The sequence below is a fragment of the Cannabis sativa genome, chromosome 6 (assembly GCF_029168945.1).
Source record: "Cannabis sativa cultivar Pink pepper isolate KNU-18-1 chromosome 6, ASM2916894v1, whole genome shotgun sequence".
Taxonomy (NCBI): domain Eukaryota; kingdom Viridiplantae; phylum Streptophyta; class Magnoliopsida; order Rosales; family Cannabaceae; genus Cannabis; species Cannabis sativa.
The window spans coordinates 14,099,881-14,171,969 of record NC_083606.1 but is presented as its reverse complement, the minus strand read 5'-3'; the positions used below and the strand labels follow the sequence as shown (position 1 = coordinate 14,171,969).

The following is a 72,089-nucleotide window of genomic DNA, read 5'->3' as shown; positions in this document are numbered from 1 at the left end:
CATGGAGTATGCATCGGAAGGGACCGATATTGAACTTTGACTTAGATTTATTAAACTTACCGTAATATCTATTCAAGTCAATATCGCCTAGTTGATCCTAGATCAAATGATCTTAATCCTGATATGATTAGGCTCAATCTCGAGAGGCTATTCGTGTTCTTTGATTTGTTAGTTAAGCCTACTTTTAGGTCAGGGTGATACGTACATTTTGGGAACACGGTAGTGTAATTGAGTGGGAGCGCTATCATAAACATGGAATCTATAGCTTCAATCTGGCGAATAGTAAGCAAAGGATGATCTCCTTCGAGCTTGACCAAACGAACATAAATGGTGGAGTACTCATTTCACATAAGCTGAAATATCATTTATACGGGATCAAGTGTTTTAAGGAATAAATACATTGTAGGGTGTAACGGTAATTTAATCCCTTTACAGTGTAGATCATTCATATAGAGGATCAACGATCAAATTAGGATTATAACAATGGATAACTAATGATGTGTCTATATGGTGGAACATATAGAGCATTCTATATACTGAGAGTGCAATTCTAAGTTCTATGCGTGGATTCAACGAAGAATTAATAAGTTAGTGAATTTTAGTGCTAAATTCTTGATCTACTTATTGGAAGCTCGGTTATATAGACCCGTGGTCCCTGCACTAGTTGAGATAATATTGCTTGTAAGACTCATGTAATTGGTTTTGATTAATCAATTATAATTCTCAAATTAGACTATGTCTATTTGTGAATTTTTCACTAAGTAAGGGCGAAATTGTAAAGAAAGAGTTTATAGGGGCATATTTGGTCATTATGATACTTTGTATGGTTCAATTAATAAATATGATAAATGACATATGATTTAATAATTATTTATAGTTATTAAATAGTTAGAATTGACATTTAAATGGTTGAATTAGAAAATTAGCGTTTTTGAGAAAATCAGATGCAGAAAAGATAAAACTGCAAAATTGCAAAAAGTGAGGCCCAAATCCACTAGTATAGGGCCGACCACTTTTATAGGAATTTACCTCTGATATTTTCATTATTTTAATGCCAAATAATTCAAACCTAACCCTAGTGGAATGCTATAAATAGATAGTGAAGGCTTCAGGAAAATTACACTTTTGTTCTGACACTTCTGATTCAGAAAAAACTGAGCCTTCTCTCTCCCTATCTTTGGCCAACCCTTCTCTTTCTCCTTCCCTCTTCAATTTCGAAAATCTTAGTGTATGATTAGTGCCCACACACAGCAAGTGATACCTCAATCATAGTGAGGAAGATCGTGAAGAAAGACTTTCAGCAAGAAGGAGTTTCAGCATCAAAGATTCAGAGAAAGAGATCCAGGTTCAGATATTGATAATACTCTGCTACATGAAGGAATCAAGGGCTAGATATCTGAACGGAAGGAGTCATTATATTCCGCTGCACCCAATGTAAGGTTTCTTAAACTTTATATGTGTTTATTTCATCGTTTTAGAAAGTTCATATTTATGGTGTTAATAAACATACTTGTGAGTAGATCTAAGATCCTGGTAAAATAATTTCCAACACATTTGGGGGTGGATATGAGTTTTTCGTTATATTCTTAAGACGATCACTCTAGATTTTACCTTAAGCACAGAAATTTGAAATGTATGAAAAATTTCATGAATTTCTAGCAATGGTGAAAAACCATTAAGGTAAGTGGTTAAGGATCTTGCGAGCTGATAGGGGTGGAGAAATATTTAGTTGATATGCAGTTCAAAGATCATTAAGTTGATTTTTGAATTATATCCAAACTTACCTCCCCAGAAATTCGATTTGCATATTGATGATTAGTTACTAGTCGTTGCCTAAGTCTTTCTAGGGATATATCCTAGTGATAGGAAAATTTCAGAATGATGAAATGGTTGTGTACTTAGTATAAACCATTACTAGATTCATGGATTACCTAATCGTGATCTTAAGAAAAGCTAGAACTGTTAACCAAGGTTTGCATGTTTGTTAGCTATTCTAAGTGATTAGGGGTGGAACCATCCCATAGTCATTAGATAAGAAAGTGTTTGTTTCAACAAATACTACTTTTCTAAGAAAATGACTAAGTCTGAAAATAAAGTAGTAAATAAAGGAGATATTTTTTCTTAATTCCTAAAGTGTTCTATCATCTTATTCAAAATAAGATGATCCCACTGCCTCTGTTTTCTTAACAGAACCGAAGAGGTTAATACCATTTAGTGTTCTTAGACAAAAGTCACGGTACTTTGTCGTAGTGGGAGAGTTTCAAGAAACTCACCCTGCTATGACATGGAAGACACTTGTGTTAAAATCCATTGTTAGTTTAAACAAGTAATGGATTGTCAGAATAAGAAACTAAGAAATAAAGCCAAGAGAACTATGGTTAAAACCATTCATATGGAACAACCAAAAGTTTTCTATTACAAGGAGTATAAAAGGCTCTTGGATTTATGTCTAAAATTTTTTCTGTACACCTTGATGTTTTCGTTTCATATTTGACCCATTATCATAACCTTGTCCTCGCACATCAAATATGTCAAGATTAAGTTTTTTCAACTCATTTTGTAAAACATCAAAAAGTCATTGACCAGTTGTATCATTCACATTTAAAAGTCCTAAAAAAGATTCTTCAATGTTAACCGAATGTGAAGAAACATCCACATATCTCAATATTAAGGACATCTGCTCTAAATGACTAACATCAGGAGTACAATCAAGTATCACAAAAAAATACTTTGCTTGTTTAACTTTTTTAATGATTTCAGTTTTGATTGCAGAACCAAAAGCAAAAGTATTAACTCATTTTGGATGTTATGTCCAAGATAATGATTGTGAATATCATCATTTGTGATGCGTTTAGCATGTTCTTGGACAACAGGGTCAAACTCTGCCAACATTTCAATTAAGCCCGAAAAATTTCCATTACTATTTTGATACAATTTCTCATTAGAACCACAAAAGGCCAAGTTATGTTTAGCAAGAAATTTCACTATTAAAATAATTCTTAGTAAAACTTTTTTCCAATGATCTTTTTCTTTTTCAATTAGCCTTTGAGTAGTTTTATCAATCGTTTGATTCTTTTTAAGCCTTATACGCAATTCATATCAAGTGGTCATATATTTAACATGTTCCATGCTAATCTCATGCTCTTTAAGTCTTTCACCAATATGCGCCCAATCACTAAAGCTTTCATTTGTTAACATGCCTCTACCAATCCCACTTTTAAAAACTTTGCAACAAAAACAAAATACTCTATCTAACTCTTTTGAATAAACAAGCCAATCTCGATCACACTTCTCTCCATTTGATAAAACTCTAGTATACAAATTAGCAGTGAATCGTCTAGAAAATTTAGTTTTAGAACCACTCATAACAGAATAATCTCTTTTTGGACCCTTCAACACTAATAAATCAATCATTTTTGAATCAAGAGCATCCCAATTTTTTGGATCAAATATATCAAGCAAATGTTCAAGTGGGTTTGATTGCTCTGCATTGTTATCATCATTATCCTCTAAAACATCTTCGTTTTTAAGTGAATTATTCAAATGATCACCATCACTATTTGTAGTATTATGATTTTGATTTTCCATATTATCATTTTTAAATGACACATCACTATTATTTTCCACATTAATATTTTCAATAGGCACATCACCTCTATTTTCCACATCAACACTTTCATTTTGATTCTCAATACTAACATTTTCATTAGGAACCATATTTTCAGGAATTTCAACATCAACAATGTCATAATTATGATTTTCTAAAGAAACTAATGGTTCTTTTATAATAAATTTATCAAGAGCTCCTTTTTGAGATTGAGTTAACTCCTCAATTTTTTTTTCTTACGTTTTTCATACCCAGACTCATGTTTTCTAATATTGGGAGGCATAGTAAAAAAAAGAACTAATATAATATTTCAAAGAACAATCAAGAGAGTAATAATTAAATTAGAAGTGAATAACGGAACAAAAGAACCTGGTATTTGTTGCTATCATAAATTCAATATCGCCAATTGCCCAATACCATAATCACCAAGTGAAAAAAAAATAACAAACCAACCACCAAGTGAAAACTCCAATCTAAAAAACAAATATATATATATATATATATATATATGGAAGAGGTTTCAATGGTTACATTTTTATTGTAACCATCATGGTTATATTTTTTTAAGCCATTGGATTACTATTAAATGGTTGTGATTAATTTGGAAATTAAATAAAAATAAATAATAAATAACTTGTAACCTGAAAGTAACCTAATCATTTATTTCCTTATAAAACTTTAATTAAGATTAATTATATTTTAAAATTAAATTAATTATAATTATTAATTAATTTTTTGCAATTTATTACTTTATAAGGATTTTTTAGCAATTTATTTTTTTATACTTAAATTATTTAAAATTTTATAGCAAAACTTTTTATAATTTAAAATTATACACATACAATTTCATAATTTAAATTTTATTATACTTGTAATCTTAATTTTAAATTATTACACTTAATTATTTAATTTTTTATTCAAATATTTAAAAAGTAAAAAATGAAAATAAGTTGAAGGATTTTTTAGAAAAAAAAAAATAGCTGCACTTGTTATTGATTGATTAGCTTGAGGCCTCATACTTAGTTCATATAATTGTAACAAAATAATTAAATATTACTTAAAAATAATTAATTATTTAAAAATTTATTATAAGAAGAGAATTTTAATTTGTGTCAAAAGAAGTTTAATTTTTGTAAAAATAAATAAATTTTATTGTAAATATTATAATTAAATGGCTTAATTATTAAAATAATTCAAGTAAGGATTTAAATGTAAACATTAATTGCTAAAAGAGGTCTTGTTAAATATTTAATTAATTATTTTAAGAAAATAGTTAATTATAATTAAATAATTCTAAAAAAGGAATGTCTACTATTTAATTAATTATTTTAAGAAAATACTTAATTATAATTAATTAAATCTAAAAAAGGAAAGTCTACCTATTAGTAACCTGCTATTACAGGTTAAAGGAAAAATGTAACCATATGGTTACAATAAAAATGTAACCATTGAATAGTCACCCATATATATATATATATTATAGAGATTAGAGAAAGAGAATATACATAAACAATATATATACATTATGTAACATTTATATTATATAATATATATAATATATACCTGACTTTTTTTTTTATGAGAATTGATGGCAACCAAAAACTAAAATTGATTTAAAAATATGAGAAACGGAGAGAATGGTACTGATTTTTTTTTTTAAAAAAAAGAATGAGAGAAAGAGGAAGAATGAGATAAAAATGAGAATGTTAATTGTGTATTTATATAATAATTGTACATAACATTAATATTAACGTTATGCTAGGGAAAACTACCAAAAATAACCTTTCCTATTCTCAATATTAATTAACATCTTTTTATATTTTCAAATAATAATAATAATAATAATAATAATAATAATAATAATAGTCCCCTATTATTTTGGGGCCTTGTGCAACTGCCCAGGTTGCACAGGCTATTAGCCACCCATGGCTGCACCCAATGTAAGGTTTCCTAAACTTTATATGTGTTTATTTCATTGTTTTAGAAATTCATATTAGGATGTTAATGAAACATACTTGTTAGTAAATCTAGATCCTGGTAAAATATTTCCAACAAGGTTTACTTAAACCCTTATGTGTTTATTTTTATTATTTTAGAGAATTTATATTTAGGATGTTAATCAACATACTTGTTAGTAAATCTAGATCCTGGTAAAATATTCCCAATATTTATATGTATTTTAGTGCACATTGGATGCTCACAATCATTATGACAGGGAAGATTATACATTTGGATCCTATAGCTTGCCACAAACCTCCCAAAAAGATTTCTGATATGTTGAGGATATAATAATTTAATTACTCTCTATGTAAAAATTTTTTTTTAGCTAAATTATGTTAATTAATTGAAATAGTAATATAATTTTTAAAACAAAACATACGAGATAATCCAGGACACGAATGCGTTCCACCGTATCCTGGAATATCAAGTGCAATTTGCCTAAAACAATCTAAAAATTAAGAATGTTGTTTTGATGTCTTGAAATACATCAATCAGATCATCATATCTGCAAATGCTAGCAGATTCATAACTGGAAAAAGAGCTGTAATTTTTTAATTTTTAATTTTCTTATTTATTATATTAATAAACAATCAAATATATATATACTAATAAAAATATTTACTTGTCCTTTTTTACAATTTGGGAATAGGCTTGATACGATGCACAAAATGATTTGTTACCATTATAAGGAGAATGGATAACAAAATTGCTTGAGGTGATTCATAGTGATGACTAGAGCACTTGTATAACACTATTTTTTTTTTTCATTTTACTTTTTCTTTGTTTAGATAACTCTTAAACACTTGGAGTAATTTTACAATATTTGTGTAATATATTTACTTAGAATAATGTAAATATATACATTTATTTAGATTGATTATTTAATTTTTAGTTATATGAAATTAAATTTTAACATAGTAATTAAAAAATGAGTAAATTACAGCATAAATACCTAAGTTTAACTTTCAGTTGTAAATAAATACTTAAGTTTAAGTTTTGGCGGTAATAATACCTAAGTTATAATTCTGGAACTTCTATAGGTACCTGACTGTTTATGTTAAGTAAATTGCCACGTGGCAAACCCTGATTGGTCCAAGTCATTAAATTTTTATTTTTGTACAAAAAATTAGTTTAAATATACCAATAAGAAAATGACACGTGGATAATGACGTAATATTTAACGATTAAGTATCTACAAAGTTCCAAAAATATAACTCAGGTATTATTACCACAAAAAATTAAACTTAAGTATTTATTTACAACCAGGAGTTAAACTTAGATATTTATGCTGCAAATTACTCTTAAAAAATATATGAAAAAAACTAATTTTATATATTAATTTAATAAAAAAAATATATATGAAAAAGAAACTTATTTTATATCAAAATCAAGATTTTTATTCAAAATGAAATTAAAAAAAAACCCTATGCAGGCAGTTATTAGTAAATAACCGACGCCATAGGGACTATACAAGGTTGGTTATTTACTAATAATCGACGTCATAGGGGGTCTCTATGCCTTCGGTTATTTCACATCCCTTTAGCGACCTTTGGAATAGCAACGGTTGCAAATTTTGCCAAAAGCGACGCAAAAGTATAAAGAAAATGCCTCTAAAGCCCAATTTTGTAGTAGTGCGAGTAAGGGTCATCGTGTTTCACCTGTGGGGCACGTGGACGCCTATCTGTCAAGCCAAAAAGTGATTATGTTACCTCTTGGTACCATAATTGGCCATACCCATCGTGGGATGTTGGCTGACCTGGCCTTCTTTGGGTATTACACCATATCATTAGGCCTTTTACAATTGGTAGTGTTGGAATATATTTTACCAGGATCTAGATTTACTAACAAGTATATTTTTAACATCCTAAACATGAACTTCTAAGACAATATAAAATAAAAACATAAAAGGTATGAGAAATCTTACATTGGTTGCAGCGGAATTAAATGACTCCTTCAGCTCAAATCTCTAACCCTTATATCTTTTCTGTAGCAGAGTATCACCAAGATCTGAGCCCGAAACTCTTTCTATTGTTTGGATTCTTCACAGTCTTACACACTATGATTGAGGACTAACTTGCTATGTGTGGGCATGCACTCAATCACTAAGGATCGAATTTGATAGTGAAGAAAGCTATAGTAATTCAAAATTAGAAGAAGAAAGGAAGAAGAAGAAGTCTCATAAACCTAGTTGTCAAAGAGAATAAAAACTAGGGTTTTAGCTTTTGAAGCATTAGTTGGATAATGAGACCATAGCTTTCCTTCTATACTAATTTCACATAGGGTTAGGATTGATTTATTTGGACTAAAAAAATGATAAAAATAGAGCAAAAATACCCTTAAATGGCATGTCATGAAGTGGGCCCTACACTAGTTAGATTTGTTATTATCCCAATAATGAATGATCCTCTATAGATCATTTACATTGAATAGGGATTAATTTACCGTTACACCTTTCAATGTATTTTATCCTTAAAACACTTAGCTACCGCTAAATGACATTTCAGTGAACTAATATAATTACTAAAATGAGTACTCAACCATTTATCTTTGTTAAGCCAAGCTCGAAGGAAATCATCATTTGACTTTTATATCCGGATAAAAGCTATAGATTCTGTATCTATGATTAGCGCTCCCAATCAATTGAACTACCATGTTCTTAACCTATATGTCATGGGAAGAACCATTTAGTCGACTTTAACTAAAGATTCAAGAACACAAATAATGCAACTGAATTAGAACCTAACCATCTCAGGATTGAGATCATTTTATCTAGGATCAACTAGGTGATATTAAATTGAATAGATATTACAGTAAGTTTATCATATCTAGTTCAAGTTCAATATCGGTCCCTTCCAATGCATACTCCATGCATACCCAAGCTTACTTTAACCAATACCCTGGAAAGGACATAACACTTATCCAAGGTGCAAGTAAAGTACTATATTGTAGTTTATCATATCAGTCAAACCCTGTGTACTGATAAATCATAGGAATACATTTAATCACAAAATCTTGATTACATTCCAGTATGCTGACAACACAATAAACAAGAATATAAATGTGATAAGGATTTAGATGAATTTATAAATCAAATAAACATATAAATGATCACATGAACCAAATAACATACTCAATAAGTAATGAAAATAAATCTATTTCTTTATTGATAATTGAATAGAAAAGATACATTGAAATAGAATTTTATTTAGGGCACAAAGCCCAACAGGTAGAACATGCTTGCAAGGTCCTTTTTTACTGTCCCTGGAGGTAGCTCCAGTTGGTAAATATTTGACAAGTAGGCAACTCCTTTTCGACAAGGTTCTGGGTTATTTATTGATAGAAAACCTCTTAATGTCGTCGTTCCTTAAGGCCATTATTGTTGACCTTTCTTATCGTTAGAGGTTTTGAGTTCTTCCTCATTCTCTTCGCCAAAGTATGTTTTGGTATGGGCTCCACCTTTCTTATTTGCTCGGGTGTAGTTTTGACGAATTTGTTCTGCCTACTTAGTTGCTCCCTTAGGCTTTACTTGTTACCATATGGTTGTTGAAAATATTTTACCAGGATCTTAGATTTACTAACAAGTATGTTATTTAACATCCTAAATATGAACTTCTAAAACGATATGAAATAAACACATACAAAGTACAAGAAACCGTACATTGATTGCACCGGAATATAATATCTCCTTCCACTTAGATCTCTAACCCTTGTATTCTTTCTATAGCAGAGTATCACCAAGATCTGAGCCCGAATGTCCTTCTCTTGAATTTGGATTCTTCACAATCTTCCACACTATGATTGAGATACCACTTGATGTGTGTGGGCACTCACTCACTCACTATAGGGTTCAGTTTTCAGAAGAGAGGAAGAGAGAGAAGGTGGCGGCTAGGTATAGGAAGAAGGCTTTGAGTTTTCTCTGAAGGAATGAGATGCATCATCTTTTTCCTGAAGCCATCACTACCTATTTATAGCAAACCACCTAAGGTTAGGTTAGATTTATTTGGCATTAAAATAATGAAAAAATAAATGATAAATTGACTACATAGTGGCCGACCATTTAAAGGATAATGGGCCCCACTTTACAATTTTGCCATTTTATCATTTCTACATCTCATTTTCTAAAAAATGTCAATTTTCCAATTTAACCATCTAAATGCCAATTCTAATTATTTAATAACTAAAAATTAATTATTAAATAATATTTTCATTCAATATATTTATTAATTAGACTAACCAAATTCTCTTAATTAACAAATGGACCCTAGAAACTCTTTCTTCACAATTTAGCCCTTGCTTAGTGAAAATTCATAAACTAGACATAGTCTAATTTTAGAATTATAATTGATTAATCAAAATTAATTAACTGAGTCTTACAAGTAGTATTGTCTCAACTACTATGGGGACCATGGGCCTATATATCCGAGCTTCCAATAAGCAAACCCAGAACTTACCAAGTAAATTCACTGACTTATTAATATCTTGTTGCATCCACGCACAGAAATTAGAATTGCACTCTCAGTTATATAGAACGTTCTATATGTTCGAAAATATAGATACGCTATCAATCATCCATTGTTATAATCCCAATAATCAATGATCCTCTATAAATGATTTACATTGTATAGGGATTAAATTACCGTTACACCCTTCAATGTATTTTATCCTTAAAACACTTAGCCACTTATAAATGTTATTTTAGTGAACTAAATATAATCACTGAAATGAGTACTCAACTATTTATCTCTGTTTAGCCAAGCTCGAAGGAAATCATCATTTCACTTCTATTTGCTAGATAGAAGTTATAGATTCCATATCTATGTTTAGCGCTCCCACTCATTTGCACTACCATGTTCCCAAAATGTACGTATCACCCTGATCAAAAAGTAGGCTTAACTAACAAATCAAAGAACATGTATAATACTCCTGAGATCGAACCTAACCATATCAGGATTAAGATCATTTGATCTAGCATCAACTAGGTGATATTGAATTGAATAGATATTACGGTAATTTTAATATATCTGAATCAAAGTTCAATATCGGTCCCTTCCGATGCATACTCCATGCATCCAACCCAAGCTTTACTTTAACCAATGCCCTAGAAAGAACATAGCACTTATCCAAGGTGCAAGTAAACTATGTTGTAGATTATCATATTAGTTAAACCCTCTGTGTACTGATAAATTTAGGAATATATATTTAATCACATAATCTTGATTACTTTCCACTGTGTGACGACACAATAAACAAGAACATAAATGTGATAAGGGTTTGGATGAATTTATAAATCAAATAAACATATAAATGATAACGTGAACCAAATAATACAGAAAGTGATGAAAAATACTTCTGTTTCTTTATTGATATTTAAAAGATAAAGATTACATTGAAATGGAGTTTTATTTAAGGCATAAAACCCAACAATTGGATGTCTACGTCTGAGTTTTCTCATGAGAACTGTTCGATAGTTGTCGAGACAAAGTTTGGCATCTTCTAGATGCCGGGAATGACTTAGAATTTCAAAAGGTTGATTGATCTTCCTAGGAAAAATGGAGCTTGAACTTTTTTTTTCCCACAGACCGTTCGAAATTTTTGACAGTAAGAACTCGTTCACAATATTATGGTTGGTAACCTTGAGTAATGATTGATAAAATTGGTGTAGTTATCTTAATGTAACAATATAAGAGAATGTGGGTAAGAGAGAAGATGTAAAATGCTTTGTAATTTAAAAATGGTCTCTTAAAATTACAAGGTTCCAAAACACCTCTCTAATGGATTAGAGGGGTGGTTATTGTTGGCCTCTATTGGCATTGTTTATAAATGAGTTGTAGGTAGTCCCTATGGGGACCATGTACTATTCTGATGGCAGGTGGTAATGGGCTGGAGACATTTACTTGTTCTTTTTTATAGTTTGGGGGAAAGGCTTGATACGATGCAGAAAATGATTTGTTACCGTTACAGCAAGAGTGGATAGAAAAATTACTTGAGGTGATTTACGGTGATGACTAGAACACTTGTATAATACTGTTAATTTTTTAAATTTTTATATGTATAAATAACTCTTAAACACTTAGAGTAATTTTATAATATTTGTGTAATATATTTACTTAGAGTAATGTAAATATATACATTTATTTAGGTGGCATTTGATAATACTTTTTTAATCAGTTTTCTGTTTTTAAATTTAAAAATGTTTAAAAAAATTTCAAAATCATGTTCTATAAAACTGTTTCACTTTATAATTTTTTAATTGAGAATCATAATTTTAAAAACAAAAAAAATTACTTTTAATATTTTTTTTAAACAGTTTTAATCAATATTTTAGACTCTGACTAGACTCGGACCGAACCCAAACCTGGTCCCAGCCCTGGCACCGAACTCGGCCCCTGACTTGGACTCGGACTCGACCTTTGACCTAGACCCAGCTTAAATAAAATAAAAAAAATAAATATAAAAATAAATTTCACAAAAGACACTTTTGTTTTTTGTTTTTAAAATTGAAAAACAAAAGTAGTTATAGAACGCATTTTTTGTTTTTCAAAAATAAAATTTTATTTTTATTTTTGTAATTAAAAAATTAAAAAAAATAAAAGTATTATCAAATGCCACCTTAGATTGTCAATTAAATTTTTAGTTATATAAAATTAATATTTAATTTAAATATACTAATTAAGAAAATTACATAAAAAAATACAAAATGACATTTTATTTACAAAAATACTTCAATAAGGTGTGAACAATATTTATACCTTTTATGTGCTTTTAATTACCAAAATACTTCTTACACTATCACTTACACACACAATCACTATCATTTACTGTGTATACCACTTATTAACTTTTTTTTTCTTTTTTTTTTTCTTTCATTTTTCGTTTTAAAATTTACCATTTAGTTTTTTTTTTCTTTGTCATCCTCAGTTTTTCATTATAAAACCATCTTCTAGCCATTATACATTCAAAACCCACGAAAATCACCTTCCACACATAACCTTTGTCATCTTCTTCTTCCAACCGCCTCCTTTATCAGTTTTTTTTTTTTATATATCATCTTCTTCTTCTCCATTTCCATTGCCAAAAAAAGATTCAAAAATGGGTCATAAATCAGTTGCTAATAAGGCTAAAGGGAAACATCTAGTTATTGACGATGATGACTCCAATTTCGCTTCTCCCGTGGCTAAAGGTGGTTGTCGTCTAGTGAAGAAGATGTCGAAGGTGTCTTTGCCTGAAAAAAATTTCAACTTCGTTGGCCAGAATGAAAAGAAGAAGTCAACTTCAAGGCAGTTGTGGCGAAACTGTAATGCAACAGTTATATCTATTGCGAGCCAACTAACATAAAACCACAAAACAACTAATAATTCTACATATTTAATACAAATAAATATTACAATAATGGTGTTTTATCTGTTCAGGTCGTGTATTTGACAATTTCGAGCCCTGTTTTATTAATACTATGATATTGTAGTTGCAAAACTATTATTCAACCAACGTGTAACTTAATTGCAACTAAAATATTAAATGTGAATGTGTATTTGTAAGAAACTATTTGTTAGTATTTTTTTGGGCTTTTTTCAGTTTTAATAAAAAAAAAAAGTAACAATATTATAAAAATACTTCACGTTGGCCAAATAAATAAATATACAGCCAAATAAAAAAAAATTACACAAATACATCTTACACACACTTTCAACCTAGGATCCATGCTTCATGAGCAACCTTTGGGCAACCACGCAGCAACCAATGCAATCGAAACGAAAATCCAACCAGAAAGAGAACCACCATTAATTATGGCGACTTCACCTGAGAAGATGACCAGAATCAATTAAAACAGGGGCTGTTTCGAATTCATGAAAAAAAAAGTGCAGAAAAACTACTACGAAACTAAAATTTAACTAGAATACCAGTTTAATTCGCATAAAACTAATGTCCTGACTTCAATTTTTAGATCCATGAAATGCAGATCTCAAAAAGCAGAGCAGGAGTTCCCAAACAATCCAACTCAAGTATAATAAAAAAAAATTACATCAATACTATAGTAAAATATTTATTCTGGTGTATTTTCGTTATTTTCTAAATTTTTAGTGATGAATTTGTTCATATTAAATAACGAAGAGACATAGATAGAATTACGTATGTGGAAATACCGTTCTAATTTTTAATGTTTCATAACAGTTGCATGAATATTTTGCTACAGTTATTTTTCTACATATTACTATTAAGGTACAAGTAATAATCGTCAGTGACAAAAAAAATACTGATAAATAGTTTCTTGCATATACATATTCACATTTTATATTTTTTAGTTGCAATTAAGTTGCACGTTAGTGTGCTCACTACAAAAACTGTTGCATTACAGTTTCAACAGCAACTCACGATCCATGCTTTTTGGAATTAAAACTTTCGTCTGATGCAATCTTCGGTCAACTACCCAATAACTTTTGTCTAATGCAACCTTCGCGCAACCACCCAACAACTTTTATCTGATTGTATAACTAATAGTGTAAGAGGTATTTTGGAAAATAAAAGTACATAAAAAGTATAAATATTGTCCACACCTTCTAGATGTATCTTTATAAATAATGTGTCAATTTATATTTTTCATGTAATAATTCTATTTCACTTATTTTAATTTTAAAAAAAGGCTAATTAGGATTTTTGCCCCTGAACTTTGACATGTACTAAATCATGCCCTCTGAATTTTTAAGGTCATTGAAAATGCCCCTGAACTATTGAGATTGTTGGATTTAAGGACTTTTGTCTAATTTTATTTAATTTTACTATTTCAATGATTGTTTATGTACTAAACCCTGTTCTCCAGACTTTGATATCTACCAAATCATGCCCTTCAAACTTTGATATAAACTAAATTATGCCCCCTGAACTTTCATTTATGTTAGACTTTTTTACTAAAATTATAAAAAATTCTTAAATCTAACAATCTTAATAGTTCAGGGGTATTTTTAATGACTTAAAAAATTTAGGAGGTAAAAATCTTAATTAACCTAAAAAAAAAATTATAAAAATAGTTAACTAATTATAAAAGGGAAATTTCATATTTTGGCCCTAATAAAACACTCAATATCAAAATTTATACCTATTAATTTTTTGAACAAATTGATTCCTCTAATTTGAAAAAGTTCCTAAAATACCCCTAAAATTAAATTTTCACTATCTCTCTGACTTTCCCTCTCTCTCTGGCTCTCTGACTTTCCCTCTCTCTCGCTCAAAGACTTTCCCTCTCTCTCGCTCTCTTCACGAACCCACACGAACCAGACCAACGTACCCACGGCGTCGACCACGAAACCAACAAACCCACGCCGCCGTCGACCACCCACGAACCCAACCCCACGAACCAAACCCAATCGACGAACCGAGGAGAAACTGCCGTCACCACCACGAGGAGAAACTGCCGTCGCCACCACGAGGAGAAACCGCCGTCACCACCCACGAGCAAAAACCGTCGCCTACACCACGAAATTCAGTCAAAGGTAAGATTTTTTTTTAAAAAAAATACATTTTTCATAGATTTGGATGCCAATTATTGCATGTTGTTGAGATTAGTGGATTTTGTGTAGCATTTGTGATCTTTAGGTGTAGTGTTTGAATGAAATCTGTGTAAATTACAGGGTTATCGATGACATGTCAATAGGTTATCGATAGGATGTCGATAGATTGAGTGTCTGTTTGAATGTTACTGTAATTTGTATGTCGATAGGATATCGCCTGTATGTCGATAGGATGTCGACTGGTATTTTAAGAGTATTTCTGCCCTATATTGTCGACGACTTATCGACAGTATGTCGATGGTATGTCGATTAAATGAGCATGTTGATTGTTAGGTTGTATTGTCGACTGAATGTCGACTGTATGTCGACAGTATGTCGATATATTGTGTAATTGTTATTTGTTTGAATTGTCGACTGAATGTCGACAGGATGTCGACATTTTGTCGACATGAAAGTATTTTCTCTGCTTTTGATAATGTCGACATAATGTCGAGGGTATGTCGACATAATGTCGACATGTTTGTTTTGAAATTTTTGTGTGCTTACTGTTAGATAATGTCGACTGAATATCGACATGATGTCGATGTTATGTCGACCATTTTAAATTTTTTTAGCAGCTTTATTTATTTGTTTTTTTGTTTTTTCAGATGGCTCCCAGACTCATTATTCCAAAGACCCGAGCATTTCATCGGCCGCGTCACATATAGGGGCACTGGAATTTTTGCCAAAATTAAAGCTCGGTTTGAGGAGTTCAACCTTAATAACACGGCGAAGGAAAGCCGTTTCGGAGCTTACGGAATGCCGTACCACCGACATTCTCCTCGGTGTTATTTCACCACTCGATGCTCCACAAAATGAAAGTGGATGCTCAGGAGGAGTTGAGGATGAGGTTTTATGTTGGTCGGAAGGAGGTCCGATTCGGGGTGCTGGAGTTTGCACTCATTACGGGTTTGGACTTCTCCTCGGGGCCAACAGAAGAGGAGAAGGCTGCGCAGGTCGCGCGCTCGGGGTCAGACCGATTGATCAACAAATATTTCAACCGGTCTGATAGTGTGAAGACAGAAGCACTCCAACTTCGCTCACAACCGCCGTAACCCGGAAGACTTGTACAAGCTCGGCTTGTGCTTGTTTGTGGAGTCAGTGCTTCTGGGCCGCGAGGCCAACGCGCTGATCACGCCTCACATCATTAGATATGTGGAAGACCTCGAGTTCTTCTTCCGGATTCCTTGGGGGAAGCACTCATTCGCCAGACTCATGCACTCGCTTCAGAAAGACATGTTGAAACAGAAGGCCAACTACGAGAAGAAGCTGAGTTCGGATGTTCAGCACGAGTGCAAATACACAGCATATGGCTTCGCACCCGCAATTCAATATTGGGCGTACGAGGCCATTTTGGAGGTTGGCAAGAGGTATGGCACGAACCACGGGATTCGGTTCCCCAGGATGCTTAGCTGGACGAGCAAAGGCGATATTGGGAAGAAAGACGTCAGCGCATTATTTTCTAGACGGGTATGATTTTCACTTATGTTCTGAATAATTATTTAACATAAATGCTTGTAATAAATGCTAAATGGTTTTATTTTGATATTTGTTAAACCATAAACAGAATCTGGAAGTGGTGAAGGGGCTACTTCCACGGACAGAGGAGGAGGCATTTGTGAGGACAATATCTTACGATGGTGTGGAGAACCTGGTTGATGATGCTGTGGATGACACAGAGGCTGAGGCAGGTAGTCAGGTACCAGAGACTCAGGTCCCAGACACTCAGGAAAGAGACACTCAGGTACCAATTTCTGGAACTTTTTTTTATGTCTTTATTTTTTTTGATTTTTTTTATATAGTGGAGGGTATATCGTATGCTTACCGTATTTTTTTGATATATATTTTTTCAAAGCCATCCGCTTCGTAACCTCGGCCCAAGTGCACCATCTGCATCAGGCGTTCGGGGTGCCGAGTACACTGATTTAGTGGCTCGGTTGGATAGGATCGAGGGTGACACTCAGGGTCTGTATGCTGCTCATGTCGAGCTGAAGAAGGCATACGAGACCAGCCATGTAGAGCTGAAGGGTGGTCAGAACGTAATTATGGAGCAGCTCAGAGACATATTGGCCATGTTGAATCGTCCGCCAACGACAGCTTCAGCACCGGAGGCCCCAGCAGATCCATCTACCCCACCACCACCGCTTCACCCCGCAGAAGAGGATGAGGTCTTCCCCGACGATTACGATCCTTATGAGGGAGCTCCAGCGACTCCGATCGAGGCACAACCTCTTATCCATGTACATGACACCGAGTCGCAGGGTGAGATTCTGTCCATAGAGGCACAACCTGCAGTGGTTAAGAGTCGGAAGAGGAAGAGAAAGCCTCCTGTATGGTTCGGTGACTATACGGAGATGAAGAGGAGACATAGGCCATCTTCGACTTTTGATCCCCTGGAGCCACCGGATGAGAAATTGTTAACCACTTTCCGAAAGTGGTGTGTTGGACTCATTCCGAACCACCGACTTCGGGATTTGAGAAGTGGTGATTACGGTCCAGGATTCTTTTGGATAATGCTCACACCAAAGGAATGGCTTACAGATGACGTAAGTAAAGTATTTTATAATATTACTTCACTTTACAACTTTATGTGCAATTAATATATTTTTTTGTGTAAGCGACATTTCCGTTTATATGCAGCATATAGATGCAGCAATTCATATGCTGAGGAGGCGACGCACCGACTATCCACTGACATTTCCTCAGAAGGGTATCATTCTCTCCACATTCGTGACCGCCATGATCAGCAGTGCATGGACGAGCCACAAGGGTCCGAGGAAAAACTTTAAATGGGAGGAATATATCCCGGACTACCGCACGGGGTTTCATAAGGTATTGTTTTAGTAAGATTTTAAATGTTAATTGTTTGGGAAGATTATTATGGTTTGTTAATTGTTTCGTTGTTCTCTGTAATTACATCCCAAGTCTTTGAGAGATGGAGGGGTAACGAGTTTATTTACTTCGTTCTGCACCTTCCCACGGCAAGACACTGGGTCACAGTTGAAGTGGACATAGAGCTGTGGAAAATTAATGTCTACGACTGTGATTCCAGCGTCTGTCATTGGACCGCCATGAAACCCATCTTGAAGGTTTGGTCAGAACTGCTGCCCTCGCTAATCCTTGCAACCGGGAATTTCCACATAACAACCAGCATCATGGCGTTAGCTAACGGTGACATCACGGTGCTTCCAAAAATGCACGCGACTCGAGCCACTCACGACTTAGTTCCGAAGTCGGCAAACTGTGTACATAGCGATAAAAAAGTACTATAGTATTAAAATATGTTTTACGTTAGATTGACTTTACATTTTATTTTACATTTAGTGGTGATTGTGGCGTGTATTGCATTGAGTATGTGGAGCATCTCATGATGCAGCGTGGATTGACCGATGTGACGCCGTACGGATAGCCATGTTTCGTCAACGGTGGTGTGTCGATTTATTTTACCAAAATGTCGCCGATTATATGTGTAATTATTGGGACATTGTATATTTTGTGTAATTAACATTACAGTTATGTATATATAGATTTTCTTTTCGTTCAAATTTTGATAATTATACGTGGTTTCAAATATAAAATATCAACATTATTCAACAAAAATAACTATTAAACCTAAAAATAATTAAAATATTTGAAAAATATTCAACCTCAACAAAAATAACTATGACAAAATATGCATCATTACAATATATCAAATTTCCCAACGAATACGTACAAGACGCCTCAGATGCGGGCTTTGCATGTTGCTCGTTGTGGCTCGAAGCACCACGGCGGGCAGCTTTCGTGGTACGAACCTTTTTTATCACCGGACGGCAAACGGTTCTCCCGTCTTCTTCCCGCCGTTGCTTTTTCTTGGACGACCTACGGTGCTTCTTTTCCACAGTACCCCAACTTTCATATTCTTGATGTGTTACGGGAGAACCCAATCATCCTCGTCACCAGCGAGATTGATGGTATCATCGTAAATCTTCCTCCACGTTTCTTTTGAATAATAAGGTGAGCAAAGCGTGTACACACTTGTGTTCGTTTTCAATGCCGCGGCACATGCATGAAGGCAAGGGAGTTTCAATAATGTGAACACGCCGCAGGTGCATGTTTTTTCAACTAGATTCACATCACCACCTCTTTCACCGTTAGGTCCCCTACCAACGTTATACAAATTGGCTCCATTTCGTTGGACGCGCCTGTACCTTGCATTTTCATGAATTTTTGCCAAGTTTTTTTCGAAGAGCGTGGCCAAAGGGGTAGCACATTTGTCAGCATTTTCGAGGCGATCAGCGAACCACGATTGGAGTGTGAACCTGATAAATTCAACCAAAGTAGTTATTGGATATTTCCTGAACTCTTCTGTGACACTATTGAAGCTTTCAGCAGCGTTGCTCGTCATGATGTTGTATCTATCGCCCAAACAATAAGGGTGAGCCCACTTCTCAAACCCTATACTCTCCACATATGCAGCGATGGCCGGATTCATCTTTCTAAGCTTCTCGAACTCTCTATCGCATTCGCCTTCGACCATGCGTAAGCAACATTATATATTTGGTTGTGAAAAGCATCGGTCTTGAATTTGGCGTTCACGTTCATAACAATGTGGTGATAGCATGCACAAAGGATCGCTTCGGGAAAAACGAGTTCAACAAAGCATGATCAATGCTTTGATGCCTATCCGACACAAACACTAAGTTCTCAACCACGCCAATTGCTACCCTCAACTTCGTAAGAAATACGTCCAGAGTCGTTATTCTCACCGTCAACGATACCATAAGCAACCGGCAACAATTGGTTGTTCGCATCGTATGCCACAAAGAACTAACATTATACCGCCGTACTTCGTCTTCAAGAAGGTGCCATCGATACTCAAAACAGACGACAAAAAGAAAAGCCCCTTCTACATGCACCGAGTGATATAAAACAAGACTTGAACCGCTCATCCTCTAAGTACAAGTCGCAATGGTACAGGATTCTTCGTTCCAGCATGTACAAGTACCCAGGAAGCTTCATTTATGAAAACTCGTGCGTACCCCTAGCATACGTAAGTCCCATCTCCCCGCACCTCCACGCCTTCACATAACTCATACCGATACCGTAGTTGTCAAACATGTCCCTCTCGTATGTCTTTAGCCTTGTACTTAGTTCCGTCTTGGGTGTACTTCCCCTTAATAAGGTGGCCAACTACCCATGGTGCTGCTTGACGGTGATCTGAACGTCTCGCATTCAAGTTACATGTGTGTTCATTGTGAAATACGGTGACCTCAAAGTTGTCGAATGCATCTTCTTCCTCCCCCTCAATCTCCATTTACAATGCTGGAGCCTTGCATGTAACGTACAACACATCGGGGGATGACTTCTTCACCATCCACTCGAAATTGTTATTAAGGGCAAACCTACCCACAACTTGTCTCGCTTCTTCCTTGTTTTCATAAAAATTACCAAGCTCTATCACCCGGCTTCCTTACTTTGTAAACAAGTAGTTAGCTCATGATTTTCCATTATATCTTCCTTTGTCCACATGGGAGCTTTGAACTTGGTACAAACTTCGAAAGAGGAGAACGTTGAGAACGTTGCATGACGAGCATGTTCTTCGCCCGCCCGGTCGACTACCGCTAGTTCCGGGTGTAGTGCGATTTTCACTACGAGGTTGTCGTTCTCGCTGTGTACCTTGGTTACTCGGTACACACTCTAACCTCAACAATGGTCCCGCTACGGGTTCATCGACTGCTAAATCATGGTCATCGTCCATATTCAAATCTACAATAGGATCATTATTGTAGAAGGGTGTATCGAACTCTTCAAACTGATGAAATCCTGTCGCTTCTTGTTCTTGCCCTACATTGGTCGGAACATCAAAATTGGTCGGAACCTCTAAATTGGCCGGAACCTCCTCATTCACACCAATCCCAACATCTGTTTCGGGAACGCAAGACCCTACCACACTCCGAGGGAGAGGATTAGTAGGCGGCGTAGGCTCCGAATTCCCAACTTTTCTCACCTTGGTCACGAATAATGGCATAAACTCTGTATTTGACATTGTTGCCCTCATCTCTAAAAACGTTCTCAGTTGGCGTTCTCTCTTAATAACCTCTGGCGCAACCATTTTTCCCTTCATGTACAAGGAACAAATCTCCAACTTTAAATCATACGCTACCGGATCAACTTCCAACTCTTCATATAAAATTTGTCGCAGTTCTTGTAGGGTTGTCTCGGTTGTAACTGTCAACGTCAAGCTGCTATTTGCTTTGTAGATCCAATTATAATTCTCACATAACCAAACACCATCGTACGATACAACAAGGAACACTTTGTCTCCTGCAATTGCAAACCAAAAAAACAAGGTGAGTAAAGGAAAAAACACCAAAAAAAAATAAAAATCGACATCCCATCGATATCTATAGACATAATGTCGAGAAGCACAACACCAGAAATTAGGGCACTGATTGTCGACATTGTGTCGACATATTATCGACATACATAATCTAAAATAAAGCATACTGTTTCGTAAAAAAATATATATATATACCAAAAAAAATTAACAATACTAAATTAATACTAAAAAATTATATAAATCATGCTAACAAAATTAGATATACCACTATTAAAATATCTATACATACTAAAAAATTTATATATAATAAAATAAAAACTAAATATCGTCTTAAATATATGATATACTATAGGCAACAAAAATTATATACCATACAACAAAATATATGTATATACACAATAAAAAATAAAATAAAAATAATATAATATTATTAAAAAAAAGAGTAATTTGCGGCATAAATACCTAAGTTTAACTTCTAGTTGCAAATAAATACCTAGTTTAATTTTTGGCGATAATAATACCTAAGTTATAACTCTGGAACTTTTGTAGGTACCGGACTATTAAGTGTTAAGTAAATTGTCACGTGGCAATTCCTGATTGGTCCAAGTCATTAAAGTTTTATGTTTTAAAAAAAAAATTAATTTAAATATACCAATAAGAAAATGACACGTGGATAATGACTTAATATTTAACGGTTAGGTACCTACAGAGTTCCAAAAATATAACTTAGGTATTATTACCGCTAAAAATTAAACTTAGGTATTTATTTGCAACTGAGAGTTAAACTTAAGTATTTATACCGTAAATTACTCTTAAAAAAATTGTATATACCATATTATTAAAATTATATACAACCATAAAATAATTATACCATACTTACAAAATTATATATCACCTTTATATATAATAAAATAAAAATTAAACATGCATAATCTAAAATAAAATGATATATTATACAATAAAACTTATATACCATATAACAAAAAACGTATACCTTACAATCGAAATATATATATAATAACAACAAATAAAAATAAAAATAGATAAGATGCTAATAAAATTATATATCATGTCAACAAAAGTACAATAGAAAATAGAACTTAAATATTATTTAAGAAAATGATATAACGTATAACAAAAATACATATATAATTTACCAAAATATATATACTATTAATAATAATAAAAATATATATCTATTCTATATAAAATGTGGCTATATAACAAAATTTTTGGTTTATGAGAAATTATTGGGTGACTTTTTTTTTAAAATAAAAAAATAACAAATTATTAGATGTTGCCACGTAAATGGTCAGCATCCATGTAGTTAGTTAAACCTAAATATAATTAATCCACTTAAAATGTTCCAATTAATAATAAAGTTGTCATATTGTTTATTTTTTTATTAAAAATTATTTTTAAATTTTGATATATAGAATAAGTAAAATTTTAAGTATTATTTTAAATTAAATTTGAATGTTTTGATAGTTTAACCAGATAAGCATTTTCATTAATTCTGAAGATAAATTTAGAACGAATAATAATTTTTTTTTTAATTACTATTACAAAGTATAATAGTAATTTTTTTATTTAAATCACTATTATCTTTTTAAATTTCAATGATTATCATTACATTGAATATTATTAATTTTAAAATTATGATATTTAAAAAAACTAAAAACTAAAATAAAATTAACATACGTGATTTGGCAAGTAACATCTATCTAGTTACTAGTATATATAGGAATTATTACATGATAACAAATTATATACCACCATTGTATATAAGAAAATAGAAATTAATTAAATATTATTTAAAATAAATATATCATACAATTAAAATATATAAAAATAATAATTAAATATATGTAGCATGCCAACAAAATTATATATATATTAAAATATTTGTATTATACTAACAAAATTATATACTACTATTATACATAGTGAAATAAAAAATAAATATGATCTAAGAATAATAATATGCTATACATCAAAATAAAAATATACTGTATAACAAAATTTATATACCAACAGCTCACAACAACACATAGAAAATTAAAAACATCGATATAACTTTTAAATTCAAAATTTTTAACAAAACTAATATAGTTGTACCATAATCTTTAACTAATTTACTTCTAATTCTAAAAAATATGAAAAAAAAATATTAATTTTGTTATGAAAAACACATTTATTAACATACTATAATTTCCTTTTTGTTAATCTTGATTTTGTCTAAATATAAAACTTATTCTCCAACACATACTATATATTGAATTGATATAGATACGAACCTACTTATAATGTATACCATGATTTGACATCTTACTTATCTTTCTTAATTTTGAACCCGCCAAAAAAAAAAAAAAAAAAAAAGAGAGAAAAGCATTTGCTAAAGTTTAATATTCAAATCCGGTAGGTGAGACATGATTATCATAAGCAAAATTTTCTTAATAGCAATCATTCCAATTTTCTTTTTATTTTGCAAGAAAAAAAAAGTCCAAACTAAAACTAGATCAACATTCATCTAAAAAAAAAAAAGAAAATCTCAATAAAATTATACAAGCTTATAAAATTTTCTATCTTACAAATAATTAAACTAAATTTAATAAATTAGTCCACTAAAGAGTACCTTTATAAAATTACATAAACTTGTTCCTCATATATATACTGTTTGAATTTTGCAAATTTTATTAATTAAATCGTTTTTTAATTAATATATCTTCAAATAAAATTAAACAAACAAAAATGTCTCTCAAAAGAACTTGTCTCAACTGGGTTTGAATTTTATTTACATATATATATGTAATCTATATATACAGTATACACCCATGGTTGGATCAGGGCTTGTGAAGAAAGAAATAAAATATTTGTTGCTGGACACAACAAATGGGCTAAGAAGATAAAAAGAGAAATTAGGAGCAAAGCTCAAGTGGGCCCCCACTAGATAAACAACACAATGAAGTGTCCATTATATTCGGTCTACACGTACGGACCACAATACACTTCACTCACTCAGGTTCGGCTTAGGGTGGGTGGGCTTCCGTTTCTTTTTATTTTTCTTTTATTTTATTTTATTTTTTGGTTTTAAAATTTACCAATAACAAGAATAATAATAATAACAATAATAGACCCAAACCAAGAAAGAAAGAAAGTCCAATAACCCAAGGAAAAAAATAAATTAAAAGAAAAAAAGAAGACTGAAAATAGGTTCGAAATCTTACCCCAAAATCTTATCTCTTAACGAGTCTAACCACTGCCCACTGCTCTTTCAAACCCCAAAAAGAGTCCAATTAGGTTTTCGGGTTCGTTTCGCGAAAAAAGCCCAAACCATTTTTCTCTCTGTCTCGTTTGGCGTCGTTTCTCTCTCTTCTTTCTCTCTCTTTCTCTCTGCTAAACCCTAGATCTCGAGCTCTCGCGGAGCCCTGAAGCTCGGTCTCCGAGCTTCGACTTCTGCCTCAACGGAAGATTCTGCTCTCGGTTTCGAATTACTATTCGGTAAAAAATGAAAGCCCTTACTTTTTTTTTTAAGCACTTTTGTTATTGTCATTTTTTGTTGTTGAATCTGGATTTTGGGTCTTCCTTTGAAATTGATAGCGTTTTTGTTTGGATTAAGATTTCATGTTCGAGATTGGAGTTTGAAATTTGTTTATGGTGGTGTGTAGGTCTGTATGTCTGTCGTTGTATACGATTATGTGTGTATCTTCTGTTTGTGAAAATATATATTTCTTTTGTTTTGTGGTGGGTTTTTTAGTTGGGGAAGAAAGGTTCAGATTTTATTATGACTGAATTTTAAATTTGAGCTTTGGGACGATCCGTGTTTATTCTTTGATCTGGGCGGGCTTGTATTCTGGAGTTATTTTCTGGGAAGCCCAAGCTCGATCAAAATCCTTTTTTTCATCTTTTTATGTTCACTATATTTATTATTATTAATATTTTCTGGAACTATTTTTAGCCCCTTTGAAGGTATAGCATTTTATGTCTTGTTTTGATTATGACCCAAGTTGGAATAGGATCCATGGTTAGGGCTCTAAAAATGTTCTATTCTTGTTTGAAGATCTATGATGGACTTTAATCTGATGGACTGTATTGAATCTAGGTTGGTCAAACTGTTTAGATTGACTTAATGTTTTTTTTAATTCCCGGCCCATTTGGTTTGGTGGGCCCAGCCCAACCCTTTTGTGGGGCCTTAGCTGATAGTGCTTGGGCAGTTCGAACACCAAGCGGCTAAGGCTTTCATATGGTATTATAGAACTCTGCATATTTCAACAGTAAACAAAACAAGTCCGACTCCATTGGCACCAAACCCAACATAAGGAGAAAAAACTGACACTATTAAAACAGCAGTGATCCCCATCCCACATACCCAGAACTTCATTAAAATTAAAACTTAAGCAGGAAAAGATGTTAAAGCAATGCCTTTTGTCTTTATTACTCCCATATGAGAGTTTTATATCACTCTCTTGTTTGATGTTGCTAGTAATAGTATAGTAACCACATATAACATGTTAAAGTGAGCATGATTAATAGTGTGTATTCAAACTAGAAAGGACAAGGTAAGGTTAACTTTAGATGCTGTACTGCACTGGTACCTAAGTTCAGCCTCTCAGGATATTATTAAGTAAAAGTGCTCAAGTGTGAAGGAGTAGAGTTGAACTACTCGACTTAGTTCTTCAAAATGGAGTACCAATTTGGCAACCTCAAAACTTGTAGACTTCGAATGCACTTGAGTTTGTTCTTTTGTAATCATGCAAATTATAGTCCAGACTTTTAAATGCTGATTCAAACTGGCCTGTCTTTCAATTACAGAGTTGATCCTTTGAGTTACCCTGTCACTTGAATTTGTGTGTGATAATTTAATGTCAGGTGTCTAATTTAAATTTTGAATTTAGGAAAGTAATAAGATGTTGGTAAGGAGTATAATTTTCAATTTTAGGTGAAATAGAGTTGAGAAGCTATTTAAGCTTTCTAATATGTTTGATTTTGAATTGGAACAGTGTTTATTTATTCATTATGCCACAAGTTTGGTCTACTTATATTATTCTCTGATGGTTCACCGGCTGACATTTTTTTGGATATTGTTTATGTTGCCAAGCAGGATATTTATACTTGCAAGGAAAAAGCAGGATATTTATACTTGCAAGGAAAAAGCAGGATATTTATACTTGCAAGGAAAGATGGCTGCATCTGTTGAAGACCAGATGGTCTCTACTAATGTTGAAACTCATATGGTCACCACTCATGATGAAACCCACTTGGTCACCACTCATGATGATACCCATGTAGTCACCACTCGTGTTGAAACTCAGATGATTTCTACTCCTGTTGACCACCAGAATCATCAGATGGTGAATACTGATGGCGAACACCAGATGGTGAATACTGATGGGGAACATCAGATGGTGAATACTGATAGCGAACACCAGATGGTGAATACTGAGGCCGAACACCAGATGGTGAATACTGAGGCCGAACACCAGATGGTGAATACTGAGGCCGAACACCAGATGGCCACCGCTCCTATGGAAGACCAGATGGTTGAACACCAGATGGTTGAGCATCAGATGGTCTCCACCCCCATGGAACACCAGATGGTCATCAACCATGTTGAAGACCAAATGGTGAATACTGATAGCGAACACCAGATGGTGAATACTGAGGCCGAACACCAGATGGTGAATACTGAGGCCGAACACCAGATGGTGAATACTGATGTTGAACACCAGATGGCCACCGCTCCTATGGAAGACCAGATGGTTGAACACCAGATGGTTGAGCATCAGATGGTCTCCACCCCCATGGAACACCAGATGGTCATCAACCATGTTGAAGACCAAATGGTGACTACTCCTCTTGAAGATAAGATTTTGGAGACCCCTGACAGTGAGAAGATGGAAACCCCTGATGAAGGCAAGATGCTAACCCCTTATGAGGAGAAGATGTTAACCCCTTACGAACAGAAGACTCCAAACTCGTATGAAAATAATGAGATAACTAATCCAGAAACTCAGCCTAACAAGCGGAGGAAGAAGAAGTCTATAGTCTGGGAGCACTTCACAATTGAAACTGTGAGTGCTGGATGTCGGAGGGCATGTTGTAAGCAGTGCAAGCAAAGTTTTGCATATAGTACAGGTTCGAAAGTTGCAGGTACAAGCCACCTAAAACGCCATATTGCAAAGGGTACCTGCCCTGCATTGCTTCGCAACCAGGATAAAAACCAGTTAAGCCCGTATACCCCTAACTCAAGAGCGGGCAATAGCCCTTCTGATCCACCAAAACGACGATACAGAACCAGTAGTGTGCCCCAAATTATGTTTGACCCTGATAGGTGCCGCCATGAGATTGCTAGGATGATCATTATGCATGATTACCCCCTTCATATGGTTGAGCATCCAGGGTTTTTAACTTTTGTTCAGAATCTTCAGCCGCAGTTCAACATGGTAAGCTTCAACACCGTCCAAGGGGATTGTGTTGCAACGTATCTAATGGAAAAGCAGAACCTTATGAAGTTTATTGAGGGCATACCAGGTCGTGTTTGCCTTGCCCTAGACTTGTGGACTTCAAGTCAAAGTGTTGGCTATGTTTTTATCACCGGTCACTTTATTGATAGTGATTGGAAGCTGCAAAAGAGACTTCTTAATGTTGTGATGGAACCATATCCGGACTCCGATAATGCCTTTAGCCATGCTGTTGCTGTTTGTCTTCATGATTGGAGTTTGGAGAACAAATTGTTTTCTCTTACATATAATCAGCCACTCAGTGATGCTGCACTTGAAAATCTGAGGCCACTACTGTCCATTAAAAACCCACTTATCCTCAATGGCCAATTATTGGTTGGGAATTGCCTTGCCCGTGCTTTTAGCAGTATTGCTAAGGATGTTTTGTATGAGGTTCATGAAAATGTCAGAAAGGTTCGGGAAAGTGTGAAGTTTGTGAAGACTTCAGAATCCCACGAGGAAAAATTCCTTGAGCTCAAGCAACATCTTCAGGTCCCAAGTGAAAGGACCCTGTCTCTAGATGACCAAACTCAATGGAATACAACTTATCAAATGCTAGTGGCTGCTTCCGAGTTAAAGGAAGTCTTCTCTTGCTTGGATACATCTGATCCCGATTACAAAGCAGCCCCGTCCATGGATGATTGGAAGCAGGTTGAGATAGTATGCATGTACTTGAAGCTTCTCTTTGATGCAGTTAACATCCTTACTACCACAACTAACCCAACTGCAATTACTTTCTTCCATGAAGTATGGAAGATTCAGTCAGAGCTCGTTCGTGCAGCTACAAGTGAAGATCCTTTCATTAATGCCTTGACGAAAAGAATGCAGGAAAAAATCGATAAATACTGGAAGGAGTGTAGCTTGGCTTTAGCAACTGCAGTAGTCATGGATCCTCGCTTCAAAATGAAGTTAGTTGAATTTAGTTTCAACAAAATCTATGGTGAAGATGCCCCCACATTTATCAAGGTAGTTGATGATGGAATTCATGAGCTTTTTCATGAATATGTGGCCCTTCCTCTGCCCTTGACTCCCACTTATGCCGAAGAAGGAAATTCGGGCAACAGTAGGACAGATGAACAGCAAGGAGGAACTCTTTTGTCAGACAACGGACTCACAGATTTTGATGTCTACATCATGGAGACCACAAGCCAACAGATGAAATCAGAGCTGGACCAGTATTTGGACGAGTCTCTGTTGCCTCGTGTCCAAGAGTTTGATGTGTTGGGGTGGTGGAAACTGAACAAACTGAAGTACCCAACTCTTTCAAAAATGGCTCGTGACATTTTGTCAATTCCAGTATCCACACTTCCTTCTGAATCTATATTTGATACCACTGCCAAAGAGATGGATGGGTACCGAAGTTCCTTGCGGCCTGAGACCGTCGAAGCCCTCATATGTGCAAAAGATTGGATGCAGTACGGTACAGCAGGCGTTTCAAATGCTCTTGTAAGAATGGAATATTGATGAGCTTCTGGGTTCATTAGTATCATCCTCCCTCAGATTGTGAATTATATGTTTTGGTGATACTTTTGCCCAGCCAGAACTAAAAATGTAAGTTGGTAGGTGCTGTAATATTTGTTTAGCCATTAGTTTCAATTTCATCATTAGGTTGGGATTTTGTATCTTTCTCAGAGATCATTTGTAATGCTTTGACATGACACCATTTCTTAGCTTGTTAGTGCTAGATCTTTGCATTGGTTCTAATTTATCCATTAAGAAAAATGCTTGTTAGGTAAGAAACATTGGAACAGGGCAGATTTTAGATCAGTTCTTTGATATTAGTACTATTGGACCAGGATAATACTCTTTTTATAGCCTTGTAGGGCTAGAAAGGAGCTTTCGCAAGTTTGTACATGACTACTTCTTGATTGTGGGATTTTTCCTGTCACTCTTTTTTTTCAAATGTAAAATAAGTTTGACTCTGTGCAGTAGTGTACCATTTTCTTTTTTAATTTTTTCTTGGGGAATAGTAGTGCACCATTTACTATCATGTTCTTACCATCTCATACTCAACTAGTCCTTCAAATTCATAAATTGTAACATATATCACCATTTGAAATAAAATTGTCCTGTCTGCTCAAACAGCCATTATAATAGGGGAGTGTTTATAAAATATTTAATCCAATTTGCACGATCTAATCTAATTTGCAAAATGCGGATATGCGTATTTGTGCATATTGGATTGATTGAAAATTTTAAAATCCGCAATTGTGCGGATTGGATGTTGATTGACATATAAAAGTAATCGATCAAATTCAATTTATAAATATTTATAGATAATCATAAAAGAATTATATATAATTAATATTTTAATGTAAAAATAATAATTTAAAAATCTAATACATATCATATAAATATATTTTAAAATATAGTAGATAAATTATATATTCTATTTTTATTTATTAAAAAAAATATAATCTAAAACAAATTCAACATTTTTTTATACATTTAACTTTTTTCTTCTTACTTTAAATTTTTTATTATTTTTTTGTTTACTTTAGTTTGTAGTTTAGACATAAAACAACAATAATTTGAGTTATTTTATTGTTAGTAATGTGAAATATATATATTTTTTAATAAATATTAAATAATTTAATATTAAAAAGTAACTAATCTAAAATAATCGATACAATCTGCACTTTTGCAGATTTGATTGGATTAGATTTGAGTGGATATGCGGATTAGATTGAATCTAAAATATGAAATTCGCACTTAGTGCGGATCAGGTGCACTATGAGTAAAATTGTGCGAATCAGATCGGATAAACACCCCTATTATTATAGCAATAACTTTCTGTGTCTAAAGCTATGTTTGGTGAGGAGGAGAAAGACTTGGATGATGAATGAATTTGAGAAGATGAAACTTTTGACAACTATCTAAGGATGCGATTATAATGGGTAATGAAGTCAACAAAGAGGGTAATTTTTCTATATTATTTCTCAGAAATATGCATGTATTTAACATGTACAAGAATCCCTTAAAAGGGAAATAAAATCAAATAATAATAACAGAATAAAACTCTTAACTATACCCTAAAAATATGCAATAATAAATTACAACAATTACATAAGAATAATACTAAAAATATAATGATTTTCCTACACTCCCCCTCAAGCTGGACTAAAAATATTCTCCATAGCCAGCTTGCCAATTAGATAATCAAACTGTTTTTTACATAATCCTTTTATAAAGATATCTGCCACTTGTTGTTCGGTAGGGACTTAAGGCATACAAACTTGACCACTCTCAATTTTCTCCTTAATAAAGTGATTGGCTACTTCAACGTGCTTTGTGCGATCATGAAGCACTGGATTATGGGAAATTGCAATTGCTGCCTTGTTGTCACAGTACAACTTCATGGGAGTTGACTGTGATGACTTCAGCTCTTCAATCAATCGTTTTATCCAAATCATTTCACAGATACCATGAGCAACAGCCCTGAATTCAGCTTCAGCACTGCTTCTAGCTACCACAGTTTGTTTCTTGCTTCGCCACGTAACTAGAACCTGATGTAGATCTTCTATCTACCATACTTCCAGCCCAATCTGCATCAGTATAAGCTTCAATTTCTAGATGTCCTCGTGGTTTGAACTAGAGACCTTTTCCAGGCGTTCCCTTAAGATACCTTAGAATTTTGTAAACAGCATCGAAATGCTTTGAACCAGGTGAATGCATAAACTGACTTACTATGCTCACAGAGAAAGCTATGTCTGGTCGTGTATGAGACAAATAAATTAGCCTCCCGACTAATCTTTGATACAACTCTCGATCCTTCACGTTCTTCAGATCTATAGGTTCAAGTTTAACATTAGGTTCACTAGGTGTTTCAGCAGGTTTGCAGCCCATCATACCTGTCTCATTTAGAAGATCCAGTACATACTTGCGTTGGCTAACAAAAATACCTTCTCTGGACCTTGCAAACTCCGTTCCAAGAAAGTATTTCAAATTACCCAAGTCCTTGATTTCAAACTCTTCACCAAGTCTTATTTTCAACTTTTTGAGTTCACTATAATCATCCACAGTCAGCACAATATCATCCACATATACAATTAGTATAGCCACCTTACCTTCTTCTGAATGTTTATAGAACATTGTGTGATCTGCTTGACTCTAAGTATACCCATAACACTTTAACACCTTACCAAAACGTTCAAACCAGGCTCTAGGAGATTGATTAAGTCCATATAAGGACTTTTTTCAGCTTGCACACTTTTCCTGCTCCATAGTGATCTTCGAATCCAGGTGGAAGACTCATAAACACTTCTTCTTCTAGATCTCCATTAAGAAATGCATTTTTTACATCTAACTGGTGTAAGGGCCAATTAGAGTTGACTGCTAGAGATAATAACACACGAATAGAATTAATTTTAGCAACAGGAGCAAATGTTTCTTGATAATCTATTCCATGTGTTTGAGTAAATCCCTTAGCCATAAGCCTAGCTTTGTATCTCTCAACACTTCCATCAGCTTTGTATTTTATTGTAAATACCCACTTACATCCTACAATTTTCTTCTCCTCTGGTAACATCATAATCTCCCAAGTACCATTCTTTTTTAGAACATTCATTTCCTCAAACATTGCTAGCCTCCATTTCGGGTCATCTAGTGCTTCCTGAATATTTCTAGGCACAACCAGTTCAGAAATTTTAATAGTAAATGCTTTATAGGATTCTGATAGGTGATCATAGGATATGTATTTGGCAATAGGATGTTTAGTACATGCACGAGTCCCTTTTCTAAGAGCAATAGGAAGATTATCTACTTCAAGATTTCCTGGGGCTAACTCTGGGGTAGGCTTAGGATCAGAATTTGAATTTAAAATAGGAATAGAAGATGAAGAATTACCTGGAATATTTGAAGAACCATTGTCTAGGGCTGGCAATTGGCTAGGCACAGGGATGATAACATGATCTCTAACTCTTTCAGTGACATTCTTCCTTGAATAAACCACAGGTTCAAGGTTGTTACGATTTTTAATCAATCGTAGCATTTCTTAATCTGACAGACCAAATTCAGATTTAACAATTATAGGATTAATCTTTTAATATCAGTGTCAAAAGTCTTAGGTAAAGGTTCAACCGTCTCCCAAAAATTTGATTCCACTAAATTCTCCCCCTGAATTAAATTTTGCGAAAAATAAGGGATATTTTCCACAAACAACACATCTATAGTTATATAAACACGTTTAGTAATAGGATTAAAGCATTTATATCCTTTTTTTATTAGGAGGATACCCAAAAAAAAAAAATACATTTTTCAGCTCTAGGATCTAACTTAGACCTAGACCTTTTAGGAATGTGGACATAAGCAGTACAACCAAAAATTTTCAAAGGTAAATCAGAGTGAATCCTAGAATCTGGAAAGAATTTTTTGAAACTTTGCAATGGTGTAATGTAATTCAAAATTTTCGTAGGCATCCTATTTATCAAATAAGATGCAGTAAGAATGGCATCACCCCATAAATATTTAGGAATTTTCATATAAAACATCATAGCACGAGCTGTTTTTAACAAATGTCTATTTTTTCGTTCAGCTACACCATTCTGTTCCACTGTATTTGGACAAGTAGACTGATGCAAAATACCTTTTTTTGTCAAAAAATTTCCAAGAATTTTATTATAGGGCTGTACATCGGTCGGTTTAGTCGGTTTATACTATATATTTTCCAACCCAACATAAAGATCGGGTTATAAAATTCTGCATGCAAACTGCCCAATTTAAAAAAAAAATTCTGTACCCGAATTAGGATGGTTTTTTTTTTTTTTTTTTTTTTTTCAGATTCAACTAAAATAAAAATTAATAACATTAAATACATAATATTCCAAATCTAAATTCAATTTAGGGTTTGGGTTTTTTTTAATATATATTATATATTATTATATATTATATAATATATATATATAAAAAAAAAAAACTGAAAAATCGGGTTAAATCGGTTTGGGCGGGTTCATTGGGCGGTTTGGGTCAAAATTCAACCCGCCCAATTTACAGATTGGGCGGTTTAGAATTTTGTCAAGTTATGTCGGTTTGTATTTTTTTTCGGTTTTGTCGGTTTGGTTTAGTCAGGTTATTCGGGTTGGGCGGTTTACGAAAATTTCTGTACAACCCTATTTTATTAAAGTATTCAGTTCCATTATCAGTTCATAAGATGCTGATTTTTGTTTGGAACTGAGTTTCAACCATTTTGTAAAAAGCTGAAAAAATTTGCTCCACTTCATTTTTTTCTTTCATCAAATAAACCCAGCAAAGACGAGTATGGTCGTCTATAAAAGTTACAAACTATTTTTTTTTCCAGAATTAGTGGTGACTTTAGATGGTCCCCAAACATCACTATGAAAAAGATAAAAAGGTTTGGAAGAATGATAAATAGTTTTAGAATAAGATTTACGTTGGCTTTTGGCCAATAAACAACTTTCACATTGAAAAGACAAAGGATTCAATTTTTTAAACAAAGTGGGAAACAAGTGTTTTAAATAAGAAAAACTAGGATGACCTAGCCTATAATGCCAAATCATTATTTGATCATAAACAGAAGAAGAACTGATGCTACTAAGCCCATGAGCAATTTTATTCTTAGAAATATCATCTTCAAAATAATAGAGACCATTTATCATCCTAGCACCGCCAATCGTCTTCCCTGAACTTTGGTCCTGAAAAAGACAATAAGATTCATGGAAGATTACACAACAACTAGAATCCCTTGATAATTTACTCACAGACAGAAAATTGCAGGTTAGATTAGGAACATGAAGAACAGATTTAAGATCTATTCTTTCAGAGAATCTTATAAGACCTTTTCCTACAATAGGTGAGAAATTACCATCTGCAATCTTAACTTTTTTATCACCTGAACAAGGTATATAGGAGTTAAACAAATTAGAAGAATTTGTCATATGATCAGAAGCTCCAGAATCAATTACCCAAGGAGCATAATTTGGAAAGAAACAAATTAAAGCATTTATTTCTTTACCTGATTATGCAACAGAAACATTAGGAATACTAGATGAGGACAAAGTGGATTTCAGCAATGCATGAAGTTGAGCCATCTGCTCCTTAGTGAAAGGATTAGCCTCGACTTCATTTGCAGTAGGGTTGCGACTATTTCTTTCTGCCTTACTCTTCCAATTTGTTGGTTTTCCATGAATTCTCCAGCAGGTTTCTCGAGTATGGCGAGGTTTATTACAAAATTCACACCAAACACGGGGTTTCTCATCAGGTTTTGGCAGATGTGGAGTGTTCTTACTGTAGCCTCCTCCAACAGCAAAGGCTGATCCTTCAATAGAAGTGCCAACAACCCTTTTTCCGAGCATAACACTCCTCCTACTCTCCTCTCTTCTAACCTCAGAAAAAACTTCGCCAATAGAAGGTAAGGGCTGCCTTCCAATAATTCTCCCCCTTGCCTCATCATACTCAACAGTGAGACCAGCCAAGAATTTACAAATCTGGGTTTTCTCAATTGTTTTCTTATGGGCTAGAACAATAGTGGTCTTAGAGGGATTAATTTTTGTGGTGGCTGACTCACTGCTTTCAGACATGGTGGAAAGGGATTAGAGAAAGGCAGGCTGGGATTAGGGTTTAGGGTTGTGTGTTGGCTTTGATACCAAGTCAACAAAGAGGGTAATTTTTCTATATTATTTCTCAGAAATATGCATGTTAAAATATTTAACATGTACAAGAATCCCTTAAAAGGGACATAAAATCAAATAATAATAACAGAATAAAACTCTTAACTATACCCTAAAAATATGCAGCAATGAATTACAACAATTACACAAGAATAATACTAAAAAATAGAATGATTTTCCTACAAATGAAATAGAATGAAATAAAAAAGAAATAAATTAATTTTTGTTTAGTTGTATTTTTAAAGTATTGAAATATTATTTTAATATAATTTTTACGCTATTTTGGTAGAATGGTTATTCTTTTAAAATAGAGGAAAAATCATTCCAATGTAAGGCCATCTCTAATGGACGGTGTAAATTTTATGCTAAATTTGGTTCAGAAAAATAAATCAATGTTATATTTAGCTCAAATTTATAATTGTGGTCTAATGCTTTAAGGATAAAATTAATTTTATTTTTTGATAAAAATGTATAAAAAAAAAAAAGTTAACAAAAGCATTAAGTTTTGATTGAAAATGTATAAAGATTTTATTAAATACATAATTAAAATGTAAAAAGTTATTTTTTTGAATAAAAATTATAAGATCTATTAATTAATAAATTCGTTCAAAACAATAGAATGCACTTCAGAGGAACAATCCTCCAACTGAAGCACACGACCTGTAGAGAAACAAGAGTCTCTTGCCAAGCAATGAGCCAACTTATTTGTAGATTGTTTTACAAAACACAACTCAACAAAAGATAAAGCCAAAAGTAAATTTCGAACATCTTGAACAATAATACCAAACTGTGAAGGCATAAAAATACCGCTGAGAATCGCTTGGACACACACCAAGCTATCTGTTTCCAACATGACTCTATCCCACGAATGAGTTGCAATCAAACTCAAGGCTTCTTTAATGCCTATTATCTCAGCAATTTCGGGTTGAACACATTCAATCTTCCCATTCTTGAATGCTTCTACCATAACACCATGATGATTCCGAACTACACAACCCATGCCAAAAGACAAGACTCGAACCAGAAAAAACTAAAAGGAAAAGACTAAAGAACCATGTCAAAAGACAAGATTAATGGGAAAAACTAAAATAGTTTAAACATATAAACACGATCACAACATTAAAATTAATTAAGGTTAGTACTCCTTATAATTCTAACCCTAAAAATACTATTGGAATTAACCTTATAATAGAAAATTCATAAATGAAATAAAAAATTAAAACAGAGTAGGACTTAAAAACTAAGAAACCGCAATCCATATATGTTTTTCTTAACCTAATAATAGTAAATTAATAAATGAGATAATTGGAAGAGTGATTGAATCAAATGTTGGGTTTTATGCCCTAAATAAAAATCCATTTCAATGTAATCCCTATTCTTTTAAATATCAATAAAGAAACAGAAGTATTTATCACTCATTTGTGTGTCATTTGGTTCATGTTATCATTTACTTGTCTAATTGATTTATAAATTCATCCAAACCTTTTTCACATTTATATTCTTTTTTATTGTGTCGTCAGAACAGTGGAAAGTAATCGAGATTATGTGATTGAATATATATTCCTAGATTTATCAGAACACAGAGTTTAACTGATATGAAAATATACAACATATTTTACTTGCACCGTACCGTGGATAAGTGCTATGTTCTTTCCAGAGCATTGGTTAAAGTAAAGCTTGGGTTGGATGCATGGAGTATGCATCGGAAGGGACCGATATTGAACTTTGATTCAGATATGATAATTTACTGTAATATCTCTTCGATTCAATATCACCTAGTTGATCCTAGATCAAATGATCTTAATCCTGATATGGTTAGGTTCAATCTCAGGAGTATTACACATGTTCTTTGATTTGTTAGTTAAGCCTACTTTTTGGTCAGGGTGATACGTACATTTTGGGAACATGGTAGTGCAGTTGAGTGTGAGCGCTAAATATAGATATGGAATCTATAGCTCCTATCTGGCAAATAGAAAGTGAAATGATGATTTCCTTCGAGCTTAGCTAAATAGAAATAAATGGTTGAGTACTCATTTCACTTAGCTAAAATATCATTTATACAGAGCTAAGTGTTTTAAGGATAAAATACATTGAAAGGTGTTACGGTAATTTGGATCCATATTCAATGTAAATCATCTATAGAGGGTCATTGATCAAATTAGGATTATAACAATGGATAATTAATAGCGTATCTATATGGTGGAATATATAGAGCGTTCTATATAACTGAGAGTGCAATTCTGAGTTCTATGCGTGGATGCAACAAAGAATTAATAAGTCAGTGAATTTACTTGGTAAATTCTTGGTCTGCTTATTGGAAGCTCGGATATATAGGCCCATGGTCCCCATACTAGTTGAGATAATACTGCTTGTAAGACTCAGTTAATTGATTTTGATTAATCAATTATAATTCTAAAATTAGACTATGTTTAGTTTATGAATTTTCACTAAGCAAGGGCAAAATTGTGAAGAAAAAGTTTCTTGGGTACATTTGTTAATTAAGAGACTTTGATTAGTCTAATAAATAAATAGATTAAATGACATTATTATTTAATAATTAATTTTTAGTTATTAAATAATTGGAATTGGCATTTAAATGGTTAAATTAGAAAATTGGCATTTTTGAGAAAAAGAGCTGCAGAAATGATAAAACAGCAAAATTGTAAAAGTGGGGCTCATTATCCACTTACATGGCCGGCCACTCTTATAGGGATTTATCATTTATTTTTTTATTATTTTAATGTCAAATAATTCTAACCCTACCCTAGTGGTTTACTATAAATAGGTAGTGATGGCTTCAGAAAAATATACATCTTTCTTCAGAAAACCTGAGTGCCTTCTCTCCCTAACCTAGCTGCCACTTTAATTCTTCTTCTTCACTATTAAACTTCGAAACCCTTAAGTGATAGAGTAGTGCCCACACACATCAAGTGGTACCTCAATCATAGTGTGTAAGATCGTGAAGAATCCAAATTCAACAGAAGGACATTCGGGCTGAGATCTTGGTGATACTCTGCGACAGAAAGGATACAAGGGTTAGAGATCTGAGCGGAAGGAGACATTATATTCTTCTGCAACCACTGTAAGTTTTCTCATACTTTATATGTATTTATTTCATATCGTTTTAGAAGTTCATATTTAGGATGTTAAATAACATACTTGTGAGTAGATCTAAGATCCTGGTAAAATAATTCCAACAACTGGCCTCAGAGCCATGATAATTGATTTACTTTCAAGAAATTTGGACTTAAAATGATTTGTGTGTGATTTGGACGGTTTCATGTTGATCTGTGTGTTATATGATGATTGATTGATGCTTGTGAAACTTTAATGAAAATAATTGAATTTTCGTTTCTAAAATTATTTTTATTGGATAGTTTGGAAAAAATTAAGCAATTCACTTTTTTACAGAACTCAATTTCGATTTTATTTGAATTAGTTATGATTTTTTGAAGATTTGAAAAAGGATGAGGTGATCACCTATCCCACGCGCGCGCGGATGGCCCATTCACTCGGCCAGATGCGTGTTCGGACAAGATTTTGTCCGAGCAACACGCACAGGGGTGTCTCATACCCCATTCGGCGCGCGGAAATCATGCAAGGACCACCTTGCGCCGAGTTTTCTTGGCCATATCTCCTCTTGTGCGCGCGCAGATGGTATGCTGTGCATACCATCCGTACAACTCACATTTTTTTTTTTCGTTTTCTTCGATTTTTCATGCTATTTCATGGAATTAACTTTCGATTTTTTGTGTAGTTTTGTATTTAGATATTTACTATTCTTATTTCAATTCTAATTTTCAGAATTAAATTAATTGAATTTTTTAAAATTAATTTAAGATATTAGTGTAATTTGAACTTGAAAATAGGTAAATATATATATATTTTTTTGCTTAATTATCTATCTTATTTTAAATTTTGATTATTTAATCTTATTTTTAAATTTAAGGTCAGATATTAGTTTTTTTTTAAATTATTTTTTTAAAATAAATTAACCTTATTTAAATTTTAAAATAAGATTATTATAATCATGATATTTTGAATAAAGATAAGATATTTTGCTAACTTTTTAAATTTTGTTATTTTTTTAAAATTAAATTATAAAATCAGAAAAAAGGATATTAAATTATCATTTTATTTTATTGAATATTTAATTTATAAAATAACATGAAATTTAAAAGATAGTTAGCATTTTTTTTTTTGAAAATATATTTAAGTTAGTTAAACCTAATTTTTCAAAGTTGTAAGTTTAATTTTAAATAATTATTTTTATTTAATTTTTTTAAAAAAATCGAAAATATATATTTTTTATTTATTATTTTCGATTTTTTTTAATTAATTATTTTAAAATTAAATAATTCATACATCCAACTATCCAACTTGTTGCAGGAGTATGTGTTTTAGATTGTTTGTAAGTTTTCTAAAACCTATTATTGCTTGATCTAAATTGCCATGGTTAACTTGTTGACAGATCCAATGATCTGATTTTAACCCATAGTCCAATTGTCAATAGATCAAGTAAATAATTTGTAACAAGTAAATTTTACATTCTTCTTTCATTTGTGTCTGACCTAGTAACATGATAGGATCCATCCAAATTTTGTGCCTGTGTGAGCCTATATGTTTACTTTATGTTTAGATGCATATAGGTTGTTCATTTAATTTTTTTTAATTAAGATGAACTAGGTTGCTAAATAAAATGTCACACCATGATAGATTTTATTTAGGTCCATTTAGGTTTTTGGGCCTATTCAATTAATAACAGTTGTTCATTTCAAGGTTAAATTCCTCTCTTTTGGGCCTTGTGTGAGAGTTAGGGGGCCAATAGCAGTGGGTACGGCATACTGAACCCAGCCCTCCCTCACACGAACAACCCCAACTGTGAAGGCCCATTTGCCTGATTTGGATAATTGTACTAAGTTAATTAAATTAGTTTAACCTAATAAAATTGATTAGCAACGTAATTAATTTCAAAATAAATGGAATTTATTTTTCATTCGTATATTTTGAAATTAATTTAAGAAAAACACACTTAGTTTAATGAAATTATTTCTAGATAAACTATATGTATTTTTCTTGTATTTAATTAAATATAGAATTATAACTAACTAGATTCTTTCTGAAGCTTATTTTAATTATTTCATTAAATATCCTATTTAAGTTGAAAATTAGTTATTTCTAACTGATTTTATTTGTTAACTTAAATTTGAATATCTTTTGAAATTTCAAAATTAAGTTGAGGAATTCTAGGAATTGGTTATTGAAGATTCTTAAGATATTTTTTTAAGTTGATTTTTTTTCATAAAGATCAATTTAAAATAGAATATCTTTTAAATTAGGTGGTTACAACTTAATTTTTGATATTTAATTAAATGTTATTTGAAAAATATTTAAGTTGGATATTTTAGATTTATCTATAACAACTTAAATTAGAAATTTTCAAATTTTATTTTATTATATTTTAATTATTTATTTAATTTTGATTTTTTTTAATTAAACAATTGACAATTTAGTTAAAGTTGGAATTTTTTTTTTAAATTTTTTTTACAATTAACCAACTTTAATTTTTATTTTCATTATTAAAATATAGAATAAAATAAATGATTAAATAAAATATATATTTTTAAATAATGAGCTTTAATCAAGAGACATTCGATCTCTATTGTTGGTTTTACATAATTAATTATTTTAGTGAGTAATCCCCTCTAATGGAGGAACGTTAATTAGCAATTTAACGCCGTAGAATCTCGAAAGATAAGTATTTTTTTTTTTGTAAGTGTTTATTTTAGAATAGATCACCATAATGGTGGCGACTATTATAGGGCTTACAAAAGTATGAAACAATGGTGGAGGCTCATGAAATAGGAATGACCTTGACTCTCGCCTAAACGGGACAACGTCAGATTCTCTTTTCGATCGAATAAAAGGTTGCTAGAATGTTTATCATTTTAGATGAATTGACAATTCTAATCAGTGGATGATGCTTTGACTCTCGCCTAAACGGGACACTGTATCAGTTTATTGAAAACCTTAGAAAATAAAATATGTTAAATTTTAGTATTTTATAAATATATGTGATTTCTTGTTATTTTCTGAACTTGTGTATGAATTTTTGAACCAAAACCTTACTTCTGTTTATTGATATTTGTAGTGCCAATATGAACAACCCACACCCCGACCCACTCCTAGTAAATGCTTTTGCAAATGAACTCTATAGTGTGAAAATGCATCATGGTAGTTGCATAAACTCACACCTATTGATGATGGATCTGAAGTTCCAAAAGGTAAATCTACTTGGAATTGAATTATCAAAGGAACAATGGGTACAATTCATACTTAATAGTCTTCCTCTAGAGTACAATACATTTGTTGTATCTTACATGATCAACAATTTTAACTCTTCCGACATGGATAAGCTCGAAGCAGAATTACGAGCATATGAACGGAATCTGATTGCAATGCCACATCCTGGTTTTGCAAACTTTAATCAGAGGAAAAGGATTAAGCATGAAGCTTCTAACAAAGCTGCTTCTTCAAATACAATTGATAGTTATATTCTTCTACGTTCGAATTGTAATGAGAAGGGACATCATGAAGAACGATGTCCCAGGCTTCTAAACAATTCAAACGAAGGTAATACTTTTGTCTTTGAATCATGTGTTTTAGAGAATGACAAATCCATCTGGATTGTTGATTCTGGATCTACTAACCATGTTTGTTCTTCACTGCAGCTGCTTGAAACTTGGGAAAATCTGCACCCAGAAGAGTTAAAGCTTAAAGTTGGAAATGGACAGTTAGTATCGGTCAAAGCAAGAGGAAAAGCCCGCCTCAAGTTTCAAAAGAAATTTTTACTTTTAGAAAATTTTTTATTTATTCCAAACTTTAGTAGAAACTTGATTAGTGTTTCATGTTTACAAACACATCTCTATAATTTGAATTTTTCGAGTACTTTTTGTTCAATTTCTCGTAATGGATTTCAATTATGTGTTACTTACATGGAACAAGGGCTTTATGTTTTGAGACCGGATACAAAATTCGCACTAAACAACGAACTTTTCAATGTTGCTAAACCTAGAAACCTAAAAAGAAAAGAGATTGATAATGATGAGCAAACCTATCTATGGTACTTACGTTTAAGTCACATTGGCTATAATATACTCAATAGGCTAACCAAAGACGGTCCATTGAAAGATGTCGCCTTAGGTGAATTACCTGTATGCGAGTCATGCCTAAAAGGTAAAATGATCAAACGTTCTCTCTCTGCAAAGGGAGAGCGTGCCAAACAACCCCTAGGGTTAGTACATTCGGATGTCTGCGGACCCCTAAATGTCAAAGCCCGAGGTGGTTATGAGTATTTTGTCACTTTCATTGACGATTTCTCTAGATATAGTTTCCTTTACCTAATGCAAAAGAAATCTGAAACGTTTGAAAAGTTTCAGGAATTTCATGCTTTGGCTCAAAACCAATTAGGTGAAACATTGAAGATCTTGCGAACTAATAGGGGTGGAGAATATATGGATATGCAGTTCAAAGATCATTTAATTGAACTTGGAATTGAATCCCAATATACTGCACCTAGCACTCCACAACATAATGGAGTAGCAGAAAGAAGAAATCACACTCTTTTGGAAATGGTTGGGTCTATGTTGAGTTATTCAACTCTATCTACGTCATTCTGGGGATATGCTATACAGATGGCAAATGACATTCTAAATGTTGTTCCATCTAAAGCAGATCCTAAGACACCCGTCGAACTATGGAATGGTCATACACCTTCTTTACGCCATTATAGAATTTGGGGGTGCCCTGCTCATGTCTTAAGAAAGAAAGAAGGCAAACTGGAATCGCGAACAAAATTTTACTTGTTTGTCGGAAATTCTAAAGAGACTAGGGGTGGACTATTTTATAGTTACAAGGATAATAAAGTGTTTATTTCTACAAATGCTACTTTCCTTGAAGAAAATTATATTAAAGAATTCAAACCGAAAAGTAAAGTTGTATTAGAGGAAATGCTTTCAGATATTGCTCCTTCTAATGTTCCGTCCTCTCCTTCCCAAGAAGAGGATAATCCCACTCCCTCAGTTGAAACAATTGAGAAAACTACCGCTAAAGTTCCTGTTCAGAAGATCACCGCACCTCGTCGTAGTGGGAGGGTTTCTACTAAGCCATCTCGTTATTGCTTGGATGGTGAAATCAATATGGTCGTTGGTGACGGTATTGATGACGACCCATTAACCTATAAACAGGCAATGGCAAGTCTAGAACGGAAACGATGGTCAGCCGGCATGGATTTAGAAATGGATTCCATGAAAAAGAACAAAGTCTGGGAATATGTAGACGCACCTGACGACTATCATCCAATCGGATGTAAGTGGGTCTACAAGAAGAAAAGAGGCGCTGGAGGCAAAGTCGAAACTTTCAAAGCTAGACTGGTCGCCAAGGGTTACACCCAAAGAGAAGGTGTGGACTATGAGGAAACTTTTAGTCCTGTCGCCATGCTCAAATCCATTCGAATTCTTCTTTCCATCGCTGCCGCTTTCGATTATGAAATCTGACAAATGGATGTCAAGATAGCTTTCCTTAACGGAATTCTTGAAGAAACCATCTATATGGAGCAACCAGAAGGCTATGTTCTTCCAGGGCAGGAAAAGAAAGTTTGCAAACTCAATAGATCCATCTATGGACTTAAGCAAGCTTCTCGCTCCTAGAACAAAAGGTTTGACGAGATCATCAAGACCTACGACTTTCTTCAGAATTAAGATGAACCTTGTGTTTACCAACTCAAGGGTGACCAAATGGTAGTATTCCTGGTCCTTTATGTTGACGACATTTTGATCATTGGCAACAATGTGAATAAAATGACTGACGTCAAGGAATGGCTAGACACTCAATTTGAAATGAAAGATTTGGGTGAAGTTGCCTATGTTCTCGGTATTCAGATTATCAGAGACCGGAAGAACATATCCCTTGCTCTCTCTCAAACTGCTTACATTGATAAAGTTTTAGAGAGATTTTTCATGACCAACGCCAAAGGGGCGCATATGCCTTCTAGATTTGGTATCCATCTATCTAAGGAACAGTGTCCCACTAATCCTCAAGAGATAGAGGACATGAGAAAGGTTCCTTATGCTTCAGCAATTGGAAGTCTAATGTATGCAATGTTATGCACTAGACCTGACATCTGTTATGCAGTGAGAATCGTGAGCAGGTATCAGACAAATCCAGGACAGGAACATTGGAAAGCTATTAAGCATATCTTAAAATACTTGAAGAATACAACACAATTCATGTTAATCTACAAGGGTGGTGCTTTAAATCCTGTAGGCTATACTGATTCAGATTTCCAGGCATTTCTTGATGACAGGAAATCTACATCTGGGATGGTGTTTACTCTTGGGGGTGGAGCAGTGGTTTGGAGAAGTGCTAAACAAACTGCAATTTCAGACTCTACCATGGAAGCAGAATACATAGCTGCAACAGAGGCTGCCAAAGAACTTTTCTGCCTTAGAAAGTTCTTCACCGGACTAGGTGTCATTCCTGGAATTGAAAAACCTTTGGTTTTGCTTTGTGATAACACTGGAGCCATATCCAACAGTAAGGAGCCTCAAAGCCACAAGAGAAGCAAGCATATAGAAAGGAAATATTACATCATCAGAGAATATGTGGCAAGAGAGGATGTACTGGTGGAGAAAATGAACACAGAGGACAATCTAGCTGACCCATTCACCAAAGTCTTGGCAGGAACTACATTTCAAAATCACTGTCAGAATTTAGGATTAATTGATATGTACTGATTAGTTTTATATTAGTGCAAGTGGGATTTTGTTGGGTTTTATGCCCTAAATAAAACTCCATTTCAATGTAATTCCTATTCTTTTAAATCAATAAAGAAACAGAAGTATTTATCACTCATTTGGGTGTCATTTGGTTCATGTTATCATTTACTTGTCTAATTGATTTATAAATTCATCCAAACCCTTTTCACATTTATATTCTTGTTTATTGTGTCGTCAGCACAATGGAAAGTAATCAAGATTATGTGATTGAATATATATTCCTAGATTTACAAGAACACAAGGTTTAACTGATATGAAAATCTACAACATAGTTTACTTGCACTGTGGATAAGTGCTATGTTCTTTCCAGAGCATTGGTTAAAGTAAAGCTTGGGTTGGATGCATGGAGTATGCATCGGAAGGGACCGATATTGAACTTTGATTCAGATATATTAAAGTTACCGTAAAATCTGTTCAATTCAATATCACCTAGTTGATCCTAGATCAAATGATCTTAATCCTGATATGTTTAGGTTCAATATCAAAAGTATTACACATGTTCCTTAAATTGTTAGTTAAGCCTACTTTCAGGTCAGGGTGATACGTACTTTTTGGAAACATGGTAGTGCAATTGAGTGGGAGCGCTAAACATAAAGATAGAGTCTATAGCTTCTTTCTGGCAAATAGAAAGTGAAATGATGATTTCCTTCGAGCTTAGCTAAACAGGAATAAATGGTTGAGTACTCATTTCACTTAGCTGAAATATCATTTATACGGAGCTAAGTGTTTTAAGGATAAAATACATTGAAAGGTGTTACAATAATTTGGATCCATATTCAATGTAAATCATCTATAAAGGGTCATTGATCAAATTAGGATTATAACAATGGATAATTAATAGCGTATCTATATGGTGGAATATATAGAGCGTTCTATATAACTCAGAGTGCAATTCTGAGTTCTATGCGCGGATGCAACAAAGAATTAATAAGTCAGTGACATTTTCACTAAGCAAGGGCAAAATTGTGAAGAAAAAGTTTCTAGGGTACATTTGTTAATTAAGAGACTTTGATTAGTCTAATTAATAAATATATTAAATGACATTATTATTTAATAATTAATTTTTAGTTATTAAATAATTGGAATTGACATTTAAATGGTTAAATTGGAAAATTAGCGTTTTTGAGAAAAAGAGATGCAGAAATGATAAAACAGCAAAATTGCAAAAGTGGGGCTCATTATCCACTTACATGGTCGGCCACTCTTATAGGGATTTATCATTTATTTTTTCATTATTTTAATGCCAAATAATTCTAACCTTACCTTAGCGGTTTGCTATAAATAGGTAGTGATTGCTTCAGAAAAATATACATCTTTCTTCAGAAAAACTGAGTGCCTTCTCTCCCTAACCTAGCCGCCACTTTAAGTCTTCTTCTTCACTATTAAAATTCGAAACCCTTGAGTGATAGAGTAGTGCCCACACACATCAAGTGGTACCTCAATCATAGTGTGTAAGATCGTGAAGAATCCAAATTCAACATAAGGACATTCGGGCTCAGATCTTGGTGATACTCTGTGACAGAAAGGATACAAGGGTTAGAGATCTGAGCGGAAGGAGACATTATATTCCGCTGCAACCACTGTAAGGTTTCTCATACTTTATATGTGTTTATTTCATATCGTTTTAGAAGTTCATATTTAGGATGTTAAATAACATACTTGTGAGTAGATTTGAGATCCTGGTAAAATAATTCCAACATCAAATAGCCACCATAGAGAACATGTGGTATGGGTAGAATGTTCAAATACGACTGAATCGAACCACTCTTGAACCACTCTCAGACGACTGCTCGGCGACGTTGGGCGTCGTTGATCGGTGGAACGACGCCTGTGGATTATCGCAAAAACTTCACGAAGGTTCCAGCCAATACGTGATATTTCCTTCTCTCCTCTACGCGATATTTCCTCTCTCTTCACGTCTGCTTTTCTCGCCTATAAAAGAGAATTAGTTAAGCTAGGCAAGTGAGGTTATTATCGTGACTATTGGTGCTTTATGCTTTGTTAAAATACATAAATGTAAAAAGTTATTAATTACATTAATGAGTGGGAAAATAATAATAGAGAATGATACCTATTGCGGTGTAAAATTTGGTTCTTCCTATATTTTGTTTCAAATTTGGCACAATTTCTAGTATGTGTTAAATTTAAACTACATTATACACTATTATTAGAGTTTAATTTTATGAACATGGACTAAAAAAATACTTATACAACATCTTTATAGCACTTTATTAGAGATGTTCTAAGATAATAATAATAATAATAATAATAATAATAATAATAATAATAATAATAATAATAATAATAATAATAATAATAGCTTTATCAAATTTTTAATATATATTAAATTTTAATTTATTTTTTTCTTATTTTTTTAGTTTTATTTTTTTATTTTTTTTTATTATTGACCGAGATTTTCGACAACTCCTTAATTTTATTTTAGGAAAATTAATTATATGTAGTGAAGAGTATTTTTACGTGGTTCAGGTATTAATTAACCTTAATCCACAAACCACTTTTATTGATGAGTAATATTGTCATTACAATTGAGCATATTCTGTTTTGAAGTTTTTAAGTTTTTTTTTTACTATTTTTTATTTTTTGGATTTTCGATCCCCCTTTCCACTTACATTCTTTCTTTATCCTTCCCTTTACCTCTAGGCTCTACATGACCTTTACTATAGGTGTAGAAAATGATGTTTGTGATGTGTGCATCAAGTAAGCTTTGAAGTAGGAATTTGGTGAGACAAGACTTAACTTCTACACGGCTGATGGGACAGCACAAGGAGTAGTCGTCAATTAGCGTCCATAAGAAAACAGAATGTCAGAAAAGTATAGGCTAAATCCTAAAGACATCTTCTCTTTGAGAGCAGGTTCACTTTTTCGTATGCACTGAAGTAGTCATCTACAGTGCTTTGTCTCAGGAGATGTGTCAGGAACACTGGTAGCTCTCAAACACTAGATGATTCGGGAGGCACTCACTCTCCTAGAAGATAGAGTTTGAAATCAGTTTCAAGAATCCTTTTGGAATCATTGTGCACTCTCGGACACCCCCATGCCTTTCGAATGTTTTTTAGATTTCAAATGTTAATATTGATTTGTTATGTCTTCTATGCGAGCCCCATAGACACGTGGTTTACTCTCTACTTGCCATGTATTTTAGTAAAAAAAATATAGACAACATTTACCCATAAGTTCTAATTTACAATTTTGTAAGTTCCAATTTTCTGAAATTAAATCCCTAGACATGCAATAAATGCAGAGTGTTAGTCGGATACTCGAGTGCTCCAAACATCTCCTCATAACTGTGTTACTTTACACCCTTCCCCAACCGTTGGAACATTGTGTGTTACTTGGAATTTGAAGGGAATTGTAATGACGACATAGTTAAATTATGAGAATTAGTAGATAATTAAGAATTTAATTATTAATTTATGATTATGTGCCTCTTAGAAGAAATTAAGGCTTATTGTCAAAAATAGGCCTTAGGAAATTTTTTTTCTCAATTACAGAAATGTTATCCCATTTGTTGCACTATGACGTGGCAACACGTACGAGTGACACGTGTCCAACATTCCTTGTATCTGGGCGGAGATGAGTATTTCGAACAAGTTTGGGGTAGCACACGTGCACACGGAAAGTCTACTTACACGAATAGGGTAAAGGGCAAACTGCCCGGGCAGATGGCAAGTTTGGTTTTTTAAACTATTCAGCAAGACTTCTACTTCAGAATTGATATCGTGGAATCCAAGCACGAAGAAAATTCCTACAATCATGGGATCAAATTAGAGGGATACGATAGGCTGTCTCAATCCCCCATTTCATGTATTCTAATTATGTAATAGATGTTTCTTCCTATTATAGACATTGTAAGCAAAAGGGGAAACTTTCCCTCATGCATTAAGACCTTATAAATAGTGACCTAGCTTCATGGTAAAAAGGATCGAAAGAATTGCTTTAGAAAGAGAACCAAGAGAAATACTAAGATATTTCGTTGTAAGAGCTTTGAGAGAGAAAACACTGTATTCTTTATTCTCAAGTTAATACAATCTAAGAGGAGTAGGCTATTACCGTAATAAAGGGGCTTAATCTCTTCAAAATTTGGTGTCTTTATTACTTATTAGTTTTTGCTCTGTTTTATTACATTTCTAATCGCTTCATAATTGACTTACTGTCATTGATTAAAAGTAGGGTCAATATTTTGGTGCTTTCATTGAGAGCAAAAACCCAAGTTTATTCTGTTTCCAATCTTAACAGGCACACAAAATGGTGGTGCAAACCCATAAAGGCTTGGTGGATCAGAGTGATCCAACGGTGACAGACCCTACTGTACAAACCCCTGGGAATACAAGGGTCCCATCAGGAACTAATTCCGTGAAATCATATTTTTTTAATTTTTTTTGTTATTTTGGTGTATTTGTAAAATAATCTCATCCAATCCAATCCGCAAAATACGGATATCCGCACTTGTGCGGAATGGATTGGATTGAAAAATTTGAAATCCGCACTTGTGCGGATTGGATGTTGTTTAATCTCAAAAAGTAACCGATCCAATCCAATCCGCACCTAATTATATATATATTTAAAAAATTATATTATATATAATATTATATTAATTTCCTTATAATATTAAAAAAAAAAATCTAAACCTAAAAACCTAATATAGTTTCACTCCTTCTAGCCGTCAAAAGACTCTCGACAACACTTAAACTTAAACCTAAAAAAATTTCACTTCTTCTCAGTCGACGGTCGACTCCCACTCACGCCCTTCCGACCAGTCCATCTTCTCAGTCGACGGTCGACTCCCACCCATGCCCTTCCGACCAGTCCATCTTCTCAGTCGACGGTTGACTCCCACCCACGCCCTTGCTACCCTCACTAACCAGTCCGTCTCCTCAGCTGACGACGATCCATTTAACTCGTCTCTTCAATCAACGGCCATCAGTCAACGATCGTCTTTACAATTGAAGGTAAGATGCGAAATATTTGTTGTGATATAAATGAATAGTCCTTGCTTTACTTACCTGGACGGGGTCAATGGGCGATCAAGAAGACCCATGGCCTAGTTTGGTGGCTTCCATTGCACTTAGGAAGAGTGCCAAGCTAAGGTTTGCCCAAGTGGCGGAACTTACGTCATAATTTGTTGCTGTGGGGCCCCTATAAATTTTTTTTAAAAAAAAATGATTAGTCCTTGCTTTGAATCAACACCATTAAAATTATGGGTTTCTTGTAAAATCCTACACATATACATATACATATACAAATAATAACCATGGAATATGATATAAAATGATTATTGGGTTTCCAGTGACATGAACTGATATTGAGTGTGGATGGAATAACAATGACTAAAAAGGATTAGTGAATGCCACAAAATTCAATTTAGTTATTGGATAGATTTGAGGGTTAGGATTTGTGAAATAGAGGTAGTAGGAAATTTTGTTTGGTCCAAACATATTTTATGGAAAGTAATCTGGTAGCTCAAAATGATATTGGGTCTCTAATGATATGAAGTTTGAAGAAAACTTATTAAGTATTGGATTTGATAAAGGTATTGTTGAAACACAAGAGAGTAAACATCAATGATAAGAAAATGAGACATTAAAATATGCTATATGTAGAGTTGCATTGCTGTGAATTTCCATTGAGCTGTTGATCTTTATTTATTTTCATTGGTCTTTTGTGTTTGCTTGATTATTCAGAATTATTTGGGGCATTTGCTATCAGGTCTTGCAGATTAAAAGTGTGTAGGTACTGTTGCTGCTGGTTGTTCGATTTGGAAGATGGAACATGCTTGTATTTTTTTTTACTGTTATGACTTATGGGAGTCTAATGTGTTGTTGGAGATTATTTGTTTAGGGTTTATTTGTTAAATTTTAAATCTATTTTAATTGTGTTATTGCTGGTTTTTTTTCTCCATTTTGAATTTTTATTGAAATATTAAAATGCAATCCGCACTAAAACAACCGATCCAATCCGCACTATTGCGGATTTAATTGGATTGAATTTAAACTGCTATGCGGATTGGATTGGATCCAAAATATGAAATTCGCACTTAGTGCGGATTGGATGTTGTTTGACCAAAAAAGTGCAGATTGGATCGGATGAACATCCATATTCTCATTAATCCCTTAATTATATGGGTACGGGTGGGAGCCCAGCCCAACTGTGGTTGTAATTTTTTCTTTCCCAACTCTTCCGTCTTCCAACAGCTTTTCAGGCTACTTACAATTTTACCGTTTAAAGGGCACAATAACACTGCAAACACTTACCCATGGTGATTCTTACACATTCATGGTGCAACATACAAACCTAGATGATTAGACCTCGTCAACTCGGCCCAAAAGAAATTAATGAATCAACAAAAACTTCATGAAATAATAGAGCCTAGATGTGAGAATTGAGATCACCTATTTTCGTTTTCATTTGTGATCGGAGTAGTGAAAATATGTTTCATAATCATTAGAGGCATTAGGCAAAATAAAATTTTTGGGCTCTTACTATAAAGATAAATGACATTTTTAAAAATTATTAAAAAAATATATATATTTTTTAAAAGGTATTTTTTAATTTGAGCCCCAAAAATGAGTGGGCCCTTGGCGCGGGCTTAGCCCGCTTATGCCTAAGGCCGACCCTGAGTAAGCATATATAAAGGGAAATTTACAAAAATACTAGAATTTGGATTAACTTTTACAACTGAAATTTTTTTAAAATTACTGTATTTTTATAAAACACTAGTAAAACTCAAAGATAAAAATTAAAACCAACAATTAAGCACACCTAAAAAACACCAGTAGAACACCAGTCAAAACTTAACACAATATACTGCAGTATGAAACTTATTTAAAAACACAATAAAAGTGTAAAAAATACCGTCTGACAGTATTTTTTTTTTGTAGAAAAATAGCAAAAGTTAGTATACAAGTAAATTTCCCTATATAAATTCAAGGGTGGTTTATTGCAGTTGAGCGTGGTCTATTGGAGCTGAGGAAGTTGGGGATAGAACAGCAACTTTGGAAAGCATCTCGTAAGGAGATTGATTTGGCCTCTCCTCTTTTCCCAGTTGCTAATCACAAAAACCAAACAAACTCTGAGATTTCTCAGTATTTTTGGGTCTTTTTTTCGCTCTCTACTTTTGTCTCATAATTTTTTCTTCACATAAAATTTGTAGTGCTGCTCGAACTGGTTTTTCTCATGCTACATGCCCTGTGGCATCATCATATTCATTGTTATATATAATAGAGTTGCTCTATCGCTCTAAGATTTTTGGTAAATTTGTAATTTATTGCACTGAGCATTTTGGATTGACGTAAAGCTTGTAGATCCATTATTTTATTAAATTGAGTTTTATGTTCAAAAAAAATAATCATTAGAGGTTTTTTTCTGTTCTTCTGTTATATAAAGTAAGCTTATGTGTTGTGGAAGGTGGACAGAACTTATGTGTCTGCAAATTGTTTGATATAATGCCTCTTAGTATAGTACTAAATTTGATGTTATGCAGTTATACACTAATTTGATATAACTGGACAAGTGTTGCTTATTTATAATAATAGTGTTGAATTAATTCAAAAATGTTATGAACTTTAAGTCAAAAACAATACTTATGAGAATGCTTTCTTCTTTCTCTTCTTCTCAGGCATGTCTCATGGACTAAATTGAAGTATTCAACTGCCCTGCCCCAACCCATAATCCTTTTCAGTTCAGTTTAAATTTTATAACTGAAAATCATGGATATGACACCTTTCAAGAAGGACATCGATGAGCTTATAGCTGAGTTCGTTGAGGTACTACCAACACTGCTCAAATCAGAATGGTTTGTATAGATATTTGTTTTACTTGTGAATGGTATACTGTGGCAGGATGAATCAACTAATTTGGCAGAGATGAAAAGGGTATGGCTTTCAAGGAAATTCTCATACATATATGAGGCAACTCCTCCTTCCAACGTGGCCTTCTTCATCCAATCATTGTATGCCCATTCCATTGGTAATGAATTTCGGTATAATTTTTGTTTTTGCTTAAATTCTGTTGTCCAACACTACAACAATGAGAACTCACTTAAAGTTTTCCATCTGAAGGTTTTTTTTACGATGAAAACCTCTTTAACAACAAATTTTTAATAACATGTTCCTTTTGCTTACAATTTCTTGTTTCAAGAATTACTAAGAACAAAAAGAATAACTCTAATAAGCTTATGTGCAGGTTATATAAGCAGTACAAGTTCTTTATCGAGGAGACTTGGGGGGCTCTATTGTCTTTACTGCCTTCACGAGACTCAACCTTTCAAACCTCCTTTCAAAATTTATCTTTCGCTTGGTAAGGTTGTTTCTTTCTTTCTTTCCAAACAAATTTATCTGATTTTTTTCTCCCTTGAAGCTTGTTGTTCAATAGCACATTAGCATTTTTATTTTTCGAATAAAACCTTAGTCCCAACTAGTATATCAAGATTTGGCTGGGTAATACACTTTAGTTTGATTATCTTGGGGAAAAAAATGAACTTGGCAGGTGTTGTCTGAGTATAAACGTGACAATGATACTCTAATTGATTCGATTGTTTACATACTGTCAGTCCAACACCAGCTTAGCAATGAGCTTAGATTTTCCTGTAAATCTATAGAATAAAATAGGGCAATTATACAATTTCTGGAAACAATGTTCTTGTAGATGCAGAAGAATGATGTTTTACCTACAATGCTTGTTGTTTGTGAATACTTATGAAAACTTTTAGATCTTTATAAACTTGATCTTGCTATTCAAGGTTTACATTACATCTATGTGATGGCTACTCCAGGCTACATATTTCTGATATAGTGGATTTCAAGATTAGGGTGGAGGCTTGATTGGACTTTAAATATTTGAAACAATTTCGGCTGGACTATCTTTTCATGTGTTTATGCCATGTAATATGGAATAGAAGTTCAGAAAATATCACAAAAATTGAGCAGTCTATATTTTTCATTTTAAATTTGTGTCTGATCAGTTGATGTAAATGTCAACCTTGAATAACAAGATCAAGTTATGAAGATCTAAAAGTTTTCATAAGGATTCACAAACAACAAGCATTGTAGGTAAAACATCATTCTTCTGCATCTACAAGAACATTGTTTTCAGATATTGTATAATTGCCCTATTTTATTCTATAGATTTACAGGAAAATCTAAGCTCATTGCTAAGCTGGTGTTGGACTGACAGTATGTAAACAATCAATCAATTAGAGTATCGTTGCCACGTTTATACTCAGACAACACCACTGCCAAGTACATGATACATGGGACCTTGGCCATTCTTTTGGAACCATTTTTTTTTTTGTCGGCGAAACTTACTACTTTTCTTATCCTTGACAGAAGAGCTGAAAAAACTTAGGAACCTTGTTGTTACTGCCAAAGAAAATGGTGTAAAGGTTGCTCCTTCTGTGGTGAAAAAAATGCTAGAAAAGAACATGTTCTTCTTTGGGTTTCTTGACATGAATGAAGGGCCTGTTGCAGAGACGGTTAACCACCTCACAGAATTACAGAATGCTCGTGTTCAAGTTGCATACAGGGAGTATGTTATGTTGCAGATTATCTTACTCTTTAGCTCTAACATTCACATGCTGGTGACGGTATTTCATATCTTCGTGTCTTCTAATTTCTCTGTTCCTTTTATTTTACTGACAGGTTATTTGCTGATAATAGGCTTCAAGACTTACTCCATTTGGACATGGTATGTACACTAATGACTTTCTAAACTAGCATCAATCATTTTCTCGCTTCTTGGAAGGAATATTTTTCATTCTAGTGACCATTTTTTTTCTTTTTTTTTGTTTTTATATTTTTGTGGCAACATTGTAACTTGTAAGGGTTTCTTTTTTTTTTCTTTCAAGTGACCAATGTTGATTCAGGGAGTTTGAGAGAGTTTATAGGATTTAGATGTAAACCTAGAATATCTGAAATTAATTGTTATGATAATATCTTTGATTGATTTGCTTATGATATTCAATCTTGTGGCAACTATCTATATTGACAGGGTAAGGAAGTTGATGTAAATGTGCTCAATAAAATGTCTACAGAATACGCAGAAGCTAAGAAGCTAGCTATTAGCGGTATGTTTTCCTCTAGTGATTTAGCAGCTATACAACAACCAAAGTATTTCTTGAAATTCTTTAATGGCATATTGAATAAACCGAACGTATGCTGCACGCTCAGTGCCTGCTACCTGTTTCATGGAGTTCTTTCATAAATTTATCCTGTCCTGCTGACCCTGTCTTGCTCACTGGCTCTTTTTTTTTTTGGAATGATATGATATTATCACAGAGGCCAGTGAGGTCGTGGACATTCGCAACATAGAGCACATTGCAGAAGATGAAAAGTCAGTTGGAAATATAGTTGAGAAAATTACTGGAGAATGGGATGTCCAGAAGGAACAATTTCGCCAGCAAACAGGGATACTTCAACAACATCCGGAAGACCATGATGAACAGGAGCAACAACTATTGCTTCAAAATGGCGATAACTTTGACCTGGAGCTTGAACAGCTGCTGTCTGAAACATAATTCCATGGATATATACACAAGCTAGACACTGAAGTTGCAGGGGCAAAAAAGTCAGCCGTGGTGTTTTTCATACCATTGCTACTTCTGATCTTGTTCCAAGAAATGAAAGAATTTGATGGTTTTCTGTAAAGCTATATAGCCTATAGTAGACAGGGAAATGAAGTTACTTTTTTTTTTCTTCGGCTAAAAAGTAAATGAAGTTACTTTGTATGAACTTTCTTTTTTTTTTTTCGATAACTGATGCTCCAACGGAGCACACTTTTTCTTAATGCCAAAAATAGTTTGAGACATTGAGATCTCTTGTGTTGTTCTTTAATTGTGAATGAAAACAAAGAAAGGCAAGAGTGGGGGAGTCAAAACTTTGATAGCCAACTTTTACTAGAAAGCAATCAGCAGCACTGACTGCATGTATTGTTTTTTTTTTCCTTCAACTGTTATTTTCTTGCAAGTTTAAGTGACAAAAATGTTTGGACAATATCATATGACTAGAGATTTCTTCTTTACGTTTTAATATGTAAATGTTCCTTTAATCTTTTAATCAAATATACAAGTTTGACTTATCAAAAAAAAATAAAAAATATACAAGTTTGAGAAATGTCAGGAGTCACTTTATGGTACCAAGCACAACAAGGTGATATATCATTATTGGTGTAAATTAATCTCGAATCCCATATAAAAAACTGTTAATCAATCGCAATACACCAGATCAGTATTGTATTGGCATCATATGGTGCATAATATCAATACTCTATAAGTTTATATCTCATCTTCAACATTTAGGTAAATTCATGATAGATAACATTGGGGTTGAGATTGAGAAGAATAAAAGGTTTATTTATTAGATTCTATCTTCATCATATAAAAATTACATCAGATTAGCACAATACTACCCTCTCCTTATATAGTAATCCAGCCTACTATTACAACAATCACTTATATCTCAACCTCAACATCATGAACTCTACGATCCTCCTCTGGCATACTATCTAAGCTTAAAGTCACCAAACCAGAAGATGAATCATAGACAAAATCAACCACCTGAGAGTCCACAAAACACCTCCTCGGCTTAGCGGAAGAATAAGCTCCAAACTTCCCACACCCTTTGACCTCAATATGAGCTAATCCCACAACCTCTTCACCATTCTGCACCTCACTCTTAGCTTCGTATCTCAATCCTTCGATGGCCCCACCAGCATTGTACATGTTAACAAGTCCCAAAGGAGCAAAACTAACTCCAGGAGCTAAAACTTTGATGGGAGTGATGGTAAATATGTCATGCTCGAGGACTTTAAGAGAGACGGGCATGGCAGCATTGTAAGGAAGAGCGATGAGGTCGCCAGAGCTGAAGCAATAGATGGCGCATTCGCCTTTCCAGCCAGGCTCAGTTGCAGCATCAGCAATGAAGTGGACATCTCGGCTTCGGACATAGCCAGTGATGGCGTCTGATGTTGTTTGGTGGAACACGTTCTTTCTCTCGGCGCTGCTCCATGCAGCACCTTGGCAATTGTAAACCCCGAGTACTCCGGTATACTTGTTCATGTTCCATATTTTCAACAAGCTGAAGACAAAAAAGATAAATTGGTTCAAAACAAACCCAATAAGCAAAATATTTCTCCTCTGAATTAGTTAAAGTGTCAAATTCACAATATTAGTACCTGGCTCCGTCCCTGGCAGGGTCAGAAAACAAGCAGTCCCTGGTCGGCCGGCCTGGCAAAAGTGGCCTGAGAATTGATCCATCTGGTAAAACAAGCTTCCTTAAAAGCTCGAAGTTGTGTTTCCCAGGCGCATCACTGTAGTAAATTATGTCAAACAATATGATAAGTTTTTTATATGAAAAAAAAACGACTAAGGAACTATGATGAAAAATAATGACTACAAATTTTATTATGGTACCTAACATAAATGGGGCCACCACTTAAGGCTCTGGCAGAGGCGTGGTAGTCTCCGGCTGGATGTAGCGAGTGGAACATGTCCCAATCAGGCTGCATTATCTCACCCAAGAAGACACTGTTATAGGACACAGCCGCTATGTGAATGGTGTGAGACATTGGGTCTCGTGGAAAGAAATCATCTGAGGCTCTCACTATTGCCGTTTGCTTCGAACTGTTTTCCATGCATTCCCAAATCAAAAAATGACAACAAACTAAAGAAAAACTCAAAAGGGAAAAGTTCAATTTTGGACTTGGACTTGGACTTACCAGTACAGAGCATCTGTGTTGTGGCTCATACAAGCGATGATGCCATTATCAGGAAAGTTTCGAGCCACCGAAGCATCCAAAGCTTGATGGTACTGTCGAGTAAGCTCAACTCGACCTCCCAATCCTGCTCCAAGGGTCTCCAATATGCACTGAACATCCACCTTAACACCATCAACACCAGCTGAAGCTAAATAGCTATGAAGTTCGTTATAAAACCTGTAAACATTTTTGGGGTTCACAAGTCCAAGACCCTTAACAGCCATCCTATCAGTTTTCCAAACGGGTTCATTCTCCACGACCCCTTTTGACACCATTGGGTACTTCATGACTGAATCATACCCTTCCATCTCCTTCACACCAGGCTTAACGCCACCCCAGTAACCGGTAATGGCGTGCCATACATAAACGTACTTAACCCCATGTTTCTTCTTAGCTATTTCAACTATGTCCTTGATCCCAGTACTGGGATCATCCTTGTTCTGAAATTTGGAGTTTTCTTTGATTCCAGTTAAACGAGGCAACTCCTCCACGTCGTTTGACCCATTTTCATTCTCGTTTTTCACGTCCTCGGCGACCGACTGCCACCCATCATCGATTATCACAAATTTCGGAGGTGTCCCACCTTCGGATAGAGACTTAATCCCAGCTTCGACACCTTCTTGGGTCACTTCTTGGTAGAAAGCATCCCAAGTACACCATCCGAAATAGTCAACGATTCCGGGGATTTTCTTCTCGTGCCGTTGTCGGAAAGTCTTGAGGTGAATTTTCACTGCCTTAACGGCTTCGCTGACGGCGGCAAAGGGGTCAGTTCCGGCATGGATGAAGAGCGAGTGTGTAAACGAAGCCGCTTTGGTCTCCACGTCACCGCTCTCTAAACAGAGCTCGAGTTGGTCCTGTTGGTTGCCTTGTAAACAAGCCCTGAAGGGTCCTTCGACTAAGGGTAGGAAAACGGTGTAGACGATCTGGTTCTCGCCATCGCCGTCGCTGCCGTCCGGTTCTAGATGAGACCCTTCTTTGGTTTCGACCAATAAGAATTGGGTCTCAAGTGGAATCTCGCTACCTTTGTCACCCATCTTCTGAGCCATCCACCATAGCTTGAACCGGAAACAAGCCATGAATCGGACCTCTCGTAAAGTACCCAATGGAATTACTTGTCTACTGTTCTCTGAACCGAATACGGCTCCTACAAAGACACCCTCGACCGGACCAGAATCCGAACCGGACGTTGATATCACATTATCCGGTACTCCAGTCAAGATTGTCCGGTTCTTCACGATCAAGTTCCCGTCGACGATCCGAACTGCCGGTTTGATCGTCATTTTTTTAACTTCTTTTACTTTTTCTTTCCTGAAGAACTTTCTTTTGGGTGCTGTGGTAAATGTTAGATCTTTTTCCTGGAATCCAAACAATTATTCCGTAAAAAATAGCACAAAAATTGGAAAGGAAAAAAAAAAAAAGCACAGGGCTCAATGATTTACTAATCTGTACTAACCTCCGAAGCAGAAACAGACAATGCTCGACGTGAATTAAATCTGGAATTTCCAAAACATGAACAAATAAACAAAAAATCTCGTTAGAAAACGATATTTACTTCCAGATTTTCGTAGAAACCAACAGACAACAAAGAAATAGTACCAAAAGTTGACGATGGTTTCGAAAGACGATTATGGGGAAAGTATGCAATTGAGGATTTGAATATGGGAAAGTGAAAAAATGGGTTCGTATTTATAGTCCTACAGAAGGTACTATAGCGCGAATTTGACACCATTTTCATTTTTTTTTTTTCAATCTCTAAAATAAAAAATTAAAAATGGCAGAGAGAGAGCTCTGAATGGACAAGTTTCTCTGTATTTGTTGTTACTTTCGTCTTGCCTAAGAAGAAGCCTAAGCTGATCTAATCCAACGGCTCATTGGTGCTGATCTGTCTCCACGTACTCTGCTTTTGACGTTTATCTGTTTGAACTACACGCGCTTGAGTGTGTGAAAAACAGCACGTAGCGTCTCAGCTCATCCAACGACTAGTCGTCTTCTTGTTTTGTTTAAACTCGTATGTTGTTGATTGTTTGTTTTTTAATTATTATTATATTACTATTTCATATAATAAATTGTTTTTGATAGAAAACAATAATAAGTGGACATTCCTTCCTTTAAGCAAGTAAATTTTATGGGAAGTGGATGCCTAGAATCAATGATTGATGTGCCATGTTATTATTTTCGTTACCTCATTTTATATAATAATTATTACATACAAAATATAAATTCACTTTATTTACAAAAATAATTTCAAAGACAATATTTATATCTCTTATATGATTTTAATTATCAAAATATTACAGTGACACTTACACAATTAGACGATGGTTGCAAGATAGTTACTACGTGGTTGATGCGTGATTGCACCAGGACCGTCTTAAACATTTTGGAGGCACTGTTCTAATTTAAAATTTGGGCCCTTACAAAAAAAATATAATTTATAAATAATATTTTTAAATATTATCATTCAGTTATATATTTTACAAAACACCATAAAACTCCAACTATTTATAAAAATTATTATTGATTCCAATAGAACAAAAAAAATATATAAGAAAAAAAGACTATAAAAAATTTGAAAAAAATAATAAATAGGAGTAATAAATTTTTTTTACATAAAAGCATTAATAGAATTGAAAATAGGCTTTGGGCATTGGGATAGAAGTGACTAATGACAAATTGCTAACTCTTTCAAAAGTTAGGTTCATTAAAAAAAGAGGAAATTACACTTAGTATGGGATTTTAAAAGTTCTTATGATAAATATGGCACATTTAAGTTTGGCCAATTTATATGGTATTTTTTTGTTTTTAGGTTTTTTATGGTATTTGATATGCCATGTATATGTAATTAGGTTTCTAAATCTCATATTTAATGTTTTTATTTGTTTAAGAAGTTTAATTTGTCATTGATGCAGGAAAAGTCACCGGAGTTTGATGTCGGTGCCGAAAAGGTCGCCGGAGTAGCGGTCAGTGTCGAAAAAGTCGTCGGAGTTGCTGCCGGTGCCGAAAAATTCGTCGGAATTGGCATTGTCGCCGGAAAAATCACCAAGAAATCGGTTTCTTGGTGATTTTTCCGTTGACAATGCCAATTCTGAAGACTTTTCTGACGCTAGCAGCTACTCCGGCAACTTTTCCGGCACCGACAGTAAACTTCATAAAAGTCATCAGAATTGGCATAGTCGCCGAAAAAATTACCAAGAAACTGGTTTCTGGTTTCTTGATGAAGAAACCAGTTTTTTGGTAATTTTTCCGGTAATTTTTCTGAGACAATGGCAATTCTGACGAATTTTCTAGCATTGGTAGCAACTCTAACGACTAATATACCGGCAGCTACTCCGGTGACTTTTTCAGTACCGACAGTAAACTCTGGGAAATTCGTCAGAATTAGCATTGTCGCCAGAAAAATTATCGGAAAAATTATAAAATATTATAAAATTACTGAGCTGTAAGAAAGTGAGAGAAGGATTTTTACGTGGTTGGGGCGTTAATGAGCCTTAGTCCACGAGTCTTTGTTATTTATGGATGTCTTTAATACAGAGAATGTATTTGGGGAGTGTTTCACCCTTATAAATACAGAGAATGTTCTTGGTGAGTATTTACTCTACTTGCTCATATGCAGCCCAAGATTCTCGATCCCATTTAATGAGCTTTGAGGGGGTATTTATTGTGTTTTTGGTGGGGTGATCCTTAGAATTATCCTTACAAGTGTATCTGTAAGTATCCATAAAGTTGGGTATTCCCAATGAATATACCATGGGTAATGCATGGTCAAATCCCTAGGTGCTGTAGGGTTTTTATGTGGAATGTCCTTATTGCCTTTTGACTGACGTGACTCTTCACAGTGTAGCCGTCGCTAGACTTAAATGATCATTACTGTGCCGCTGCTGGTTGGAGGTTGTGCCGTCAGACTTTATTGCGTGTAGCAGTCCCAACACGCTTCCTCCCATGCGGCATTTAATGCGACTTGATTGCTCAGGAGAAGCCTGACACCTCGCGGAGATGCCTTAGCGTTCTTCGAGCTTTCGGGAGCATATAGAGTTCCATGTGCCTTCTCCAGGGGCTACGTCCTGGACGCTACCTTATGGCATAAAGACTTAGCAGATATTGTAAATTTCTTGATCCACGTGTCCTTATCTGGTTGGTCCACGTATATTGGGCAAAAGCAGGGGCAACATTTACCCCCCAAGCCTTGTTTATTTGAAAAATGAAACAAGGCCTGTTCAAGTACCTCCGGTTGACTCCTCGGTTTCCTGACACGAGCTTTGAGCGCGTGAGGGTGTATTTAATGATGGCTTTTAATGCAGCGATTCACTTTTTGCAGGGGTCGATTCGTTTCGCGCCCATTGATTGATACGGCACATTAATGGTGCCAGACGAATACTCAAACGTTTCCTCCGCCTTTATTGCAAATCGATCTGGTCCGTTGATCTTTGGGCATTCGAATCGTGCGCCTCCCCCACTGTTTGATTGGTAGGTGATGACGCCTGTTCCTCATGCAGCTTTGCCTATAAAAGCCACCACCTTTTCTTCATTTCGATTACTTCCCATTTCTTGCCAACTTTGCTCAAATTTCCCAGAGAGAAAATTCTCAGACTTAAAACAAGGCCTTTAAACACTTTGCAATTTTCCCCAGTTCCTCTTCGTTCGTTGCTACTAGTCCTTCTTGTCTCTATTCGATTCACAGCAGGACCCCCAATTTCAACACTTCATCGTAAGTTCTTTGCACCCTTTTGCTTTATTATTGAATGGCATGCTGTTATTTATCTGTTTATTCTAGTCTGGGTTTGCATTCGAAGTTTCTGGGCATGCAAGTGTTTAAATCCTTCATATAATCGGTTTGAGCTTACTGCTCTAGTGATAGGATTGCTGTTGTCACGCCTTTGTTGTTATTTTTTGTAGAGGACCATACGTTCTTCGTATAATGGTTGCTTAGGGCACAGGACAGACTTTTTTCTTTCTGTTTTCTTTAGCGTGTAAGGCCGTCTTCTGTGAATTTATTGCACCCGACTCTTGTCCAGGGAATCCTCCTAGGGTTTCCTGTATGATAGGTGTCCGGATGGGGCCTCTTTCCAGCGGTTAGGGGACCCCCATTCACTTTTTCTTAATTTAGGGTTTGGTATGGGGCCTAACTGCTGGAATCTTACTCTTTTTACAGAATCAAAAAATGTCTGCTTCTGGCTCAAAGTCATCGAAGAAAAGTGGTAAGCGCCTGGCTACCCTCGAGGAGGTCTCCCTGGGGCCTGTTGCTCAGGAGGGGTACAAGTCTTCGGCGACCGGATGGGAAGCGGCCGAGCTTCACTCCACTCTGACCTGTCCCCACCAGTTGGAGAACATTGTGGTGGTAGCTGGAATCAAGCCTTCCACATCAGGGACCTACCATCGGCCACCTCGCGACGCGGAGACGCCCAACCACAACTACGGCGGCTTCGGGGCCTGGAGCCAGACACATCTGATGGCTGGGGCCATGCTTCCTCTTCAAGATTATTTTGTTAATTTTCTAGTTTTTGTCAGCCTTGCGCCATACCAACTTATTCCCCAAGCATACCGCCTGCTTTCAGGCTTATTTATTTTTTATTCCGCCTGGGGATGGGGATCTCCCCGCCCGGCGGAAATATTGTATTTTTACGAACTTGTTTCCGTCCCCAAGAAGGGGGACAAACTTAAGGATGGTTTTTATGGGTTCCGGGCCCACCCTGCTAATGAAGGGGTGGTCCCGTATAACAGGCAAACTCATGTTAAGGAGTATCGCCATCGTTTTTTCTTCTCCTCCGGGTTCCGGGCAGTGGACCATTCGGAGCTCCTTACTGAGTGGGTCAGGATTCCTCCCTATGAACAGACTGCACCTACTCAGGCCTTTCTTCGGAGAGCCCAGGCCTTTGCCTCTTACGACCGGGTCGATCTTGATGTCGGGGGCCTGGTCACTACGGAGAACTACAGGAAGGCAAAACTCATCCTTCCGCACCAATCCGTGGAGGACTCTAACCTTTCCCGGGTTATCTGTCCCAACGTGAGGGCGCCGGTCGCGGAGAAGACCTTCCGGGACGAGATCATTGCCACTGCAGAGAGGAAGTACCAGGAGTATCTCTACCGGAAGGCCCAGGAGAAGGCGTACTCTAAGGCCCAGGCGGCTTCCGGGAAGACACTTCGCGTGGGGAGCCCGGTGGAGAGAAGGAGTCAGGCGATCGCCGGGAAGCCCCTTCACATTGGGGATTCAACGGAGAGAAGGGCTCCCAGGCCACAGCCTTCGGCTCAGGAGTCGAAAACTGGGGCTCCTGGTGCCAGCACTTCCGGCGCTGGCGGTAAGTCTCCTTTGGTAGTTCATTATGTTCCTTCTATTGGCGAGTATGCCAGTCTTAGGCCCGTAGGGTTCGGCGAGCGTCTTTATAGGTTTAGGATGCCCTCGACCCGGTGGGGAGATCATTTGAAGGAATTTTATTTTTCAAACTTAGGAGATTTCCTAGGTCGGTCCCGGATGGGTTCTGGTCCTCCGGAGCCCGTTCCCTTAGGTCCTTCAGCTTACATTACATCCAGCTGGTTCCGGCCTTCGGACAGCTATCTCGGAGATGATGCTGCCAGCATCAAAATTCGGAACTTTGCTAGGGCCGAATTAGAGAGTCAGGGTAGGACTAGCTTGCTTGCCATATCTTGTGTTGGTGGTTTCCCACGGATGTTCTAACACTTGCTTTCTTTTGTTGTAGCAGGCGCTTCCATGGACGCCATTTTGGCCGAACTTGCTGGGGTTCACACTCCTGAGGCTCCTCCTCCCTTTACTTCTTCCCCGATGGCCCCCGCTTTAAAGACTTCTTCCAGTGCTCCTCCAGACACTATTGATTTAGTGGATGACGAGGAGGTGCTGCCGGGAGAAGGTCAAGAAAAGCAATGGGGCTTTTCTGAGGAAGTTGAGGAAGGTGCAGGAGGGCTCCGGGCTCTTCCTGAGGAAGTTGAAGAAGGTGAAGAAGAGCAAGAAATTGCTCTAATTTGTAAGCGTAAAGGCAAAATGATTGCCCAGGAGGAGCCCAAGCGGCCTCGGAGGGCTGATACTCCGACCCACGGTCTTGATGGTGGGGTCTCTTCCATGGAAGAACATATTGCCCCTCCCAACATTGTGCTGACTCCGGTTCCTAGAGACGAGGCGAGACAGGAGCTCCGGATAGCTAAACACAACTACGCCATGGATAATTACTCCCCGGGGTATGCTGAGGTGGAAGCCCTTAGGAGGGTTCTGTGGGTTGAGGTGCAAAACACCATCAATAACCCGGAGTACCAGAATCCGTGGGACCTAAATTTGGACCCCCTATCGGATTGGTTAGGTCGCTTCCTTGGGCCCACCTTAGCTCCCTTTGCTGCGGAGATGACTGGCGAGTTCGCGTCTCAGCTTACCCGGTGCGCTCCTTGTGCATCCTTGAACTCCATCTTCCAAGTCCAGGATCTCAGCCACTCCCTCACTGGGGTAAGTGTTTTGTAATTTTGCTTTTCCCCTTATTGTTTTCTTTTTTGGAGATTCTTTCTTATACTTGTATTGTTTTTTAGCTTGCTGCTGAAGCTGGCCGTCTCTCCAAGAACATAATCAACCATGGCTTCGTCCTGTCTGATTTTGGGGACATGAACGAAGTCAGGAAGGTTCTTCAGGATCTTACTGCTGAGAGGCAGCTTTACCAAGAGGCTGCTGAGCGCCGGGAGGCCGCTGCCAAAGCCAATGAGGAAGAGGCTAAGCGGAGGGAAGCCCAGGCGGAGGCAATAATCCGGGAGGAGGCCCTGCGGAGAGACAGGCTGGAGGCCAAGCATCAAGAGGAGCTGAGGGCGGAAGGTGAGGCCACTGCAAAGGCCAGGCGGGAGCTTCGGGAGGCCAGTGAAGCCTTGGACGAGATGGTTGCCAAGGTGAGATCCTTAGAGGAAACTCACCAGGCAAACTTAGAATCCAGGGCCACTCTGGCCGCGGAGCTGAAGGAGCTCAGGGACTTCAAGGAACAAGCCTCAAAGAAGGCAAAAAGGGCTGAGCTTCTTTCTCCCGTTTCCTGCGGCCGGTGCCCTAAGCGCTTCGACGATGGCTTGGTCTACCAATGACCAGAATATCAACCTTACCTTCTACCCCAAACCTGAGGAGATGATCGCCAAATTTCGGGAGAAGAAGAAAAAGCTTGATGCCATGGTGGAGGCACGCATCGGACCTCGTCTCCCTCCGCGCATTGATTAGGCCGCTCGAGATTAACCCAGTACAACCAGGATTTCACCCACTTCTCTTATTATTATTATTTTTTTTTATACATATATATATTTATTTATATACAGCTATTTTGAGACAATATTTATATAGCTGTTTTTATTTAAAGGGGAGACAATTTCTAAGGCCTGTCCCCGGGCCATTTGTATATATTTTGACCTGCCCTTTAGGGCTAGGATATTTATACGTGATCTTTTTTTATGCACATATTTCTCTTTTTGACCTGTCCTTTGGATCAGGATTTTTATACTTATGCTTTTTATTTTTGTGCATACTCTTTTTGACCTGCCCTTTGGGTCAGGATAGTTTACTTAGTTTGTTTTTAGTCTGTCCGTGCGGTATACCCTAGTACCCCCCTGAGTGGCATAGAAACTTTGTTTTTAAGGCACTCAGTTTTATTTAACATGTGGAGGATGTATACATTTAGACGGTACAAACTCTTTAAACAAAGTCTAAGTTACATTCTTGGCTATTGGTAGTATTTTCTGAGGTGATCGGCATTCCAGGCTCTTGGCACAATGGTTCCATCCATTCTTTTTAGCTTGTAAGTGCCTGAGCCGATTTCGTCCTCGATTTCATATGGTCCTTCCCAATTTGGCCCAAGTACCCCCACTCCGGGTTCCTGGGTGGCTGGGAAGACTCTTCTTAGGACCATATCCCCAATAGAAAATTTTATGTTTTTAACTTTAGAGTTAAAATACTTGGTCACCTTCTTTTGATAAGCTGCCATCCGTATTTGAGACTCGTCCCGGAGTTCTTCAACTTGATCCAAGGCCTCTTGAAGCAAAGCCTGATTCGTGGCTGGATCGTAAGTCGTTCTCCTGTAGGACGGGAATAACGTTTCTACCGGGACCATCGCTTCACAACCGTACGCCATTGAAAAAGGCGAGTGACCGGTCGTGGGTCTAGGGGTCGTCTGGTAGGCCCATAACACTCTAGGCAACTCTTCAGGCCAGTTGTTTTTGCAGGCCAACAGCTTTTTCTTCAAGGTGACCTTTAGGATTTTATTGACTGCTTCCGCTTGACCGTTTGTTTGAGGTCTGGCCACCGCGGAGAAGCTTTTCACTACTCCGTGTTGGTTACAAAAGTCAGTAAATTCCTCGCAATCGAATTGCTTTCCATTGTCAGAGACTATTTTGTGAGGTAAGCCATATCGACACACTATGTTTTGGATAACAAAGTCCAGTGCTTTTTTAGCAGTTATGGTCTTCATGGGCTCAGCCTCCGTCCACTTGGTGAAGTAGTCTACTGCTACTATTGCATACTTTACTCCTCCTTTTCCTGTTGGCAGGGACCCAATAAGATCTATTTCCCCATAACGCGAAGGGCCAGGGACTAGTCATCAGGGTGATTTCATTTGGAGGAGCTCTCGGTGTGTTCGCGAACCTTTGACACGAATCACACTTTTGGATGTAGTCTATGCAATCTTTTTTCATTGTTGGCCAGAAGTACCCCTGTCTCAATATTTTCTTTGAGAGACTGGGTCCTCCCGTATGATCTCCACAGAACCCTTCGTGGACCTCTAGCATGATTTGTCTAGCTTCAGGGTCCGATACACACCTTAAATAAGGCATGCTGAGTCCTCTTCGGTAGAGAATTTGATCCATCATTACATAACGATGAGCCTGATACTGAATCTTCCGAGACAGTGCCCTTTCTTGGGGCAACTCACCTTTTGTTATGTATTTTATGATGGGGACCATCCAGCTGGGTTCTTGCCCAACCGTTATCGTGGTCTCTTTTATTTTGATGATTGGCTCTGCCAAGCGTTCCACTGGTACTACCCCCAACTCTTCGATTTTGCTACCTGAGGCTAACTTAGCCAGACAGTCCGCGTGAGCGTTCTTTTCCCGGGGGATTCTTTCTATTTTATAGTCCGTGAACTCGTGGAGTAGTTCCCAGACTATTGTTACGTACGCGGCCATTCGCTCGCCGCGTGTTTGGTATTCTCCGGATATCTGGTTTACGACCAGTTGGGAATCACTATAGACTTCCACTCTTTTGGCTCCTATGGCTTTTGCTAATTTCAGTTCTGTTATTAGGGCTTCATATTCGGCCTCATTGTTTGAAGCTGCGAAGTCGAACCGTAGGGCCGCCTGGAGTCGCAGTCCGGTTGGTGATATCATTGCCACTCCGGCTCCGGAACCATTTTCATTGGAGGCTCCGTCTACAAATACTCTCCATGTGGGGATTGGCGGTACCGGCATATTCACGGTAGCCTCGGCTTCGTTGCATTCGGTAATGAAGTCCGCCAAGGCTTGGCCTTTTATTGAAATTCGGGGTATGTAGTGCAAGTCAAATTGACTTAGCTCTATTGCCCACTTGAGGAGCCTTCCCGATGCTTCAGGTTTTTGGAGGACTTGCCGGAGCGGGTGGTTGGTCAGTACCTTGATCGGATGTGCTTGGAAGTATGGCCTCAGTTTTCTTGACGCCATCAGGAGGCAAAAAACCAGCTTTTCAATGACTGGGTATCTTGCTTCGGCTCCTATCATGCGCTTACTGACATAGTACACAGAATGTTGAGTTTTCTCTTCTTCCCGGACTAGGGCAGTGCTGACCGCGTGTTCGGAGACAGCCAAATATAGAAATAGGTCTTCTATGAGAACGGGTTTCGATAACATAGGAGGCTTGGCCATGTGCTCTTTTAGTTTTTTGAATGCCTCCTCGCACTCGTCCGACCATTCAAACTTTTGGCACTTCTTCAATATGTTGAAGAAGGGTATGCACTTGTCCGTGGACCGTGAGATGAAGCGGCTTAAGGCAGCTACCTTTCCAGTCAGGCTCTGCACATCTTTATGCTTTTTGGGGGATGGCATGCTCAGGAGAGCCTGGATTTTTTCCGGATTTGCCTCAATCCCTCTTTGACTGACGATGAAGCCCAAAAACTTTCCTGACTTGACCCCAAAGGTGCATTTCTTTGGGTTGAGCTTCATGCCGTATCTCCGGACCACTTCGAAGCATTCCTCTTAGTCGCTTGCATGGCTGTTGCATGCTTTGGACTTGACGAGCATGTCGTCTACATAAACCTCCATATTTCGCCCCAGGAGGCCTTTAAACATCCGGTTAACCATTCTCTGATAGGTTGCTCTGGCGTTTTTCAGTCCGAAGGGCATGACTAAGTAACAGTATACCCCCTTATCGGTCCTGAAGCTAGTGCACTCCTGGTCCGCTGTATGCATTTTTATTTGATTGTACCCAGCATAGGCGTCCATGAAGGATAGCAGTTTGAACCCAGAAGTGGCGTCTACCATCTGGTCGATCCTGGGCAGCGGGAAGCAGTCCTTCGGACAAGCTTTGTTTAGATCAGTGAAATCTATACAAACTTGCCAAGTTCCGTTCGGCTTGGGCACCAGGACCGGATTGGCTAGCCACTCCGGATAGTATACGTTGCGGATCATGCCGTTAGTCAAAAGTTTGTCCACCTCTTTCTCCAGAGCCTCGGCTTTCACCGAGTCGAGCGGGCGTCGCTTTTGCTGGACGGGGGGCATGTCCGGATTGACGTTGAGTACGTGGGTGATGACATGAGGGCTTATGCGAGTCATGTCTTCTTGGCGCCATGCAAAGATGTCGATGGCGCCCTTTTCAGTGTTTTTATTATTTTTTCTTTTTCCTCCGGATCTAGGTTCTTCCCCAGTCGGAGTACTTTGGTGGAGTCGAGGTCGCACACTGATAATTCCTCGACATCCTCCATTGGTTCCACAATTCTTTCGGACCCCACACAGGGGTCTAACTCATCTTCTTCAGCCACTTCTGGCTCAACTGACGCCCGGACCATTAGTACGGGCAGGTGGGTTGCGACATTGTAACATTGTCTTGCTTCCCCTGGTTTCCCCTCACCGTTCCGATCCCGGCTTCCCGGGTAGGGAACTTCAGGCATAGGTGCCGAATCGATGTGACTGCGCCAAAGTCTACCAAGGTCGGTCGGCCGAGGATCGCGTTGTAAGCTGTCGGACAGTCCACCACTACGAAAGTGCAGTATTTAAATGTGCTCTGGGGGGTGTCCGGGCACAAGGTGACTGGGAGCCTTACTTTTCCCATTGGGATAAGTGTCGTCCCGTTAAACCCTGTGAGCTGGGACCCACTAGGCGAGAGGTCCTGGTCCGTCAAGCCTATTGCGGTGAAGGCTTCCTTGAAGAGTAAGTTCACGGAGTTGTTCCTCATTGTGTTTCGCGGCCCCTGCGTATCGTTTAAGCTCCTTGCGAGTAGTTCCTCCGATATGGGGACCTCCGGAGATCATGGCTACCCTCCCATTAGGCCTGGGCGGCAGACCGGGGATGTGCTGGGCGTCGCCCGTGGGAGCAGCTGGAGCTAATGCCCCTGCTGTACCCCCCGGTGTTCCCTGAGGCATACCCACGGTCTCCTGGCCCGGATTAAGGTGGGGCAACCTATTTTTGATCCCCTCGTAGAGGTGGCCTAACCGGATTAGATTTTCAATCTCTTCCTTGAGATTCTTGCATTCATTGGTGCTATGACCGATGTCGTTGTGGTACTCGCATCTTTTGCTCGGATCTCTCCGGGACCTATCCTTGTACAACGGTTGTGGCCTCCGGTAGTGTGTATTTTGCCTAGTAGCAAAGTACACACACTCTTGGGAGTCCGACAGCTCCGTGTATTGAGTGTACTGGGGGTGTACCCCTTTTTCTGGCGCTTCTCCCCCGTCCGGGTGCTACCCTTGGAGGACCTTTTACTCCTTGAGCCCTGTGAAGGGCCTGCCAGGCTAGCAGCCGGAGCGGAGTGCGAAGGAGTTTGTCCATTCATTCCGGACGGGTTGCCTAAATGGGATGATGCTGGCGCCAAGGCCTGGCCCTGACTATATCCGGGGGTAGCAGAGAATTGTATGCCACTTGCTTGTGGAGTTGCGGTCGGGGTAATACCCGAGGGCGATACTCCGGGCGTATATCCTGCTATCCCGGTGGGATAATATCCTCCGTAAGCCACAATTTGGGCTTCTTCGAGGTTGATATATTTTTGGACTCTCTTCTGGAAGTCCTGAAGGCTGGCGGCCCCTTCTTGCTGTAGTTCATTCCAGAAAGGAGTCCCAGTGCGGATGCCTGCTTGGAGTAGCGCGAGCTGTTGTCCGTCATCAACTTTCTTGGTTTTCGAGGCTTCCTCTCGGAACCTCTTTATATAATTCTTCAAGGTCTCGGTGGGCAGTTGCTTGATATTAGTCAAAGCACTGACCTCCAGGTTGACCTTTCTTGCGGCGACAAACTGTCTCCGGAAGTTGGTCTGTAGCTTGTTCCAACAGCCCACGGATCCCGGTTCCAATTTTTTGAACCATTCCTCCGCGGACCCACTTAGAGTAAGCGGGAAGCACAGACATTTGGCGTCATTGCTGACCCTCATGACCGTCATGACACGGTTGAACCATGAAAAGTGGTCGCTAGGATCGGAGTTCCCGATATAAGCTGCCATTTCGGGCATCTTGAAGTTCTTAGGGAGCTCCGCCTATAAGATGTGCTTAGCACACGGCTCCCGATCCTCGCTGTCTGAGTCAGAGTCGTCTCCTTTCTGTCTCCGGGAGACTCGGGCAATGTCTTTTCAAAGTATGGCGAGTTCCGCCATAATTCCTTCATTTAACGTACCGTTTAGAGACCGCGGGTCCGTATCTTTTTTGGTCAAGGTGATCTCGGAGATCACCTTGGTTCCCATTGATTTGATTTCTCAGATCAA

General features: G+C 36.1%; 4 protein-coding genes and 1 pseudogene across 8 annotated transcripts; 3 read left to right on the top strand and 2 right to left on the bottom strand.

The window, feature by feature from the left end:
- Positions 1-2,880: 2,880 nt before the first annotated feature.
- On the bottom strand, positions 2,881-4,004 carry LOC115694946 (uncharacterized). The gene has a single exon (XM_030622049.2). It carries the CDS (start codon positions 3,715-3,717, stop codon positions 3,100-3,102), a length of 618 nt encoding a protein of 205 aa, XP_030477909.1. The 5' UTR covers positions 3,718-4,004; the 3' UTR covers positions 2,881-3,099.
- Positions 4,005-24,517: 20,513 nt separating this feature from the next.
- Positions 24,518-29,894, top strand: LOC115724828 (zinc finger BED domain-containing protein DAYSLEEPER). Of its 3 annotated transcripts, none has more exons than XM_030654174.2 (2): positions 24,518-24,973; positions 26,574-29,894. In XM_030654174.2, exon 2 carries the CDS (start codon positions 26,653-26,655, stop codon positions 29,434-29,436), a length of 2,784 nt encoding a protein of 927 aa, XP_030510034.1. In that variant the 5' UTR covers positions 24,518-24,973; positions 26,574-26,652; the 3' UTR covers positions 29,437-29,894. The 3 variants fall into 3 exon arrangements, with proteins under 3 accessions (XP_030510034.1, XP_030510036.1, XP_030510035.1); XM_030654176.2 differs by having other exon boundaries at positions 24,602-24,973; positions 26,630-29,894; XM_030654175.2 differs by having other exon boundaries at positions 24,602-24,973; positions 26,602-29,894.
- Positions 29,895-50,449: 20,555 nt separating this feature from the next.
- LOC115696167 (U1 spliceosomal RNA) lies at positions 50,450-50,592 on the top strand (annotated as a pseudogene).
- A 1,747-nt stretch (positions 50,593-52,339) lies between these two features.
- On the top strand, positions 52,340-56,262 carry LOC115724859 (uncharacterized). Of its 3 annotated transcripts, none has more exons than XM_030654222.2 (8): positions 52,340-52,460; positions 53,070-53,217; positions 53,293-53,419; positions 53,636-53,749; positions 54,778-54,976; positions 55,090-55,135; positions 55,439-55,514; positions 55,726-56,262. In XM_030654222.2, the coding sequence occupies exons 2-8, from the start codon at positions 53,161-53,163 to the stop codon at positions 55,962-55,964; spliced, it is 858 nt and encodes a 285-aa protein (XP_030510082.1). In that variant the 5' UTR covers positions 52,340-52,460; positions 53,070-53,160; the 3' UTR covers positions 55,965-56,262. The 3 variants fall into 3 exon arrangements, with proteins under 3 accessions (XP_030510082.1, XP_030510080.1, XP_030510083.1); XM_030654220.2 differs by having other exon boundaries at positions 52,387-52,546; XM_030654223.2 differs by having other exon boundaries at positions 52,388-52,702.
- Positions 56,263-56,777: 515 nt separating this feature from the next.
- On the bottom strand, positions 56,778-60,013 carry LOC115724829 (probable galactinol--sucrose galactosyltransferase 6). Its single transcript, XM_030654177.2, has 6 exons — positions 59,798-60,013; positions 59,655-59,710; positions 58,163-59,556; positions 57,858-58,067; positions 57,620-57,754; positions 56,778-57,522 (listed from the first exon to the last, which is right to left on the bottom strand). Exons 1-6 carry the CDS (start codon positions 59,934-59,936, stop codon positions 56,898-56,900), a joined length of 2,559 nt encoding a protein of 852 aa, XP_030510037.1. The 5' UTR covers positions 59,937-60,013; the 3' UTR covers positions 56,778-56,897.
- Between the last annotated feature and the right edge of the window lie 12,076 nt (positions 60,014-72,089).

Coding starts and splice junctions, on each gene's coding strand:
- LOC115694946 (XM_030622049.2), bottom strand. CDS start 3,717: ATGGTTCCTAATGAAAATGTTAGTATTGAGAATCAAAATGAAAGTGTT.
- LOC115724828 (XM_030654174.2), top strand. CDS start 26,653: ATGGCTGCATCTGTTGAAGACCAGATGGTCTCTACTAATGTTGAAACT.
- LOC115724859 (XM_030654222.2), top strand. CDS start 53,161: ATGGATATGACACCTTTCAAGAAGGACATCGATGAGCTTATAGCTGAG. Junction 53,420..53,635: donor ATTGTATGCCCATTCCATTG/GTAATGAATTTC, acceptor GCTTATGTGCAG/GTTATATAAGCAGTACAAGT. Junction 54,977..55,089: donor GTTCAAGTTGCATACAGGGA/GTATGTTATGTT, acceptor TTTTACTGACAG/GTTATTTGCTGATAATAGGC.
- LOC115724829 (XM_030654177.2), bottom strand. CDS start 59,936: ATGAAAATGGTGTCAAATTCGCGCTATAGTACCTTCTGTAGGACTATA. Junction 59,557..59,654: donor TGTCTGTTTCTGCTTCGGAG/GTTAGTACAGAT, acceptor TTTGGATTCCAG/GAAAAAGATCTAACATTTAC. Junction 57,755..57,857: donor GGTGGCCCCATTTATGTTAG/GTACCATAATAA, acceptor AATTTACTACAG/TGATGCGCCTGGGAAACACA.